Source organism: Coregonus lavaretus (assembly GCF_964263955.1).
Source record: "Coregonus lavaretus genome assembly, contig: HAP1_SCAFFOLD_840, whole genome shotgun sequence".
In the NCBI taxonomy this organism is placed as follows: Eukaryota; Metazoa; Chordata; class Actinopteri; order Salmoniformes; family Salmonidae; genus Coregonus; species Coregonus lavaretus.
Window position 1 is genome coordinate 18 of NW_028157439.1, and position 72,089 is coordinate 72,106.

A 72,089-nucleotide genomic window follows, 5' to 3' on the forward strand; every position below is an offset into this window, starting at 1 on the left:
ACATGTTTAAAGGCTATTATTATTTATTATATATATGTGGTACTTGTAATACATACAAGTATTTACTAAGTATTTACGCATTACTGATAGTTACTAACTGAACAATCATAAAGAGGACAATTTAACTTGAGTATAAGCTTTTTTGCTTGAGTATAAACTTAATGACGTTATTGTAGCTAGAACTGAATCAATATCATTTTCCATTAAGCATGAGGCGTTGACTTGGATAGAATGTCTAGCAAAAGGACTACGCCATCTAATCACTAGAGAGGTGTGAATAATGTAGAATGCCTTTCATTACTGTGGAGGGCAAGGTAGACACCAGTGTCCAGTCATGTCTTCAGATGGAAATATGGAAAAGTGTTTGATGATCCGTTAAAATGCACAGAGGAATAAATTAATATGATTTAATATGATAGTCAGTAGAGCATCAAACCCCTCAAGTAAGGTTTGCTCATTAGTTGTTTTTTTTATTTTGAAAATTATTTAACAAAAAACAAACACTGTGACAGATTGGTTGTGTCAAGAAATATTGAAATATACTGGTTGTGTCAAGAAATAAGGATTTTAATTTGAATCATTCCATCAACAATTATATTCTCAAATGTAATGTCCTCAAAGTTCCTAAAATATACCACATTTACCATACAAGTATGTGCTGTATCAAAACTATTACCATCTATTTCATTTCCAATTTTTAAGTGTTTAAACAATATTTCATACACACACACATTTTTACTTAGCTTAACTATGTATCACACCACCACTTTAATTGCACATACATGTATTCTGAAATAGTTTATTGTAATAATTGTATATTTGACATCATTGCTAATACAGAATTAGGGAAGGTTGTGTTGGAACTGCAACAACCACACCCACTGGGCTCCACTGACATCAAAGACATGCCATTTAGTAACTTCAATACCGCATACGTACTTACCTCTTGTAAGAGTCATTCTTAATTTCCTTAATTTTCTTGCGCTAGGCTATTATCTTTAGTTTTATGGTTCCTTTTGGCTTTCAGCATTATTATCTCAGGGCGTTTGAACACCTGATTCTCACACTGGACTATTGTTCTCTTGATACAGCCACCTCAGCCATACAAACAGTACAGCCAAATACATAGACACACAGGGCCGCCAATGTCATGTCCCCGACATGAGCGCTACAGTACGGACCTCCATTAAGGATTATTAGGGGAAAATGCAGTTAGCTGGCTGGCTGGAAAATATCTTTCATCCTATGAATAAATGCTCTCACACTACAAATTGTGCCTCGCTGGCCCAAAAAAATGTACCTATGTGAAAAGAGAGAAGAAGAAGAAGAGAGATGTTTTGGCTAGGGTTCAACGTGACCTTTAACCTTGTGCTCAGAGAGAGGAGATCATATGCTGGGAGGCATTCGTAGTGAGTAGATAACTCTGAGGGCCATCTCTTTGGTCTGTCCAGCTCCTTGATGGGTAGTGAAGGTCTTCATCTATTCATCCTATTGGCTATCCTGCATTTCACTTCAGTTCATATATCCACCCCTTTGTCTTCAATGGCAAAAAAAGGCTCCTGAACAATCATACAGTGGATAGCTATCTTTCTTTATGTAAAACATATGGATGTCTCCCCTACAAGGCTACATGTCCATGTCTTGCAAATAGATATGAGGTCCAAGGTCTGGTCGAGGGAGGTAGGTGTTAATAAGCCTTTGCATTGGAAAGTGACTCGGTTACTACGGTAAGTTTACACTTTCTTCGTTCCCCACATTTTCAGCCTATTCACCCTATATATCAGCCCTATATACCAGCCCTATATACCAGCCCTATATACCAGCCCTGTATCAGCCCTATATACCAGCCCTATATATCAGCCCTATATACCAGCCCTATATCAGCCCTATATACCAGCCCTATATACCAGCCCTATATACCAGCCCTATATACCAGCCCTATATCAGCCCTATATACCAGCCCTATATACCAGCCCTATATACCAGCCCTATATACCAGCCCTATATCAGCCCTATATACCAGCCCAAAAACCAGCCCTATATACCAGCCCTATATACCAGCCCTATATACCAGCCCTATATACCAGCCCTATATACCAGCCCTATATCAGCCCTATATACCAGCCCTATATACCAGCCCTATATACCAGCCCAAAAACCAGCCCTATATACCAGCCCTATATACCAGCCCTATATACCAGCCCTATATACCAGCCCTATATACCAGCCCTATATCAGCCCTATATACCAGCCCTATATACCAGCCCTATATCAGCCCTATATACCAGCCCTATATACCAGCCCAAAAACCAGCCCTATATACCAGCCCTATATACCAGCCCTATATACCAGCCCTATATACCAGCCCTATATACCAGCCCTATATCAGCCCTATATACCAGCCCTATATACCAGCCCTATATCAGCCCTATATACCAGCCCTATATACCAGCCCTATATACCAGCCCTATATCAGCCCTATATACCAGCCCTATATACCAGCCCTATATACCAGCCCTATATCAGCCCTATATACCAGCCCTATATACCAGCCCTATATACCAGCCATATATAGCAGCCCTATATACCAGCCCTATATACCAGCCCTATATCAGCCCTATATACCAGCCCTATATACCAGCCCTATATACCAGCCCTATATACCAGCCCTATATACCAGCCCTATATCAGCCCTATATACCAGCCCTATATACCAGCCCTATATATCAGCCCTATATACCAGCCCTATATACCAGCCCTATATACCAGCCCTATATACCAGCCCTATATACCAGCCCTATATATCAGCCCTATATCAGCCCTATATACCAGCCCTATATACCAGCCCTATATACCAGCCCTATATACCAGCCCTATATACCAGCCCTATATACCAGTACTCTATAAGACTACAGTCAGCGCCTGACTAACCTCACCGTGCAATTAATCATGACTAAACGCAGACTTTCATTTAGTAACGATGATTAATGAAAGCACTGCATATTTCTCTCATTCCATTCTTTATTAAGATTGGCCACAACTGTCAAGGAGTTGCCCCAGATGTTCAGGTAATTACACATATTGTGCAATAGTACAATAACTTAATACTGAAAGTCCTGTGGGCTCACTCCATTGTGTGGATGTCTTCATTTTCGCCAGCTGTGTGCCTCCATCAAAATACAGGTGCAAGGTCAGGAGGACACGCTGAACACGTTGTAGGTGAAGAATTACGTTCTGAGATAGTTGTGTGGCAGTGAAGTAGTCAATTAATTATTGAACTTGGCAAGAGATCAATCGTTCCAGTGAGGTGATCCAATTTCAACGCTGGCACCATATTGAGACACCTATGAAAATATGAATCATTAGCACAACAGGAGGAATTATTCCCATATGTAATTAGCGCACATTTTAATTTATTGAAACTAGCACTTTCTAAACTTGCTTAATTATGTACTTACACTTAATTATACTCCGTTCGTTTGTTTTTAGAGTTGCAGATCGAAAAACATATATATTTTGGGAGATAAAAGTCCACCTGGAATAGAGAGGTCTCTGCTGAGTTGTGTACCGTCTGGTAGGAATTTACTGGATTAGTTCAGTCACAAAATGTGAGATGAACCACATTGTCAATCACCCTGGGGCAGAGGGAGAGAGGAAGACCTGTCAATCAAACTGGGTCTTCAATCGTCCCATTCACATAGCTCCTGGAATTTGCTTCTAATGGTGATGTCTCTGACATTTTAGCACAGGGGCCACGAGAATTGAAAGAGAAAACAGGTTCAGATGATCCTCTTTCTTTCTCTCTGTCCTCAATTTATGTGCGATAACGGTGTAGTTATTTAAAATACATGGTATCATTAAAGTATGGTACTAACCTAGTACCATACTTTAAGTAGGTGTTAGCCATTTTTGACAATAAAGAGGTAGTAAGACAAATTGTAGTAATACTATTATTTGAAAAATTGCCCATTTATTATGGTTTAAAAGGGATAGTTAAAGTGGATTTTTTACAAATTAATTACAAATTAAAAGCTGAAATGTCTTGAGTCAGTAAGTATTCAACCCCTTTGTTATGGCAAGCCTAAATAAGTTCAGGAGTAAAAAAAAGTGCTTAAGAAGTCATATAATAAGTTGCATGGACTCACTCTGTGTGTAATAATAGTGTTTAACATGATTTTTGAATGACTACCTCATCTCTGTACCCCACACATACAGATAATTGTAAGTTCCCTCAGTCGACCAGTGAATTTCAAACACAGATTCAACCACAAAGACCAGGGAGGCTTTCCAATGCCTAGCAAAGAAGGGCACCTATTGGTAAAAAAAGCAGACATTGAATATCCGTTTGAGCATGGTAAAGTTATTAATTACACTTTGGATGGTGTATCAATACACCCAGTCACTACAAAGATACATGCTTCCTAACTCAGTTGCCGGAGAGGAAGGAAACTGCTCAGGGATTTCACCATGAGGCCATTGATGACTTTAAAACAGTTACAGAGTTCAATGGCTGTGATAGGAGAAAATTGAGGATGGAACAACAAAATTGTAGTTACTCCACAATACTAACCTAATTGACAGAGGGAAAAGAAGGAAGCCTGTACAAAATAAAAAATATTCCAAAACATGCATCCTGTTTGCAACAAGGCACTAAAGTAAAACTGCAAAAAATGTGGCAAAGCAATTAACTTTGTGTCCCGAATACAAAGTGTTATGTTTGGGGTAAATCCAATACAACACATTACGGAGTACCACTCTCCATATTTTTAAGCATAGTGGTGGCTGCATCGTGTTATGGCCATGTTTATAGACGTTAAGGACTAGGGAATGTTTCGGAATGGAGCTAAGCATAGCAAAATCCATGAGAAAAACCTGGTTCAGTCTGCTTTCCACTGGGAGATTATTTCATCTTTCAGCAGGACAATAACCTAAAACATAAGGTCAAATATATACTGGAGTTGCTTACCAAGAAGGCAGTGAATGTTCCTGAGTGGCCGAGTTCCAGTTTTGACTTAAATCTGTTTGAAAATCTATGGCAAGACCTGAAGATGGTTGTCTAGCAATGATCAACAACCAACTCGACAGAGCTTGAAGAATTTTGAAAAGACTAATGTGCAAATGTTGCACAATCCAGGTGTGGAAAGCTCTTAAAGACTTACCTAGAAAGACACAGCTGTAATCGCTGACAAAGGTGATTTTAACATGTATTGACTCAGGGGGTTGAATACTTATCTAATCAAGACACTGTATATTAGTGTTTTATTTTTCATAATTTTATTGCAAATGTTAGAATTTTTCTTCCACTTTGACAGAGTATTTTGTGTAGATCATTGACAAAAAATGTCAATTAAATCCATTTTAATACAACAAAATGTGGAAAAGGTCAAGGGGTGTGAATACTTTCTGAAGGCACTTGAGGTACATTTGAGGTTTGTGTCTAGGTTGAGAGTAATTTACGTTGTCCTGGTCCTGATTTAAATTGTGTCCATTTTTTTTAAAATCAGTCACTCCTTGAATACATCTTCCAAATTAACCCCTAAGGATCAATAAAAGTTGCTTCATAAAAGCTGCTTCCACAATGAATAAACTCGATCTAATGAGGTCCACAAAGAACATCTCAAAATTGCTAATCTGTTAAATTGAAAATGTGCTCCCTGGAAAGATGCTTGGGGATGAAAATAAATCCTGTAGTTGTTGTCATATGTTTCCCTTCTTTCTTCTTTTTGTATTCTGGGCAGCAGCACGGTTTGGAATAAGGTACATACAGTCATTGGTCTTTTGGATTGGTCACTGACACCTCCTGCCCTACAGTCTATTTAGCTCCCATCCTGATCAGCATCTTTATAGTTTATCAGCCTTGGGGTTCAATTTTGTCTTGGATGCTTTTACAAATGAATGCAATCACTGGTGAGCCTTCGCATCCTGATTGCATTGAGGAAACCGAGCTGGGAAACTTTAGTGGATTACAATGCCACAGGATGAAGCACAAACAGCTAACCACGACGGGCTGCCTGGGCTATTGGCACTCTGCACTTGTACTCCGTCTTATTTCACTAAAATAATATAATTGTCTCACATCTTATTGCTTGTAAAGCCATCTTCTTTCTGCGGGCTGTGTAGGTGATCAATGTACTATCTAACAGAATCCATCCTTCCAGGGGATATTGTTTGTTTCTGAAATGATCCTCTGCAGCCGGGCCAGGGTATGATTTGGTGGTGCTTGTATTAGTTTAGTGAGTTGGGTCCTCGTGTTCACACTGAATAATATGGCACTTGTCCCATTTTTCATGTTTTGAGAAGCACTACAGTGTTCCAAGGGAATATACATTTATATAGTCGCTTTGGTGCAACATCACTCTCAGTTTTATAATCGTAAGTCATTCCACTGGTGCATTATGGATACTATTTATTTCCGGTCACACTTTGTTCTCCTTGTGACATGAAATTCAAGAATAATCTAATCAAATTGTATTTGTCACATGCGCCGAATACAACAGTAATCAGACGGGGTAGTTGGGTTAAATGTATTTATTGGGTTAAAATGTATCGATTTTAAGTATCATTCATACAGGCTTATTTCAGGAAAAGTGTCTATATTTTACACCATCTAAAAGGGATGTTACTGTAGCTTTGCAGGAAATACAAGCTAAAGTGGAAAAGGCATAGTTTATGAAGCAAATTAGCTCAAATTCAATTGGCAGTATTTATCTGTGATCTATGGGGTGGGGAGGGGGCCTATCATTATCAAACTAGAATGAATTAATTAATGTCACATTGCCAATCCCAATCCCACAGTGCCACCCTATAATTCCACATCATCTAAACAATGATATCAAAAGTGAATTAAGGAGACCTCTGGGGTGGAACGGAGCAACTAATGTGCCAAAAAACGTTTAGAGCCTGCGACCATGGGAACAGGCCCTCAGGAGGCTGGGGGAAAATTGAAGAAGGAAGGGGATCAAGCCGAAGGGAGCTGGGTTTGGCAGGTCAGGTTTTTACCAATTTACTCTGGAGAGCTCAGTGGCAAGTGCCCTGGTTAGACCCTTCCTTCACCATGTTTTTTTTTTTTTGGGGGGGAGGGCTCTGGTGCCCAGACCAGAGAGACAGACACAGTGGTCTTGAGGCAGTGTTCTTCTTGTGGACTCGAAAAGGAAAGCAATGCCAAAATGAAAAGAGGATGCTGATTTAGGGGCCATTTTGTTGAAATATGCCATGACCTATAGTATACTAGCTAGGCAGGCCCTTAGCGATAGTAGCACCCTAATAAGTGTGGAGTATTTGTGAGGACGTACATATTGAGTTACTTTTCCGTACTGAAAAAAAAAAGCCCACCCTTTATGCTAATCTCCATCTAAATGTATTCATCATTCACTTGTTTTGTGCCATGGGCTTTATTGTATTAGGAGGAAACCAAAAATGCCAGATTGTTCCTTGATATTATCAGAAATTGATTTAGCTATGTATTTCCATATTTGAGACTTTCCTTCGGTCCGTTGTTCGTCAGTTGTAGAGGTCTTGCCTTACCCTGTTCGTGAGAGGGGGACGTTCTAGCAGAAAGAGAGCCCAAATCAAAATCCTCTGAGTTTAGCTCCAGGGCACATGCTATATGCTTTATTAGGGGGGTCAGAGATGCATACCGCTTTTTGCAATTAAACTGTCAAACTTATGACATCTGTAAATCTCTCTCTCGCTCCCTCTACCTCTCAATTCCAATTTTTGTTGTATTCCGCCCATGCAATCCCAGACCTGACCACTATTTGGGTAGCACAGGAAGTGGAACTGTAACACAAAGTTCACTTGTAATTGGTCACGGTCACGCTAACCAAACAGGAAGGAATCTGCAACTGATTAGAATTCTTCCTCCTGCAATAACAGTCCCCAAATTAATTACGTTCAGGGGTCTATTCCCACTATTGGTTTTCCTGTTTTGAAGCTGTTTCATAGAGGACCAATCCCCAGACAACAAAGCCCCGTTTTCAATAACAGGAGAGACATACCGGGCAGTGTTGAGCAAGCAGACACACATCCATCTCCGTCCAGACAGAGAGAGCCCCAGCGCTCAGACTCAGTCAACGACAGACACACATCCATGCGCCCACCTGTGTGTGTGTGTTGACTTAAGGTCATGTATGCATAAAGGTAATGAGAAAAGGTTTAATGTTAGCAACTTGACAGAAGTCAATGCTTTAATATGTTAACTGTATAATTTTGGTGGGAGCACTGCTATTGAAAAAGGCGTTAACATACAATTGTACATTTAATTTGTGAGTGTGTTTTAACATAGTAAATTAGAATGACAGCAGTAAAAATGTTGAAATATTGCACTGTACAGTACATTTCAAATAGAAAAAGCTTTGAAGCTCAAAAATGGAGAGACTGCACCTCATCTTCACACAGCGCTGTGCATGTTAAAAAATAAATGAATGCAGAACAATGTTTTTGATGTTCCATATTTACATTTGTATGGTGACTTACATTACACCTACTTCCCTGGTTTTGGAACTAATCCGATTGACATGGAAATGGGAACTAGATTTGACAGAGTTGAGAGGGAGAATTTCCAGGTTCTTCTTCTGAAAATGTGCTGGAAACTGATTTTGGGAATCCTTTGGTTTTGATGGTATTGGTGCTGGGATTACACAACCTCTTTAAGCTCCTATAATGAGTCCCTTTTCTCAGAAAACAAAAGGTTCTACATGCTGGACACATTCTCCACAGTCCAGAGGCTAATCAAGAACAAATTTAGCAAATATTCAGAAAATGTGAGACAACACAACCAAAACAGCCTACAAACAGACAAGCGTATTATTGTTACAATTTTTTAAGGATATTTAAGCCATGTGCAGGGCTTCGATTGATTTATTGAGTTGGTTTTGATAAGACCACTTTTAGTTCAAAGCATAAGACAAACAGTTCTACTGAAAATGCCCTGTAGTATATTTGACTTCACACAGACAGTTGTTTTTATTATCAACTCCCAGCTTAATCAGTATGAAAAGTTGGCAAAAATCACTTTATTTTTGATAGTGCAATCACAAAACTATTGACTCCAACAAAAGTTTGTCCATGCCCAAAAAAACATGAATTGATTGACAGGGTAGAGCAAAACGTGACGTTGTTAATTCACTAAATAATAACATTATTATTGTGTGCAAAATAAGGAAAACAAATTAACATGCTTGAATAATGCCGTAAACAATTGCGTGAACAGCTCAGATTTAAATATGAACCCTTAACTGATACAGTAGGTGAACCATCATAGGATTAGATCACTCTTATTAACATAATATGTTATCATTATGCTATTATTGCTATTATGCTACATTACGCTATAATAAATGACTACATCAAACCAAATTGTGTTAGTAAATGTTTGCTGTGAGATGCAGAAAACATGCCTAACATCAGCGCAGAGTTATTTCATCATCTAAAGCAAAACTATTTAAGAAAAGTCAATATACAACACAGTATAACTTTATTTTCTCTAAACAGTATATTTTAAGCCAGTTCAGGCATGAAATAAGATAGCTTTGCATCATATTACATTTCCTTTTCATAAAGTTTTTTTAAGAGTTACTGTGAGTGATCGAATGTTCTAGTCTAGAGTAAAAAAACTACTGGTAAATAAAACACATTAAATGAGGTACACAAGCTTCCTGCTCTTTAAAAAGGCAAGTCCTTATCTGCAACAAATCGTCCATTTGATCTTAAACAGCATTTTAAAATCATCACTTACCAATTCCTTACTTTACGTAAACAGTCATTTCAGCATTTGTTGTCTCTCATTGGAGATGAAAATTGAGGAATGGCCTGGAAATTGGAAACATCTAGAATACAATCCTGGAGAAAGGAAATCAAAGTTAAATGAGATCATGCATGCCAAGAAAATGTTTCACCAAAGGGCAAAAAGGAAGCTGAAGATAACAGAGGATTAAGCACATAGTGTTGTGTTACTGGAAGCTGTTATGAGTGTGCTTCTAATGTGTACAAGTGTGTGTGCACTGTAGACAGACATAGTTACATGTCAAAAATGCATTTGGTTAAAAATAATTTCAATAGTGCCACTGCTTTGTCAATAGTTTTTGCTAAATCAAATCAAATTGTATTTGTCACATGCGCCGAATACAACAGGTGTAGAGCTTACAGTGAAATGCTTACCTACAAGCCCTTAACCAACAATGCAGTTTTAAGAAAAATAAGTGTTAAGTAAAAAATAGATACGTAAACAATAACAAATAATGAAAGAGCAGCAGTAAAATTACAGTAGCGAGGCTATTGAGTCAATGTGCGGGTGCACAGGTTAGTCGAGGTAATTGAGGTAATATGTACATGTACAGTGAAGGAAAAAAGTATTTGATCCCCTGCTGATTTTGTAAGTTTGCCCACTGACAAAGAAATGATCAGTCTATAATTTTAATGGTAGGTTTATTTGAACAGTGAGAGACAGAATAACAACAAAAAAGGTCCTGGATGGCAGGAAGCTTGGCCCCAGTGATGTACTGGGCCGTACGCACTGTGTCAGAGGCTGAGCAGTTGCCATACCAGGCAGTGATGCAACCAGTCAGGATGCTCTCGATGGTGCAGCTGTAGAACTTCTTGAGTGTCTGAGGACCCATGCCAAATCTTTTCAGTCTCCTGAGGGGGAAGAGGCTTTGTCGTGCCCTCTTCACGACTGTCTTGGTGTGTTTGGACCATGATAGTTTGTTGGTGATGTGGATACCATGGAGCTTGAAGCTCTCAACCTACTCCACTACAGCCCTGTCGATGAGAATGGGGGCATGTTTGGTCCTCTTTTTTTTCCTGTAGTCCACAATCATCTCGTTTGTCTTGATCACGTTGAGGGAGAGGTTGTTGTCCTGGCACCACACGGCCAGGTCTCTGACCTCCTCCCTATAGGCTGTCTCATCGTTGTCGGTGATCAGGCCTACCACTGTTGTGTCGTCAGCAAACTTAATGATGGTGTTTGAGTCGTGCCTGGCCATGCAGTCATGGGTGAACAGGGAGTACAGGAGGGGACTGAGCACACACCCCTGAGGGGCCCCCGTATTGAGGATAAGCGTGGCAGATGTGTTGTTGCCTACCCTTACCACCTGTGGGCGGCCCGTCAGGAAGTCCAGGATCCAGTTGCAGAGGTAGGTGTTTAGTCCCAGGGTCCTTAGCTTAGTGATGAGCTTTGAGGGCACTATGATGTTGAACGCTGAGCTGTAGTCAATGAATAGAATTCCCACGTAGGTGTTCCTTTTGTCCAGGTGGGAAAGGGAAGTGTGGAGTGCAATAGAGATTGCATCATCTGTGGATCTGTTGGGGCGGTATGCAAATGAATATGCCACTTAGCAGACGCTTTTATCCAAAGCGACTTACAGTCATGCGTGCATACATTTTTGTGTATGGGTGGTCCCGGGGATCGAACCCACTACCCTGGCGTTACAAGTGCCGTGCTCTACCAGCTGAGCTACAGAGGACCACAAATTGGAGTAGGTCTAGGGTTTCTGGGACAATGGTGTTGATGTGAGCCATGACCAGCCTTTCAAAGCACTTCATGGCTACAGACGTCAGTGCTACGGGTCGGTAGTCATTTAGGAAGGTTACCTTAGTGTTCTTGGGCACAGGGACTATGGTGGTCTGCTTGAAACATGTTGGTATTACAGACTCAGTCAGGGACAGGTTGAAAATGTCAGTGAAGACACTTGCCAGTTGGTCAGCGAATGCTCGGAGTACACGTCCTGGTAATCCGTCTGGCCCTGCGGCCTTGTGAATGTTGACCTGTTTAAAGGTCTTACATCAGCTACGGAGAGCGTGATCACACAGTTGTCCGGAATAGCTGATGCTATCCTGCATGCTTCAGTGTTGCTTGCCTCGAAGCGGGCATATAAGTAATTTAGCTCGTCTGGTAGGCTCGTGTCACTGGGCAGCTCACGGCTGTGCTTCCCTTTGTAGTCTGTAATAGTTTGCAAGCCCTGCCACATCCGACGAGCGTCGGAGCTGGTGTAGTACGACTCAATCTTAGTCCTGTATTGACGCTTTGCCTGTTTGATGGTTCGTTGGAGGGCATAGCGGGATTTCTTATAAGTGTCCGGGTTAGAGTCCCGCTCCTTGAAAGCGGCAGCTCTACCCTTTAGCTCAGTGCGGATGCTGTAATCCATGGCTTCTGGTTGGGGTATGTACGTACGGTCACTGTGGGGACGACGTCATCGATGCACTTATTGATGAAGCCAGTGACTGATGTGGTGTACTCCTCAATGCCATCAGAAGAATCCCAGAACATATTCCAGTCTGTGCTAGCAAAACAGTCCTGTAGCTTAGCATCTGCGTCATCTGACCACTTTTTTATTGACCGAGTCACTGGTGCTTCCTGCTTTAGTTTTTGCTTGTAAGCAGGAATCCGGAGGATAGAGTTATGGTCAGATTTGCCAAATGGAGGGCGAGGGAGAGCTTTGTACGCGTCTCTGTGTGTGGAGTAAAGGTGGTCTAGAGTTTTTTTCCCCTCTGGTTGCACATTTAACATGCTGGTAGAAATGAGGCAAAACGGATTTAAGTTTCCCTGCAATAAAGTCCCCGGCCACTAGGAGCGCCGCCTCTCGATGAGCGTTTTCCTGTTCGCTAATGGCCTTATACAACTCATTGAGTGTGGTCTTAGTGCCAGCATCGGTTTGTGGTGGTAAATAGAGAGCTACGAAAAATATAGATGAAAACTCTCTTGGTAAATAGTGTGGTCTACAGCTTATCATGAGATACTCAACCTCAGGCGAGCAAAACCTAGAGACTTCCTTAATATTATATTTCATGCACCAGCTGTTGTTTACAAATATACATAGACCGCCACCCCTTGTCTTACCGGAGGCAGCTGTTCTATCTTACCGATGCAACGTATATCCCACCAGCTATATGTTATCCATGTCGTCGTTCAGCCACGACTCGGTGAAACATAAGATATTACAGTTTTTAATGTCCCGTTGATAGGATTTCCGTGATCTTAGTTTGTCTATTTTGTTATCCAATGATTGTACGTTGGCTAATAGGACTGATGGTAGAGGCAGATTACGCACTCGCCGTCGGATCCTTACAAGGCACCCCGACCTACGTCCCCAATATCTCTGTCTCTTTCTCATGTGAATGACAGGGATTTGGGCCTTGTCGGGTGTCTGAAGAAAATCCTTCGCGTCCGACTCGTTAAAGAAAAAAACGTCATCCAGTACGAGGTGAGTAATCGCTGTCCCGATATCCAGAAGCTCTTTTCGGTCATAAGAGACGGTGGCAGAAACATTATGTACAAAATAGGTTACAAAAAACTCACAATAATAATAATATCCAGAAGTAATAACGCGAAAAAACACGCACAATGGCACAATTGGTTAGGAGCCAGCAAAACGGCAGCCATCTCCTTCGGCGCCATTATTGTAGTGTCTTTGTGAGTTTAAGTGGTGCACCGCAAAAAATACACTCTGACTGTATCGAGTTCCAATGACTCATATCTACAGTACCAAAAATAAATTCACTTCAAAAGGCTGAGCCTCTGAGCCAGATACACCCAGCCAGCTTGTGCTATGAAGATTGACAGGCAGAACGCTGTTTCAGTATGCCGTGTACACAAAAAGAGTCAAGACAAACCAAACACAAAACATAATGCCAAGGGAATCTCCTCTGGTGTTCATGGATATTGTCAGTGCTAGGCTGTACTGTGTGGAGTATGAATACATGGAGAAGGAACACATTTTCAGCAGAGGCCAGATATTTTGCTGACTTTATATGTACTGTTTAATCGCTTAATTCTAGCTCGATATTATGCGGTTTCAAAACAGAATGGTGGGGTGTCTGGCTTGTGTTGATTCAGTTTAACCCCGCATTTACCCTCGCAGGCATCTTGCCGGTGTACGTCTATTTGAAAGTCAAAAGAGTGTGATCAAGAGAATCATGACAGACCAGTTTCCAGGACAGAGGTGAAGAGAGAGTACATGACAGACCAGTTTCCAGAACATTCTCCGCTGGGTCGAGAGAGAAGACAGGGAAACCAGGGTTCTCACATTTAGTGGCTTGCAAAAGTATTCATCCCCCTTGGCGTTTTTCCTATTTTGTTACATTATAAACTGTAATTTAAATTGATTTTTATTTGGATTTCATGCAATGGACATACATAAAATAGTCCAAATTGGTGAAGTGAAATGAAAAAAATAACTTGTTTCAAAACATTCAAAAGAAATAAATAACGGAAAACTGATGCGTGCATTTGTATTCACCCCCTTTGCTATGAAGCCCCTAAATAAGATCTGGTGCAACCAATTACCTTCAGAAGTCACATAATTTGTTAAATAAAGTGTCACATGATCTGTCACATGATCTCAGTATATATACACCTGTTCTCAAAGGCCCCAGAGTCTGCAACACCACTAAGCAAGGGGCACCACCAAGCAAGCGGCACCATGAAGACCAAGGAGCTCTCCAAACAGGTCAGGGACAAAGTTGTGGAGAAGTACAGATCAGGGTTGGGATATAAAAAAATATCAGAAACTTTGAACATCCCACGGAGCACCATTAAATCCATTATTAAAAAATTGAAAGAATATGGCACCACAACAAACCTGCCAAGAGAGGGCCGCCAAAACTCACGGACCAGGCAAGGAGGGCATTAATCAGAGAGGCAACAAAGAGACCAAAGTAACCCTGAAGGAGCTGCAAAGCTCTACAGCGGAGATTGGAGTATCTGTCCATAGGACCACTTTAAGCCGTACACTCCACAGAGCTGGGCTTTACAGAAGAGTGGCCAGAAAATAGCCATTGCGTAAAGAAAAAAAGGCATGTGGGAGACTCCCCAAACATATGGAAGAAGGTACTCCGGTCAGATGAGACTAAAATTGAGCTTTTTGGCCATCAAGGAAAACGCTATGTCTGGCACAAACCCAACACAGACCCTGATGCCATGTCCCCCACACAGACCCTGATCCCCTGTCCCCCACACAGACCCTGATGCCATGTCCCCCACACAGACCCTGATCCCCTGTCCCCCACACAGACCCTGATGCCATGTCCCCCACACAGACCCTGATCCCATGTCCCCCACACAGACCCTGATCTCATGTCCCCCACACAGACCCTGATCCCCTGTCCCCACACAGACCCTGATGCCATGTCCCCCACACAGACCCTGATGCCATGTCCCCCACACAGACCCTGATCCCCTGTCCCCCACACAGACCCTGATGCCATGTCCCCCCCACAGACCCTGATCCCATGTCCCCCACACAGACCCTGATCATACTCCCGAGTGGCGCAGTGGTCTAAGGTGCTGCATCGCAGTGCTAGCTGTGCCACTAGAGATCCTGGTTCGAATCCAGGCTCTGTCGTAGCCGGCCGTGACCGGGAGTCCCATGGGGCGGCGCACAATTGTCCAGGGTAGGGGAGGGAATGGCCGGCAGGGATGTAGCTCAGTTGGTAGAGCATGGCGTTTGCAATGCCAGGGTTGTGGGTTCGATTCCCAGTATGAAAAAAATAAAAAATAATGTATGCACTCACTAACTGTAAGTCGCTCTGGATAAGAGCGTCTGCTAAATGACGTAAATGTAATGTCCCCCACACAGACCCTGATCCCCTGTCCCCACACACATACCCTGATCCCCTGTCCCCCACACACAGACCCTGATCCCATTCCCCCCCACACATACCCTGATCCCCTGTCCCCACACACATACCCTGATCCCCTGTCCCCCACACACAGACCCTGATCCCATTCCCCCCCACACAGACCCTGATCCCATTCCCCCCCACACAGACCCTGATCCCATTCCCCCCCACACAGACCCTGATCCCATTCCCCCCCACACAGACCCTGATCCCATTCCCCCCCACACAGACCCTGATCCCATTCCCCCCCACACACAGACCCTGATCCCATTCCCCCCCACACAGACCCTGATCCCATTCCCCCCCACACAGACCCTGATCCCATTCCCCCCCACACAGACCCTGATCCCCTGTCCCCCACACACAGACCCTGATCCCATTCCCCCCCACACAGACCCTGATCCTTCCACTGTACTCCATCAGATATGACTTGGGAGATGGGAGAAATGGAGCTTTCAAAGGATACTGTGTTAGGATACCTATTTCACTTGCACCATCCAGACTTCTTAATCTGAAACCAAAATATTTTAGAGCGCAGATGTTTATTTATTTATTTAATAAATATAGCTTTGTTTAGGAGGGAATTATTCTTTTTTAAAGATGTTTTCTTTTGAGTTACAGAGAATTGGCCATTTTAGATGATGTCATGGGAGCAGAATAGGTGTGTCATCTTCTCCACAATTACCTGGTATTTCCTATCGCCATAAAACACTTCAGAAAGAATACCATTCCAGCAGCAATATTTCCTGCAAGCAAAAACCTGTTTGAATACATGTTTCTTACCTCTTTTTCCCTCCTCATCAACTTACTGTCCTGACATCAATTCAATTAGACTTTTACAAGATCTTGTACTGGCTTTTGTTGCAACCAAAATGTCCCAGTTGGATAAATAATAATGTATACAAAATTATAAGCACATTTAAAGTGAAATTTTGATTTAATTAAATGCTACTGTAGCTATGCAAGCATTAAACTAACCCCAACTAAACCCAAGCCCCCTCCCCTACTTCTGTCAGCTACAACCTGATACATCAGAGTTAATCATTAGACGGACAAAAATACATGAAATAGAAAGTAATGTGTGAAGTGTCCTCGGAATAACCAAAACAACTTATCATTTGGATTTCCTTCTTTGTCACTGGTTTAGTTTTACAGTCAATTTGAAGTGAATTGAGAAAAAAGGCCTTTGCCACGTGACTAAATCACTGTATTCCTGTCCATGTGTAGGGTTGACATCCCATTTCCTGTATGAAGTAATTTCCTCTCCTGGGGAGAGTTTCTGCATGAGCAGAATTCCCCAGGTTTTAGGGGCGCTCGCACAACAAAGGGATATAACATAATTTAGACTTACATTTTTTTACATTTTGCAGACACTCTTATCCAGAGCGACTTACAGTTAGTGAGTTCATACATTTCTCATACTGGCCCCCCAGTGGGAAACGAACCCACAACCCTGGCGTTGCAAGCGCCATGCTCTACCAACTGAGCTACAGGCGACCTACTTAACTTTGAGTTTTCATTATTGCCATAATTGTATCACAACCTGTGAGGAGAAGCATAGTAACTGACAGTAGTGACAGTTTTCACCAATATTTCAAAACAGTTTAATGATAGTGTAGTAGTAGTTGCAGCAGCAGTAGCAGCAGCAGCAGACAACAATAGGACTGCAACAACTACACTATCATTAAACTGTTTTGACGGGCTGCCGCTGCTGCTTCCGAGTGGCGCAGCGGTCTAAGGCACTGCATCTCAGTGCTAGAGGTGTCACTCCAGACCCCGGTTCGATTCCAGGTTGTATCACAACCGGCCGTGATTGGGAGTCCCACAGGGCGGCGCACAATTGGCCCAGCGTCGTCCGGGTTTGGCTGGTGTAGGCCGTCATTGTAAATAAGAATTTGTTCTTAACTGACTTGCCTAGTTAAATAAAGTTTAAATTAAAAAAGTAGTAGCAGTAGGTCTGTAGTTGTTGGAAGCAGTGGTACTTCTTGTTATAGGAACAGCAGTAATGACAAATGTGTAGTTTAAACTGAATCTAAACGGCATTATACATTGTTTTGAACATACTTCCCTGATATGCCCATATGGAATTGCTTCCCTCTGAAACTCCACCATGCTGGGGAGAGAGGGGTTTAAAATACTGTCTAAAGGAAATGCTAAATGTATGAATCCCTCCTTACATCCCATCTTGATTTATGTGAAATAATAATACACTATTTAATGCTTAAACATGGCTAGGAGCAATCTTTGCCTATCAAGATGTACAATGGAGTAATGGCGCTGGAAGACAAATCACCTCCTGGAATTGTGATGCTTGTTTAAAAAGGTGCTCAGCAGATATATTAAACTATATGTAATTGTACACTAACTCTGGGCTGTAGGCAGAACGTGGCGAGCACAGGAGGCAGCCAGCCTGATACAGATGGAGTAGGGTAATCAATTTGGCTGAAGCATCAGTCGGAGAGGGGGGGGGGGGGGGGGGGGGGGGGGGCTCCTACTGTTGTCTTGTTTGGGATCTATCCATCCATCCAATACTGGTATCCTGTCGGAGCGCTCAGCGATGACACAATGAATAAAACGTTCTATAATAAATCTAGAGTGAGGAGGGGTTTCAGGTTTGCTAATTCAATAGGAGGTGTAGTCATTTTCAAAGAGAATGTGATATTATGGCAAACTATGTTTCCTTAACATTGCTCTTTATTACTGCACCCTGGGTAAATTAAAACAGCTCGAGAGATTGGTTGCACTTGGAAAAGGAGGTTACAGTAGCCTGTGTTTGCAGAATTGACTTTTTCTCACAGCGTTGATCAGCCTTTCCCAGGACCGAGTTCAGACAGGACTGGTCACGCTGTGTTGAATTTATGGCTCCCTGATTGCCTTGTTTAATTAAACTCCATATCAAGTCATCCTGATCTGATGAATCATCATCCACCTTTTACCACCACATCCAGGTAACGATCAACAAACACAGTAATTACAATGGTTAATGAAGCCTCTATGATGCATGCCCTGTGTGAGCTGTGGTTGGTTCACAAGTGGTCTTACAAGAACTAAAACAGCAGGCGTTCCCAGATCCCTCCCTTATCGGTTCTTCTGTTGAACCTGCCCTTGCCATTGCCAAGACAAACATCTTGATATCTGGTGCATCACATGCAATTACAGCCACGGTGAGCCACAGGTGTTGAATTATTCTGGTAAGCAATAAAACGTTATATGCATGATTTGTGCACTCAGCCAGGTCTGTAATTTCATTGTCGGCTTTCATTTTCTTCTTACTGACCACACGATCCATTTAGCTGGTTAGTGGGGTGGGGAGAGAAACACACATACACAGAGGCTTTCATGACGATTACATGCTGCCCTGTGCGATGGGGGGTCCTGGCACCTGGAATGGGATATCAGCTATAAAAAGAAATTGTATAAATATGTTAAAAAAGCTAGGCCTATGTGTCAGTCCTTTTCAAACTTTTAAGTCAGATCCCACACTAAAACGAGCCTGACGTCACACACAAGGGTTTGCCTGTCGCCACGGAGCAAACGATGACCTCGTGGCAAAGTAAATAAACTTTCTCAGTCACTTTAGCTGCGTTCCTAAATGTGCTGAGTGATAATCCCTGGAACACAGATGTGGGCCGCAGGTGGAGAGGGGTCAGGGGCCAATAACATCCCAATATATCATATGATATATAGTACGTTATTAAATATATTTTCAACATTTATTAGGGTTGACATAGCTCAGAATTTAGCTGAATTCCTAAAACTTTAATTGTAATAGTTAATTCCATAAATATCATAACACATATGAGAGGATTATGGGAGAATTAAAAGCAAATGTAGGCCAAAAATCTGAGTAGTGTGCTAGGCCTTTGTCAGAGGGCGCAAAGTTTTTCATATCCCTAGAATTGTAAACACATTATGCCTTGTACTATTCTGTCTTTGAGTGCACAACGTACAAAGACAAAAATTGCACTAATCCCCATTTTGATTGACATTTCATATCTCTGACAATATTCAAAATAATTAAAAACAGAAATCTTGAAAGGTAATAGCTTCTTAAAACCATTAAGTAGTTAAAGGTTATGTGAAAACCAGTATTATTGCTCAAAGCAAAACTCTTAATTAAATGACACTATATAATTTGTTTCCCAATCCCTTTCCTATATACGCATGGCTCAGGTTAAATTAACGCGCACTGAAACACGCATGTCATTTACTGACTCTCTGAGAAGACAACAAACACATTTCTTTCTGTCTCTATGTATTAGAAGGAACGCGTATTTTCAGATTGGATAAGCAGACACCGTTCCTGACAAACTGTTTGTTTAATTACTTTATTTTCTTTCTCTTTGCGTACAATTTGCAAAGAGGTATGCTTCCCCCTCCTGGTTGCACACGAACAAGAACACCAAAGCCTCTTTTTCCTTCCGGATTTTGAGTGTGTAGTAGTTTACTAGGTTCTCTTATCTCATTGGTTTCTAATACTGTATATTCAAATGTTATGTATTGCGGTAAAGCCTATATGGTGAGGAATTCATGTTACCAACCTGTTGCCTAAGGGGCATGGGAACTACTGTAGTCGTACTGTAGTCAGCACATACTGTAGTCATACTGTAGTCAGCACATACTGTAGTCAGCACATACTGTAGAAAAAATACAAATACAAATGTGAGACCACCAAGCCTAGCAGATCAAAGAAAATAACATGAGAGAGGATATGAGTGCTTTGAGAAGTAATATAGTGGAGATACCATCTTTTTTCTGTAGCATGCAGGAGGCTTCAGACCAGGAAAGAGACAACAGAGAAGGCACTTTAGCCTGGGATAAAAGCAAACACAAATGGGTTTTTAAGAAACCCTGAATGTTATATAGGATTGGGTGACATGATAGCGTTCCTCAATCATTTTGGAAAGGTCCATTCCAACCCCTAGTTCGCAAAAGATAAGGGTTTTTATGACAAAATACATTTAGGGATTATTTTTGATAAGACGAGCGCCAGTGTAATTTTCTTCTGGAATTTCTCATTTTGAAGGTGGCACTTGGAGTTGAAGGTTGTGTGTAAGGATATATGGGTCGATTTTCTTTTTAATTTCAGGAAAGTGGGTTAGGGGGAGAAACATAGGTCATCAAGGGAGGGTGCTGGGAAAGACCACTCTCAGATTGCACAGGGCCATCCCTTCTGCTATGTTTAGAAAGACACATCCAAACACTATTTTTGAATACTGTAAAACCACCCTCTCAATGGATATTTCAGTTTCAGTCATCATTGCAAGTTAACTTTTGATTGCTCTAACTGTGCTTCACAACAGTTTAGTCCAAAATGATCCAATACCAGAATGACAAAACCCATACATTTTCGTTCATCCACTTCACTTAGTAGTCCTCACAACCAGTCTCATTTGAAAAGGCAATTAAGTACTTTGTCTTTTCTATGAAGAACGTATAGGTCATGGACACATGCGAACCTCCAAAATAGTTGATGTCCTCAGTGATGCACACTGCAAGGGGCCATATTGAATCCAGATTTCACTGGTTCAGAAGTCATTTCCCTTTCATCTCTCTTTCGCCCCTTTATTTATGGCAGGTCCGTCTGGTGGTCTTTTTGAATAATCAATAAATAATAATTTTATTATTTAACAGGATCTTATGGGGAGGAAATGGGTTTTATATAAATCCATCGTTTTTGATGAATGGGTACACTTGTAAAGTTTGATGGGAAAAGAAAGTGGCCAGCCCCATGCAGACTATACTGTGCATTACTGAATACTTTTTTACAGCCAGGCTGTAAATATGACATTTGTGTCAATTGGAGTGCAGTGTAACAGGAAGGGGACTCGTAAATTCAGAGACATTAATTAACCCCTTGCATTCAGCACTTAGGCACTTTCTAGGCATAGGAGGTGACCTGTGAGTGGTGGGGGTATGGGACCTGGCCGGAGTGGCCAGCCAGGCAGTGCCCAAGTCTCATTCGAAATGAGTTATTAACAGACTTTTTTGAATAGATGGAAAAATTGTAGCCCGGCTATTTAGTGTCATAAAGCCCCGGCTGAGGCGGCTCGGGGCCCCCTAGGGACAAAAGGCAATACCATTACAATCAAATCTGAGATGGAAGAGAGATTGAGCTGTCCACTCTGAATTTTTATATTGTCAAAGAGCTGGGAGGAAATAATGCCATCCTAGAGTGAATTAACCTCCTGTGTGGATGGAGAGAGAGGCCCAGGTCGGCTTGGACAGAAAGGTAGGAGGGATGGGGGGAGGAGGGGAGAGATACAGTAAGGACTGGAGGGAGGGAGAGAGAGGGATAGAGAGGAGGGGGGGGGGGGGATACAGTAAGGGCTGGAGGGAGGGAGAGAGAGGGATAGAGAGGAGGGGGGGATACAGTAAGGGCTGGAGGAGGGAGAGAGAGGGATAGAGAGGGGGGGGATACAGTAAGGGCTGGAGGGGCGGAGAGAGGGATAGAGAGGGGGGGGATACAGTAAGGGCTGGAGGGAGGGAGAGAGAGGGATAGAGAGGAGGGGGGGGTACAGTAAGGGCTGGAGGGAGGGAGAGAGAGGGATAGAGAGGAGGGGGGGGATACAGTAAGGGCTGGAGGAGGGAGGGAGAGAGAGGGATAGAGAGGAGGGGGGGGGATACAGTAAGGGCTGGAGGGGGGGAGAGAGAGGGATAGAGAGGAGGGGGGGATACAGTAAGGGCTGGAGGGAGGGAGAGAGAGGGATAGAGAGGGGGGGGGGGGGGGGGGATACAGTAAGGGCTGGAGGAGGGAGGGAGGGAGGAGGGGGGGATACAGTAAGGGCTGGGGGGAGGTGAGGGAAAGAGGGAATCATACTGTGAGCTGTAAAGGCCTTGAGGAGTGCCAACATCAAACACAGGACAGGATCGGTCCTTCTCGGTCAGACAAGGGATATTTCAAAGTTTCGCCTTTCTGGTACTGCTTCGGTAATTGAATCTGTAGTAGGCAAGAATAAAATAATTAAATTCATGTTCTATCTGGCCTTCTTGTCAATTATATCCAGTGAGCTCATAATTCACCATTTGTTGAATTGCAAAAAAACAATGAGAAGTAAACACACAACACGAAAGGAATGTAAAATATAAATAGGCATCTTACTTCCCAGCCCCCTTCTAAGGTAGACAGTCTGGAAGGACAGGTTCTGCTGTTTGCTGATTTAGTTGCAGCAATTGTTTCCAGACATGAAAGATGACCAGTGTGTGTACACAATGTAATCCTATGTGTTTGATGAAATAAGAAGTTATGGACCCTCCAGCACTGGACAAGGTAGGTTGTGGATATCTCTAACTACACATAAGACCAAGCTTACCAATAGTCAGATGCAAATGCATGATGTGAACAAAAATAAAAACATATTTTCTGTTTTGCACCGACTGATTAGTCTACGAATGTAGTTTCCCTATGCCTCTGCATTTCCCTTTTCACCTGCTCTGGTGTAGTTTTTCATTTAACCAGTATTCAACCAGGTAATTTGACTGAGAACGCCTTCTTATTTACAGCAACGACTTTAGAAATAGTTACCCTCCACCAATGGGAAACGAGGTCATAGTTCGACGCGAGTCAGCGCTTAAGTTATTGGCTGTTGCCAGGACAGCAGTACGCAAGTTAGCAGATGTGCTACTGGTCTTTTCGCCTCAGAATGATTAAAATTTTAATAATATAACCGCACATTCGCTTTATGAAATGGACCTGCCACGTTTGGAAACATGCTAATGTTCCGACTCGATTGAAAAACAACGGCACCGTACATATTTCAAACCCGGAAGTGTTGTTCAGCTAGCTAGCATGCTAGCTTGTAGCAGCTAGCCAGGTATATATATTTTTCAGAAAAGCTGCTTCCTAGCATGCAAAGAAGTTAGGACATTTTATTTTGAATTGCGAAATAACAGCGCTGTTGCTAATAAGGCTGGTCGGAATGTATGTCATGTTGGTGTTTTGAAAATGTTCAGTGGTCGTTTTAGGATTTGCCACACAGCTCACTGCAGTGGTTAGCTAGCTAACTAAGTACACTACATGACCAAAGTATGTGGACACCTGCTCGTCGAACATCTCATTCCAAAATCATGGGCATTAATATGGAGTTGGTCCACCCTTTGCTGCTATAACAGCCTCTGCTCTTCTGGGAAGGTTTTCCACTTGATGTTGCAACATTGCTGCAGGCTTGCTTCCATTCAGTCACAAGAGCATTGGTGAGGTTTGGCGATTAGGCCTGGCTCGCAGTCGGTGTTCCAATTCATCCCAAAGGTGTTGGATGGGGTTGAGGTCAGGGCTCTGTGCAGGCTAGTCAACTTCTACCAAATCAATCTCAACAAACCATTTCTGTATGGACCTCACTTTGTGCACAGGGGCATTGTCATGCTGAAACAGGAAGGGCCTTCCCCAAAATGTTGCCACAAAGTTGGAAGCACATAATCGTCTAGAAAGTCATTGTATGCTGTAGTGTTAAGATTTCCCTTCACTGGAACTAAGGGGCTTAGCCCAAACCATCAAAAACAGCCCCAACCATTATTCCTCCTCCACCAAACTTTAAAGTTGGCACTATGCATTGGGGCAGGTTGTGTTCTCCTGGCATCTGCCAAACCCAGATTCGTCCGTCGGACTGCCAGATGGTGAAGCGTAATTCATCACTCCAGAGAACGTGTTTCCACTGCTCCAGAGTCCAATGGCGGCGAGCATTACACCACTCCAGCCAACGCTTGGCATTGCGCATGGTGATCTTAGGCTTGTGTGCGGCTGCTCGGCCATGGAAACCCATTTCATGAAGCTCCCGACAAACAGTTATTGTGCTGACGTTGCTTCCCGAGGCAGTTTGGAACTCGGTAGTGAGTGTTGCAACCGAGGACAGATGTGAGCTTGTGTGGCCTACCACTTCGCGACTGAGCCGTTGTTGCTCCTAGAAGTTTCCACTTTACAATAACAGCACTTACAGTTGACGGGGGCAGCTCTAACAAGGCAGACATTTCACCAACTGACTTGTTGGAAAGGTGGCATCCTATGACGGTGCCACGTTGAAAGTCACTGAGCTCTTCAGTAAGGCCATTCTACTGCCAATGTTTGTCTATGGAGATTGCGTGGCTGTGTGCTTCATTTTATACACCTGTCAACAACGGGTGTGGCTGAAATCGCCTAATCCACTAATTTGAAGGGGTGTCCACATACGTTTTGGTGATGTAGCTAGCTAATCCACTAATTTGAAGGGGTGTCCACATACTTTTGGTGATGTAGTGTAGCTAGCTAGCTAGATTACTAGCATATTAGCTAACAATTAATCATTGTTGTACTCAATCATATAGCTAGCTAGCTGGCTTAGTAGCGCTGCACATCTAGGGGAGTCAAATCCAGAGATGCCCACGGAAATCAGATGAATGATAATTGCACTGTTGCTGTCCTTGATTGTAACAGGTAAGTTCTCTAGCTAGCTAGCTATGCCAGTTCTGAATTGGCCAATGTGTGTCAGTGATACTTAATGCAGTGTTGGCTACTATCTGAGCGTGCAAATACACAGACAACTTTTCTTCCTCATCTTCCCACCCTCTGTTTATACCATAAAACGTACATTAATAGCCTGCCGTTTATTTGCTGAAATGTGTGCTGTTGCCCAGCTATTAAAAGGGATAGGCGGCTATTTGAGACTGCGTTTAGTTGAAGTTTTACGGTAGTCTGACAGTCGCGTATTTTGCAACATAAGTAATGAAACTACCTTGTTCCTGTCTTTGTTCCCCAGCCCCCAGACACCATGAGTGACAAATTAGGCCTGATGAACTACAACAACGACCGGAAGCATCTGTCTATCTCCATTCCGTCGTCCAGTGAGGTCACGATGTCTCCGCACATCAAGTCTGTGGAGGAGCTGAGAGTGCTAGGCATCAACCTGAGCAGCTTCAACACAGCCACCCAGTTCGGCATCTGCACTGCGGGCGTCTTCCTCTTTTACCTCCTCTATGGTTACCTACAGGTAAGCTGAAGGTGTATTCACTAGGAACCAAGCAGAAGCAAACGGGGAGGGACCTACCTGAAACTCTAGTTTTTTCGTTGCAAAACGTTTTCCGTTGAGATTGTTTTGCAACTGTTTTGCTACAGTGTGCTAGAGTGATTACACCCCAGGCTGCCTCTGACTAATTCGTTAGTGGCGGATGTTCCCTAGGCTATGAGCCAGAGGCTCTGTTCCAATGTCCACACTTTTTTTGAAGAAAGGTGTATTATGAATGTATTCTTAGTAGTATATGAGTTTATTGCAAACACATGTCAACTTTTCCACATTCTTCACTTTATGGCCACATGTACTCTAAATCTCAACCTGGTACAGTCTTAAGAGGATGGGTTTCTTTCTAGGTTCCTTCCTTCTAGGAAGTTTTCCTGGAAACTGTGCTTTCTCTTCTGCTGTGCTTGTTCCTCGTGGAGGCTTAGTGACAACTGCTGATGTAAAAGGGCTTAATAAAATACATTTGATTAATCGATCGATTCACCTGTACAATTGGTTATTGCCACATGCAAAGTAGGGAAACTTTATCAGCAAGCCTCACTGAAGATTCTGTGAAAAGCCACAGGAAAAGTTGTGATTTACCTCACCGTAGGCCTGAAAAAAAAACTTAGCACAATTTGTTTGTCTGTTTTCAGGAGCTAATATTTTCCATGGAGGGTTTCAAGCCCTTTGGATGGTACCTCACCCTGGTACAGTTTGGGTTCTACTCCCTGTTTGGACTGGTGGAATTGCAGCTCACACAGGACAAACGGAGAAGGTAAACGAGGAAATTAAAGGGAATTGAGTTCCATTAGGCCTCTGCGCTTCAGCTAACAAAAGTAGGATGGTGTTCATCAATAAAGACGGGAATCCAAAAGTAGTGCTTTCCAGAGAAGAAAGTCCATAGATGGACTAGCCTATTTCATGGTTAATGGCGTTTGAGCACTATAAAAACAGATTTACTTAATCATAGAATGATGATCAGGCTCTATCCCGTTAACTATACATATTATCTTAATAAGCTATGTGCATTATAACGCCAAAGAATATGACCTGTGATCTCTCACTAGACCTCACTATATCAACAACACTTCATTTTGTATTGCTAGTAACCTTTTGTATTTGTTTTTGTTGTCATCCCACAAGGCTAATTGCTCCTTTTCTCATTGCAGAATACCAGGGAAGACGTACATGATCATAGCATTTCTAACGGTGGGGACCATGGGTCTATCAAACACCTCACTGGGTTACTTGAATTATCCTACACAGGTCATCTTCAAGTGCTGCAAACTCATTCCTGTCATGATAGGAGGGATATTCATTCAAGGTAAGTGGATCTCTGTTTGTATGAGAGCACGTATTCACAAAGAGTCTCAGAGTAGGAGAGCTGATATAGGATTAGTTGAGCCTTTTAGAGCTTAATGAATAAGATTATATGGACAGGGGGGACATGATCCTAGATCAGCACTCCTACTGAATACGGGCCCTGATCTTGACGTGAATAATGTTTGTCATTTTGCATGACTGTGATAATGAACTTAACAATAGAGAAAAATCATAATAGATGCACTCTATAGAAATGTGTGTCTTACCACACACTGTCTAAAAACCTATATGTGTCTTACCTCACACTGTCTAGAAACCTATGTGTGTCTTACCTCACACTGTCTAGAAACCTATGTCTTATCTCACACTGTCTAGAAACCTATATGTGTCTTACCTCACACTGTCTAGAAACCTGTGTGTCTTACCTCACACTGTCTAGAAACCTATGTGTGTCTTACCTCACACTGTCTAGAAACCTATATGTGTCTTACCTCACACTGTCTAGAAACCTATGTCTTATCTCACACTGTCTAGAAACCTATATGTGTCTTACCTCACACTGTCTAGAAACCTGTGTGTCTTACCTCACACTGTCTAGAAACCTATATGTGTCTTACCTCACACTGTCTAGAAACCTATATGTCTTACCTCACACTGTCTAAAAACCTATATGTGTCTTACCTCACACTGTCTAGAAACCTATGTGTGTCTTACCTCACACTGTCTAGAAACCTATGTCTTATCTCACACTGTCTAGAAACCTATATGTGTCTTACCTCACACTGTCTAGAAACCTGTGTGTCTTACCTCACACTGTCTAGAAACCTATGTCTTATCTCACACTGTCTAGAAACCTATATGTGTCTTACCTCACACTGTCTAGAAACCTGTGTGTCTTACCTCACACTGTCTAGAAACCTATGTGTGTCTTACCTCACACTGTCTAGAAACCTATATGTGTCTTACCTCACACTGTCTAGAAACCTATGTCTTATCTCACACTGTCTAGAAACCTATATGTGTCTTACCTCACACTGTCTAGAAACCTGTGTGTCTTACCTCACACTGTCTAGAAACCTATATGTGTCTTACCTCACACTGTCTAGAAACCTATATGTCTTACCTCACACTGTCTAGAAACCTATATGTGTCTTACCTCACACTGTCTAGAAACCTATATGTGTCTTACCTCACACTGTCTAGAAACCTATATGTGTCTTACCTCACACTGTCTAGAAACCTATGTGTGTCTTACCTCACACTGTCTAGAAACCTGTGTCTTACCTCACACTGTCTAGAAACCTATGTGTGTCTTACCTCACACGGTCTAGAAACCTATATGTGTCTTACCTCACACTGTCTAGAAACCTGTGTCTTACCTCACACTGTCTAGAAACCTATGTGTGTCTTACCTCACACGGTCTAGAAACCTATATGTGTCTTACCTCACACTGTCTAGAAACCTATATGTGTCTTACCTCACACTGTCTAGAAACCTATGTCTTATCTCACACTGTCTAGAAACCTATGTGTCTTACCTCACACTGTCTAGAAACCTGTGTGTCTTACCTCACACTGTCTAGAAACCTATATATGTCTTACCTCACACTGTCTAGAAACCTATGTGTGTCTTACCTCACACTGTCTAGAAACCTATGTGTATCTTACCTCACACTGTCTAGAAACCTGTGTGTCTTACCTCACACTGTCTAGAAACCTATATGTGTCTTACCTCACACTGTCTAGAAACCTATGTGTGTCTTACCTCACACTGTCTAGAAACCTATGTGTCTTACCTCACACTGTCTAGAAACCTATATGTGTCTTACCTCACACTGTCTAGAAACCTATATGTGTCTTACCTCACACGGTCTAGAAACATGTCTTACCTCACACTGTCTAGAAACCTGTGTCTTACCTCACACTGTCTAGAAACCTATGTGTCTTACCTCACACTGTCTAGAAACCTATATGTGTCTTACCTCACACTGTCTAGAAACCTATTTGTGTCTTACCTCACACTGTCTAGAAACCTATGTGTGTCTTACCTCACACTGTCTAGAAACCTATGTGTGTCTTACCTCACACTGTCTAGAAACCTATGTGTGTCTTACCTCACACTGTCTAGAAACCTCTGTGTCTTACCTCACACTGTCTAGAAACCTATATGTGTCTTACCTCACACTGTCTAGAAACCTATGTGTGTCTTACCTCACACTGTCTAGAAACCTATGTGTGTCTTACCTCACACTGTCTAGAAACCTATATGTGTCTTACCTCACACTGTCTAAAAACCTGTGTCTTACCTCACACTGTCTAGAAACCTATGTCTTACCTCACACTGTCTAGAAACCTATATGTGTCTTACCTCACACTGTCTAGAAACCTATGTGTGTCTTACCTCACACTGTCTAGAAACCTATGTGTGTCTTACCTCACACGGTCTAGAAACTTATATGTGTCTTACCTCACACGGTCTAGAAACATGTCTTACCTCACACTGTCTAGAAACATGTCTTACCTCACACTGTCTAGAAACCTGTGTCTTACCTCACACTGTCTAGAAACCTGTGTCTTACCTCACACTGTCTATAAACATATGTGTCTTACCTCACACTGTCTAGAAACCTATGTGTCTTAACTCACACTGTCTAGAAACCTATGTGTCTTAACTCACACTGTCTAGAAACCTATATGTGTCTTACCTCACACTGTCTAGAAACATGTCTTACCTCACACTGTCTAGAAACCTATGTGTCTTACCTCACACTGTCTAGAAACCTATATGTGTCTTACCTCACACTGTCTAGAAACCTATGTGTGTCTTACCTCACACTGTCTAGAAACCTGTGTCTTACCTCACACTGTCTAGAAACCTATGTGTGTCTTACCTCACACGGTCTAGAAACCTATATGTGTCTTACCTCACACTGTCTAGAAACCTGTGTCTTACCTCACACTGTCTAGAAACCTATGTGTGTCTTACCTCACACGGTCTAGAAACCTATATGTGTCTTACCTCACACTGTCTAGAAACCTATATGTGTCTTACCTCACACTGTCTAGAAACCTATATGTGTCTTACCTCACACTGTCTAGAAACCTATATGTGTCTTACCTCACACTGTCTAGAAACCTATATGTGTCTTACCTCACACTGTCTAGAAACCTATATGTGTCTTACCTCACACTGTCTAGAAACCTATGTCTTATCTCACACTGTCTAGAAACCTATGTGTCTTACCTCACACTGTCTAGAAACCTGTGTGTCTTACCTCACACTGTCTAGAAACCTATATATGTCTTACCTCACACTGTCTAGAAACCTATGTGTGTCTTACCTCACACTGTCTAGAAACCTATGTGTATCTTACCTCACACTGTCTAGAAACCTGTGTGTCTTACCTCACACTGTCTAGAAACCTATATGTGTCTTACCTCACACTGTCTAGAAACCTGTGTGTCTTACCTCACACTGTCTAGAAACCTATATGTGTCTTACCTCACACTGTCTAGAAACCTATATGTCTTACCTCACACTGTCTAGAAACCTATATGTGTCTTACCTCACACTGTCTAGAAACCTATATGTGTCTTACCTCACACTGTCTAGAAACCTATATGTGTCTTACCTCACACTGTCTAGAAACCTATGTGTGTCTTACCTCACACTGTCTAGAAACCTGTGTCTTACCTCACACTGTCTAGAAACCTATGTGTGTCTTACCTCACACGGTCTAGAAACCTATATGTGTCTTACCTCACACTGTCTAGAAACCTATATGTGTCTTACCTCACACTGTCTAGAAACCTATATGTGTCTTACCTCACACTGTCTAGAAACCTATGTCTTATCTCACACTGTCTAGAAACCTATGTGTCTTACCTCACACTGTCTAGAAACCTGTGTGTCTTACCTCACACTGTCTAGAAACCTATATGTGTCTTACCTCACACTGTCTAGAAACCTATATGTGTCTTACCTCACACTGTCTAGAAACCTATGTCTTATCTCACACTGTCTAGAAACCTATGTGTCTTACCTCACACTGTCTAGAAACCTGTGTGTCTTACCTCACACTGTCTAGAAACCTATATGTGTCTTACCTCACACTGTCTAGAAACCTATGTGTGTCTTACCTCACACTGTCTAGAAACCTGTGTCTTACCTCACACTGTCTAGAAACCTATGTGTGTCTTACCTCACACGGTCTAGAAACCTATATGTGTCTTACCTCACACTGTCTAGAAACCTATATGTGTCTTACCTCACACTGTCTAGAAACCTATATGTGTCTTACCTCACACTGTCTAGAAACCTATGTCTTATCTCACACTGTCTAGAAACCTATGTGTCTTACCTCACACTGTCTAGAAACCTGTGTGTCTTACCTCACACTGTCTAGAAACCTATGTGTGTCTTACCTCACACTGTCTAGAAACCTCTGTGTCTTACCTCACACTGTCTAGAAACCTATATGTGTCTTACCTCACACTGTCTAGAAACCTATGTGTGTCTTACCTCACACTGTCTAGAAACCTATGTGTGTCTTACCTCACACTGTCTAGAAACCTATATGTGTCTTACCTCACACTGTCTAAAAACCTGTGTCTTACCTCACACTGTCTAGAAACCTATGTCTTACCTCACACTGTCTAGAAACCTATATGTGTCTTACCTCACACTGTCTAGAAACCTATGTGTGTCTTACCTCACACTGTCTAGAAACCTATGTGTGTCTTACCTCACACGGTCTAGAAACCTATATGTGTCTTACCTCACACGGTCTAGAAACATGTCTTACCTCACACTGTCTAGAAACATGTCTTACCTCACACTGTCTAGAAACCTGTGTCTTACCTCACACTGTCTATAAACATATGTGTCTTACCTCACACTGTCTAGAAACCTATGTGTCTTAACTCACACTGTCTAGAAACCTATGTGTCTTAACTCACACTGTCTAGAAACCTATATGTGTCTTACCTCACACTGTCTAGAAACATGTCTTACCTCACACTGTCTAGAAACCTATGTGTCTTACCTCACACTGTCTAGAAACCTATATGTGTCTTACCTCACACTGTCTAGAAACCTATGTGTGTCTTACCTCACACTGTCTAGAAACCTGTGTCTTACCTCACACTGTCTAGAAACCTATGTGTGTCTTACCTCACACGGTCTAGAAACCTATATGTGTCTTACCTCACACTGTCTAGAAACCTGTGTCTTACCTCACACTGTCTAGAAACCTATGTGTGTCTTACCTCACACGGTCTAGAAACCTATATGTGTCTTACCTCACACTGTCTAGAAACCTATATGTGTCTTACCTCACACTGTCTAGAAACCTATATGTGTCTTACCTCACACTGTCTAGAAACCTATATGTGTCTTACCTCACACTGTCTAGAAACCTATGTGTCTTACCTCACACTGTCTAGAAACCTATATGTGTCTTACCTCACACTGTCTAGAAACCTATGTCTTATCTCACACTGTCTAGAAACCTATGTGTCTTACCTCACACTGTCTAGAAACCTGTGTGTCTTACCTCACACTGTCTAGAAACCTATATATGTCTTACCTCACACTGTCTAGAAACCTATGTGTGTCTTACCTCACACTGTCTAGAAACCTATGTGTATCTTACCTCACACTGTCTAGAAACCTGTGTGTCTTACCTCACACTGTCTAGAAACCTATATGTGTCTTACCTCACACTGTCTAGAAACCTATGTGTGTCTTACCTCACACTGTCTAGAAACCTATGTGTCTTACCTCACTGTCTAGAAACCTATATGTGTCTTACCTCACACTGTCTAGAAACCTATATGTGTCTTACCTCACACGGTCTAGAAACATGTCTTACCTCACACTGTCTAGAAACCTGTGTCTTACCTCACACTGTCTAGAAACCTATGTGTCTTACCTCACACTGTCTAGAAACCTATATGTGTCTTACCTCACACTGTCTAGAAACCTATTTGTGTCTTACCTCACACTGTCTAGAAACCTATGTGTGTCTTACCTCACACTGTCTAGAAACCTATGTGTGTCTTACCTCACACTGTCTAGAAACCTATATGTGTCTTACCTCACACTGTCTAAAAACCTGTGTCTTACCTCACACTGTCTAGAAACCTATATGTGTCTTACCTCACACTGTCTAGAAACCTATGTGTGTCTTACCTCACACTGTCTAGAAACCTATGTGTGTCTTACCTCACACGGTCTAGAAACCTATATGTGTCTTACCTCACACGGTCTAGAAACATGTCTTACCTCACACTGTCTAGAAACATGTCTTACCTCACACTGTCTAGAAACCTGTGTCTTACCTCACACTGTCTAGAAACCTGTGTCTTACCTCACACTGTCTATAAACATATGTGTCTTACCTCACACTGTCTAGAAACCTATGTGTCTTAACTCACACTGTCTAGAAACCTATATGTGTCTTACCTCACACTGTCTAGAAACATGTCTTACCTCACAATGTCTAGAAACCTATGTGTCTTACCTCACACTGTCTAGAAACATGTCTTACCTCACACTGTCTAGAAACATGTCTTACCTCACACTGTCTAGAAACCTATGTGTCTTACCTCACACTGTCTAGAAACCTATGTGTGTCTTACCTCACACTGTCTAGAAACCTATGTGTGTCTTACCTCACACTGTCTAGAAACCTATGTGTGTCTTACCTCACACTGTTTAGAAACATGTCTTACCTCACACTGTCTAGAAACCTATGTGTCTTACCTCACACTGTCTAGAAACCTATGTGTGTCTTACCTCACACTGTCTAGAAACCTATGTGTGTCTTACCTCACACTGTCTAGAAACCTATATGTGTCTTACCTCACACTGTCTAAAAACCTGTGTCTTACCTCACACTGTCTAGAAACCTATGTCTTACCTCACACTGTCTAGAAACCTATATGTGTCTTACCTCACACTGTCTAGAAACCTATGTGTGTCTTACCTCACACTGTCTAGAAACCTATGTGTGTCTTACCTCACACGGTCTAGAAACCTATATGTGTCTTACCTCACACGGTCTAGAAACATGTCTTACCTCACACTGTCTAGAAACATGTCTTACCTCACACTGTCTAGAAACCTGTGTCTTACCTCACACTGTCTATAAACATATGTGTCTTACCTCACACTGTCTAGAAACCTATGTGTCTTAACTCACACTGTCTAGAAACCTATGTGTCTTAACTCACACTGTCTAGAAACCTATATGTGTCTTACCTCACACTGTCTAGAAACATGTCTTACCTCACACTGTCTAGAAACCTATGTGTCTTACCTCACACTGTCTAGAAACCTATATGTGTCTTACCTCACACTGTCTAGAAACCTATGTGTGTCTTACCTCACACTGTCTAGAAACCTGTGTCTTACCTCACACTGTCTAGAAACCTATGTGTGTCTTACCTCACACGGTCTAGAAACCTATATGTGTCTTACCTCACACTGTCTAGAAACCTGTGTCTTACCTCACACTGTCTAGAAACCTATGTGTGTCTTACCTCACACGGTCTAGAAACCTATATGTGTCTTACCTCACACTGTCTAGAAACCTATATGTGTCTTACCTCACACTGTCTAGAAACCTATATGTGTCTTACCTCACACTGTCTAGAAACCTATGTGTCTTACCTCACACTGTCTAGAAACCTATATGTGTCTTACCTCACACTGTCTAGAAACCTATGTCTTATCTCACACTGTCTAGAAACCTATGTGTCTTACCTCACACTGTCTAGAAACCTGTGTGTCTTACCTCACACTGTCTAGAAACCTATATATGTCTTACCTCACACTGTCTAGAAACCTATGTGTGTCTTACCTCACACTGTCTAGAAACCTATGTGTATCTTACCTCACACTGTCTAGAAACCTGTGTGTCTTACCTCACACTGTCTAGAAACCTATATGTGTCTTACCTCACACTGTCTAGAAACCTATGTGTGTCTTACCTCACACTGTCTAGAAACCTATGTGTCTTACCTCACTGTCTAGAAACCTATATGTGTCTTACCTCACACTGTCTAGAAACCTATATGTGTCTTACCTCACACGGTCTAGAAACATGTCTTACCTCACACTGTCTAGAAACCTGTGTCTTACCTCACACTGTCTAGAAACCTATGTGTCTTACCTCACACTGTCTAGAAACCTATATGTGTCTTACCTCACACTGTCTAGAAACCTATTTGTGTCTTACCTCACACTGTCTAGAAACCTATGTGTGTCTTACCTCACACTGTCTAGAAACCTATGTGTGTCTTACCTCACACTGTCTAGAAACCTATATGTGTCTTACCTCACACTGTCTAAAAACCTGTGTCTTACCTCACACTGTCTAGAAACCTATATGTGTCTTACCTCACACTGTCTAGAAACCTATGTGTGTCTTACCTCACACTGTCTAGAAACCTATGTGTGTCTTACCTCACACGGTCTAGAAACCTATATGTGTCTTACCTCACACGGTCTAGAAACATGTCTTACCTCACACTGTCTAGAAACATGTCTTACCTCACACTGTCTAGAAACCTGTGTCTTACCTCACACTGTCTAGAAACCTGTGTCTTACCTCACACTGTCTAGAAACCTATGTGTCTTACCTCACACTGTCTAGAAACATGTCTTACCTCACACTGTCTAGAAACCTATGTGTGTCTTACCTCACACTGTCTAGAAACATGTCTTACCTCACACTGTCTTGAAACCTATGTGTGTCTTACCTCACACTGTCTAGAAACATGTCTTACCTCACACGGTCTAGAAACCTATGTGTCTTACCTCACACTGTCTAGAAACCTATGTGTGTCTTACCTCACACTGTCTAGAAACCTATGTGTGTCTTACCTCACACTGTCTAGAAACCTGTGTGTCTTACCTCACACTGTCTAGAAACCTATGTGTGTCTTACCTCACACTGTCTAGAAACATGTCTTACCTCACACTGTCTAGAAACCTATGTGTGTCTTACCTCACACTGTCTAGAAACCTATGTCTTACCTCACACTGTCTAGAAACGTATATGTGTCTTACCTCACACTCGTTACACCCTCACCTCCAAGCAATGACCACTGTTCAACAGTTATTTCGGAGTTCCGTCCATACTTTTTTGGGGGTTGTTTGCGAGTGTCAAGTTTGAGGAGGCCTAGTGCTCAGTATTCTGCCTTTCGTCTCCAAGACATGGTCTTCATAATGGTTCTACGTCCTAGCTATCAGAAGCTAGCTGTTTTCTTTCCTTTCTCCCTCTGCCTGTATTGACGATGCAGACCACAGGTCCCCCAGGGGGGCTAGTTGGAAGCACTACTGCATTCTCACAGGATGCGAACGAGATCTGATGTGAACCCTTCAAAGGGGGAATGAAAGCACGACCAACCTGCTGCGTCACATTGTCCCCCCAAGGCATCTATCGGCCTGTTTAGGAAGGTTCTTCAGCCTCCTCTTCCTTTCCTTTTCTGTTGCAGTTTTCCAACACGAACCAACCTCAGCCCTCTCCTCTCTCCCCCCTCTTGTCCTGTTTGGATTTGATTGAAAAGTCCAGTAGAACGTTTTTTGCGTGGCTGAACTTGTTCAAAGGGCCATGTGCACCTGCCAACCTTTCAGATTCAGATTGAGTGTTCAATAGTCACATGTACAGGGTTGCAGGTGTGATTGCAGGGTACAGTGAAAATCTTACGCTTCGAGCTCCAACATGCAGGTCTAAATGAAATGAAATAATGAAAATGGTAACAAAAAACAACAATAGAAATAGCTCTATCAGTGAGGGGAAAAAGTATTTGATCCCCTGCTGATTTTGTACGTTTGCCCACTGACAAAGAAATGATCAGTCTATCATTTTAATGGTAGGTTTATTTTAACAGTGAGAGACAGAATAACAACAAAAAAATCCAGAAAAACGCATGTCAAAAATGTTATAAATTGATTTGCATTTTAATGAGGGAAATAAGTATTTGACCCCTCTGCAAAACATTACTTAGTACTTGGTGGCAAAACCCTTGTTGGCAATCACAGAGGTCAGACGTTTCTTGTAGTTGGCCACCAGGTTTGCACACATCTCAGGAGGGATTTTGTCCCACTCCTCTTTGCAGATCTTCTTCAAGTCATTAAGGTTTCGAGGCTGACGTTTGGCAACTCGAACCTTCTGCTCCCTCCACAGATTTTCTATGGGATTAAGGTCTGGAGACTGGCTAGGCCACTCCAGGACTTTCATGTGCTTCTTCTTGAGCCACTCCTTTGTTGCCATGGCCGTGTGTTTTGGGTCATTGTCATGCTGGAATACCCATCCACGACCCATTTTCAATGCCCTGGCTGAGGGAAGGAGGTTCTCACCCAAGATTTGACAGTACATGGCCCCATCCATCATCCCTTTGATGCGGCAAAGCTGTCCTGTCCCCTTAGCAGAAAAACACCCCCAAAGCATAATGGTTCCACCTCCATGTTTGATGGTGGGGATGGTGTTCTTGGGGTCATAGGCAGTATTCCTCCTCCTCCAAACACAGCAAGTTGAGTTGATGCCAAAGAGCTCGATTTTGGTCTCATCTGACCACAACACTTTCACCCAGTTCTCCTCTGAATCATTCAGATGTTCATTGGCAAACTTCAGACGGGCATGTATATGTGCTTTCTTGAGCAGGGGGACCTTGCGGGCGCTGCAGGATTTCAGTCCTTCACGGCGTAGTGTGTTACCAATTGTTTTCTTGGTGACTATGGTTCCAGCTGCCTTGAGATCATTAACAAGATCCGCCCGTGTAGTTCTGGGCTGATTCCTCACCGTTCTCATGATCATTGCAACTCCACAAGGTGAGATCTTGCATGGAGCCCCAGGCCGAGGGAGATTGACAGTTCTTTTGGGATGTAGCTCAGTTGATAGAGCATGGCGTTTGCAACGCCAGGGTTGTGGGTTCGATTCCCACAGGGGGTATGAAAAAAATAAAATAATGTAAGTCGCTCTGGATAAGAGCGTCTGCTAAATGACTAAAATATAAATGTAAATGTTTTGTGTTTCTTCCATTTGCGAATAATCGTACCACCTGTTGTCACCTTCTCGCCAAGCTGCTTGGCGATGGTCTTGTAGCCCATTCCAGCCATGTGTAGGTCTACAATCTTGTCCCTGACATCCTTGGAGAGCTCTTTGGTTATGGCCATGGTGGAGAGTTTGGAATCTGATTGATTGAATGCTTCTGTGGACAGGTGTCTTTTATACAGGTAACAAGCTGAGATTAGGAGCACTCCCTTTAAGAGTGTGCTCCTAATCTCAGCTCGTTACCTGTATAAAAGACACCTGGGAGCCAGAAATCTTTTTGATTGAGAGGGGGTCAAATACTTATTTCCCTCATTAAAATGCAAATGAATTTATATAACATTTTTGACATGTGTTTTTCTGGATTTTGTTGTTGTTATTCTGTCTCTCACTGTTCAAATAAACCTACCATTAAAATTATAGACTGATCATGTCTTTGTCAGTGGGCAAACGTACAAAATCAGCAGGGGATCAAATACTTTTTTCCCTCACTGTACATAATAACCTGCAGCCAGTGAGACACGTGCCTCTCTCAACTCACGCTGATCTGAGGCAGAGCCCTTGTCACAAAGGGAAATGCCCTTTAGATCACCTTTTTAGTTTCAAAGGTTTGGATGATTGGATGTCCAGTCATGACAGGTGTTGGATCAATCGGAATCATCAGAAAAAAAGTTCTCGACACTGAGATCCACTGAGTGTATTCAACTTTCTATCCAAGTGGAACGTGTCAATCAAGTAGTCTCCCTGAATTCTAAGTCAGCTGCTATGGAGGAATTCCCTTGACTCTGTAGTCTTAACGGCTCTCTGTTTTCTAGGGAAACGGTACAATCTGGCGGATGTATTGGCTGCTCTCTGTATGAGTCTAGGACTCATCTGGTTCACCCTAGCTGACAGTAAAGTGGCACCCAACTTCAATGCAACAGGTAACGGGAATTTTAATCTGTTATGTATCTACTGGTAAATCGGCCCTATGGTTACGACACTGTTTAGCCAAGGATCAATCCTTTCACCATCCAAATAATTTTAAAGACAAGAACGTGTATCAAAGTAATCAGAATACTGACATTTATGAGCATGGGGCAAATTAAGTCTAGTAGTTGTTACCTGGGCTGGGACTGAAGTACTTTTAAATGTGGAGTTTGAACTCCTTTACTTAAAGAGTCTGAGTTTGTACCACATATGTACAAACATATAGGTTTCCCCACACTCTGAAAATACAGGCACAGAAAGGATGCTGTTTCAGCAATTCCAAAGCCTCCATTGCTGTGCTGTTATTGGTTACGGTGGTTAACCTGGTTGTGTCTGGTGTTTTAGGGGTCCTCCTCATCTCCCTGGCTCTGTGCGCTGACGCTGCCATTGGGAACGTGCAGGAGAAAGCCATGAAGCTCCACAACGGCTCCAACTCTGAAATGGTACTGGTATTTTATTAGGATCCCCATTAGCTGTTGCGAAAGCAGGAGCTACTCTTCCTTGGTTCCACACAAAACATGAAACATGACATAATACAGAAGGTTAATAGAAAAGACAACAGCTCAAGGACAGAACTACATCAAAAAAATGTTTTAAGTCACACGTAGCCTACATATCAATACATACACAGAAACTATCTAGGTCAAATAGGGTAGAGGCGTTGTGCCGTGAGGTACTGAGGACCTGCCTTGAAACCAACGTGGTATATTTATATTGCAAACCCAATTGTATAAACTGTCCTGAATCACCTGAGACTTATGTGAAGGATTTTGCTTGTGTTCAAGGTTTTGTATTCCTATTGCATCGGTTTCGGGTACATATTAACAGGCCTGTTGGGTGTGGGTGGATTGGGACCAGCAGTGGCTTTTTGCTCTCAGGTTAGTAGAACCCTCTCTGTCATGTTTCATTATAATAGTTGAAACATGCACCGTTCTGTAGTTGGCATTTGTTTGATGCGCTCTGTGGATAACATATGAATTGGTAAAAGATGTTGATATGACAATCTATTGAATCATTATTTTATTTTTTTCAGCATCCTGTGACGACATACGGTTATGCATTCTTCTTCTCTCTCACGGGGTACTTTGGCATTTCATTTGTGCTGGCCTTGATCAAACTCTTTGGAGCCCTGGTCGCAGTCACAGGTGAGAAGACCGTTCGGGTCTGGGCAAACGCTTTGCTTGCGGAACCGCATAAAATAACTCTCACTCTCTTTTTATGTCTGAAAGTGTTCAATTGAACAGTTCCCATTGTTTCCTATGACTAGTCCATATTTTACTATCAAAAAAACGTTTTAATTCAGAATATTGGGAATTTTTGGACCAATGGAATCTTGAGTTAGGGAAGTTCTAAGTAAGCATATGGTTCCACATAATGGCCCCTACAATATGACTTGTGATATCCTTACTAACCCTCCAACTTATCTCTAAATTCTAAACGCATAAACGTTTGACATTTCGCAGTGGTAGAAAAGTAATATCAGATTACTGAAATGAAGCCAGATTAGAGTGATCGTAATCTTATTTAAAAGTTCTGGAAACTTCCAGATTCATTTTGACATTAACTGCAAGACAAATGTCTAAGTAATCTCATCACCAAAGTTAAAGAAATGTATCTTTCCTAGATGTCCATTGGATGTGACAAACTTAGATTCAAGGTTGTGTGGTATTATTTTTCTCACTCTTCTATCTTCTGTTCATTTCAGTGACGACCGGACGTAAGGCTATGACGATTGTACTATCCTTTATGTTCTTCTCAAAGCCTTTTACTTTTCAGTAAGTCATTTTATCTTCAGTCTCTTCTATTTGACTTTAGTTACATTTAGCCTGCTTTCAAGGCACTGGAAACATTCTAACGTGCCTCTCCGTTCCATTTCCTCTCAGGTACATATGGAGTGGCCTTTTAGTTCTGTTCGGAATTTTCCTGAATGTTTACAGCAAAAACAAAGACAAGATGAAGCTGCCATCTTTGGCCGACCTCAGGAATATGGTTCTAACAGGGAAGAAGGTCAGGCTGCTATCACAGAACGTGTAGTAAGATAAACAAACGTTTTTCTAACGTTCCTATCTAACATGGACCTAAAAACGGGTGGGCTCCTAATGCATTTTAAGGCCATAGAGCCCCACCCATAAACATTCCCAGGAGGAGGATGTGGATGTGGTGCATCTACGAGACTCTGAAAGGGAAGCTGGCGCCTTAGCTAACCTGAATGGCACAGTTTTCCACTGTAAGTGACTATTACTTTAGCCTGTGCAGGACGAAGGGGGACGAGACGTTTGAAAGATAGGCTATAGACTTTTATTGAACTGATCATGTCCGAAATTGAATGTTTACCAAAAAATGTTTACTTAAAATGGCATATTTTCACCCGCATGTGCCAGAAGACACACAAAAAAAAGAAGGTTTTACTCAATCACTGTCTGAGAAATGTCTTCTTATGGTTTGTTTGTCATTTATATCCAATTGGACAAAAGTCCTCTCAGCAGCACAGTGACATCTTATCACGCTCGGAAGTGTATAAACGTGTGAACTGCCATATTTGTGAACCATTTGTTTTGGTGAAAGGGTAGTAGCTCTCTTTACATTAAAAACAAACTGGGAAGTTTATCCAAAAGGTTTTTTTTTCATGTGCTTTCATATATTACAGTGTAAGTAGCTGGCTTGCCAGCAATCTCTTATCCATTGGCTGCAGAGGAGGGAGTTGAACGGCTGCCAGGGAGCTTCTCAGATGTTTACCCATCAGATGGCCCCGGGGCTTGTTTTATTAGTCATCCTGGAATAAGATGGCACTAGAAAGAAAACAAACATTGTTCACAGGGCTAGGCTTTAGACCTAATTTGGATGAGCGGAACATGGTGTGTGTGTGTCAGGATGACATTAGGGAGAATGCTAGATTGTCTCCTCTAGGAAATAATGATGCTGCAACCAACACCTGGGTTTTTATTGAGGATTGGGGTGGATCGTGATTACTTATGATTTTGGGGGTTGATAATCCCTTGCTACATTTAGCAAATCATGCGGTGATATTTTAAATCCAATTGTTTTAATTGACAAACATACATCCTGACCTCTTCGGTTTCTGCTATCCCCAAAAGGGAAAGAGAGTGAAATCTGTGTATAACCTATGACGTTAGAATACATATGGTTTCTACAGAAGACAACGCAGTGCACAGGTTGTCATCTCCCAAGAGGTCCAGACCCATCTATCCCCATTCAGTTCAGCTGGTGCAGTTATGTCTGTTTTACACAAAGGAGCCTTTGATGTGCCACCACCTCTCCTGTGAACAAACGGCTCCACTCAGGGAACAGAAAAGCAGGAAGATTGAGACATTCAACTTGCCCTCCCTAAACGGTGGACCCTAGTCTACGTCTAAAGGGTGGACCCTAGTCTACGTCTAAAGGGTGGACCCTAGTCTACGTCTAAAGGGTGGACCCTAGTCTACGTCTAAAGGGTGGCCCTAGTCTACGTCTAAAGGGTGGACCCTAGTCTACGTCTAAAGGGTGGCCCTAGTCTACGTCTAAAGGGTGGACCCTAGTCTACGTCTAAAGGGTGGCCCTAGTCTACGTCTAAAGGGTGGACCCTAGTCTACGTCTAAAGGGTGGCCCTAGTCTACGTCTAAAGGGTGGACCCTAGTCTACGTCTAAAGGGTGGACCCTAGTCTACGTCTAAAGGGTGGACCCTAGTCTACGTCTAAAGGGTGGACCCTAGTCTACGTCTAAAGGGTGGACCCTAGTCTACGTCTAAAGGGTGGACCCTAGTCTACGTCTAAAGGGTGGACCCTAGTCTACGTCTAAAGGGTGGACCCTAGTCTACGTCTAAAGGGTGGACCCTAGTCTACGTCTAAAGGGTGGACCCTAGTCTACGTCTAAAGGGTGGACCCTAGTCTACGTCTAAAGGGTAAACCTGACTATGGTATTATAGGTGCAATCTGTAAGAGTTTGCCAATACAAATAGTCCATCAGCTAATTTAAATGATTTGAGGGAAAATTACACTGGTCCTCCGTAGCTTGGTGTGAAATTACAATATTAGCCAGCTCTGTATGGGGCAAGATACTGCTCTGTTAGAGATCTAATGGAAGTGGAGATGTTACAAGCTGACATCCAGGCAAGAAAACAACACAGGGCAATTAGTAATTTGGTATTTCATAAAAGCTTTCAGCTTCTCAGCGCTGACAAAGTGATAGCTCCTCCTCAAGGTTCCAGTGTCTCCAGGCTACAGTGGAACCCTCGCAGGACTGTTCATTTGGGTTCATCTATGGAGTGGTAAGTGTTACACAAACGTCTTTCACCCTTTATTTCCTGCAAAAGACAAAAATCGATTGGAGAGATATTTTGTGGATTCTTTCGAACATTTTGGTGTTTTTGAACTACACCAGAAGAAATATTATTTAATTATTATTTAAAATATTTTTTGCGGATACATTTTTTGACGTGATGCTGCGGTGACCTCATACGATGTAACAACCACGGATAGGCTATCATTCACTGTATGTTGAGAGGTTGGTATTATGATGTTAGGCACTAGACCTCTATAATCAACCGCTGAGATGCAGTTGCCCATGGTTCATTCCATGCTGCAGAGGGAGGGAGCAGTGCTTCTTCCATCCCTCTGAAAGGACATTATGGGATAGAAAACCCTGTTGACCCACGGAAAACTACACCATTTGTCTTCTAGCACCACGAGAACCCTCTAACAAAAAATAATAAAAAATAAAGGCTAACCCCCAGTTTGAAATGCAACATTTTAATCATCCATCAAACGTTGCATATTTTGACTTTGGTGTCCCTGTCCACTTCGGGTAAACAGATCCTAATTATCATAAAATCATATGTAGAGAAAATGGTAAAATCACCAATAACACCTTTAATCCAAATATAGGACCACCACTGGTAGGAAACAACCTCCCAGACGTTTTTGAACCAACACGTTCCTCTGAGTAACCGCTCAATAAATGGACACATAGTAGGAGTACAGGAATCTTTGTCTTTGTTTCTGCCTCTCTCTCTCTCTCTCTCTCTCTCTCTCTCTCTCTCTCTCACACACACACACACACTCGCCGCCTCTCTCTCTCTATCACACACTCGCCGTCTCTCTCTCTCTCTCTCTCACACTCTGTCTCTCTCGCTCTCTCTCTCTTATTTATGTCACCCGTTTACCTGGGTCCAGTGACCTCTGCGCTGTTCCGCTGGCCTCTCCCAATAAATAATGGGAGTTGTCTACAGCTCATCGCAACAGCAAATAGGGTGGTATATAATGTTGACCTCTTCAAATTGCCACAGTGGGGTGGTCTGGCAGCCTATTCATTACAGCTCTTAGTTCAGCGGGAGCAGCCGTTTTCATCCTTGGGTCTGGGTGGGTGAGGGAGGGAGGGAGAGTAGTCGCTGGATTCACATGAAGGCTGTGTGGAGTGAGGGTGTCCTGTAATGCTGGGCTTCCATCAGCTAGTAGACCTAAAGTAGGTCATGAGCTCTCCCTTTGTGCCTCACACATCTGGGGTGTAGTCAGTGGATGGCTTGGGTAGATCTGTGGAGACTGGATGGAAACGATGGTTATTGATATAGGATGATAAAGGGAGTATGGATGGACAATAAGTCAACAGAAGGATAGTAAATGAAGAGGTATTACTTCATTTAGGTAGCTAGTCATTTGTACTTTGTAGGGCAGTGTTCCCCAACAGGCAGCCCGCTGGGGATTTTATTTGGCCCCCCAAGTTCTCTGAGCAACACATTTATTTATTTGTTATTATTTATTACATTTTTGTTGTTGGACACATTCCTGGTAAAATCACCAGGAAATCAGCTCACAGTGATTTTAATTTCAGAAATCTGTTTCCAAGTATTCCCACGCAGAAACAGAGAGGCATATGTGATGGTATCCCAGTGTAATCAAGGTTTGAAATGATTTTGTTTTTGTCAAATACTATATCTGTTTGGGATTCTTGCAGTCAATTTGCAGTGTTCCGGCACCCCGACCATCCACACAAAGAAAAATCGGCCCACGGCTGTATGTAATTAGGGACCCCTGTTGTAGGGTAAGGAAAGTCAACACAGATTCTTTCAACAGAAGTGTCCTATCATGTTGAAATGCGGTGAAACCTGAGTCATGTTCATTTGGACACACCGTAGCAAAACGTTTTGCAACAGAAAACAAAAAATTGCATACATTTTCTTATTGGACAAGTTCAAAACCGAACACTACCCTTTCTTGACGTTGGGCCTTCCTCCAACATTGAGCCAGTACACTTCCCCGCAGCAGCACCTTCCACCCAAACTCATTACCACCCTCCTGCCTCAAAATAAACACACTCCTAATATGAAGGCCGTCTGTTGAGCAGGGACATATTTCCGCAGCCCCGGGGCAGATGTTTACCGTCCTCCTCGCTGTAATTCCTGTAAAGGATGCAACATGTATCAGTGATTGCAGTCATAATTAGCAAGGTGCCTGGTAAAGTGAGCTGGAGAAATGGGATGATCCTAATTTTCCTTCGTCTGTTCCTCGACAATAAAAAAAGAATGTCCCTGGCAGCCCTACTGTATGTCGTTAGGATTTATTTGACTGTGCTGTCTGTGATTATAAAGTCCTTTTTAAACTAGTGGTGAAAGCCTTGGCAAGGAAAGTAGGAATTCCTTTAAACAGCTGTCCCTTTATCTTCCCCACTGTACCAGTAAATGTACTCTAGTGAGTCTGGAATGATAAGCATGTATGAGCACCCGTTTCCGTTCATGATGTAAGTGTGCTTTACTTTATCGTATTCATTGTTATATACCTGGTGGGCTTAGAACAGATAGATGTGTCTGCACTGCAACAAATATTTGTGTGTGTGTGCTGGAATGTAAAGTGGGTGATCCCCGGTGGCCATGACAACCCTGTGTATATATTCAGATCATGATGTGTCCAAGTTATGTTAACTACATCCGTCCATCCTTGCATGAAAATACGTGTGAGTGTGTAGCATATCGGTGTGTGTGTGTGTGTTACATTAATGCATGTAATAAGTCTTCCACTCCAGATTTGCTGTCAGCAGCCAGCAACCACAAGGTCCACACACTTCATTCCTGTCAGGGACTTAACAGCTTGAGCCGGCCCAAATATTATGCAGTCACTCATGAAGAGAAATTCTTAATAATAAATATCAAGCTAATAATGAATGGGCTGGCGACTGCTGTTGTCTTGGGGGCATAATATCTAATTTCCTCCCAATGTTTCATATCCTTACTCCTGCATGTCGTGACAGTCCATCATTACACCAGGTTTCTATCACTTGTATTTATTTTTCAAATCAATATATAAATCATTGCCAAGCCCTGTTACAGATGAGTTCCAATAAATACAAGTGACGGGCAAATGAAGAATGTTAACCACTGCTCCTCTCTCTCTCTCTCTCTCTCTCTATCTCTCTCTCTCTTGCATGGTGCTGCACAGCTAGGCAGCAATCAGCCCCCTGGGTGCCAGACAGCAATCAGCCCCCTGGGTGCCAGTACAGCACTCAGTGTGTGGAAAATCTCTCTGAAAGTCTCTTGCAAAGCCACGTATTTAATTATATACTACTTAAATAATGCACAGTGCATCTTTAAGCAGCCAGGGAGGGGGAAAAAAACACTCTTTATACCTGTATCATAGCCTATATACCATCAGTAGGTATACAATAGGAGCCTGTAAGCCTACACCGTGGAGCTAGCTATATAGAGGCTAGGTGTTCCAGGAGCAGGTTCCTGTCTGGTCTGTGTATAAGGGACTTTTCAAAGGTGGAACTCAGTGGAATGGAAGAATAAGGGGTCAAATGAGGGAAGTGGAGCAAGGGGGTCCAACGACGTTAGAAAAATAGGGCTGCCATGTTGAATCCTGACGCAGCCTGGGAAGAGCGGGGGGATAGTTGTGGGCCAGTCGGCCCCATAACAGACCTCTCGTATGAAGGGAGCGCTGTGTTGGCTTGATACCTGGGCACCGCCATGACCGCCATCAGCAGAGAATATGCTGCCATCAGGGCCGATCACATCAGGGGCCCACCTTGGCCCTGACACTCCATGACATGCATATGTGGCAAGGCAACGCACGGGTACACAACAACCGACTTGAGGGAGATTCCCCCTGACTATGTTCAAGAGCAGGACCCCCTCAACCGCAAGGTAGAGGGATAAGGTAAGGGAGGGGAAATAAAGCCTGTTAGATGGTGGAAAACATCTCTGGTGGTGGTGGAGAGGATGGGAAGATGAGAGGATGGAGGGATGAGAGAATGGGGGGGATGAGAGAATGGGGGGGTAAGAATGTGGGGGATGAGAGAATGTGGGTGATGAGAGAATGGGGGGGTAAGAATGTGGGGGATGAGAGAATGGGGGGGTGAGAATGTTGGGGGATGAGAATGTGGGGATGAGAGAATGGGGGTGGGTGAGTGTGTGGCTGTCATGCGAAGGAGGAGTAATGGTGGTAAACAACAGGAATATATGAGTACACAGCTGGTGTGTGCAGTGCACACTTCTTGGGTGGAGAGATCTTGATATTGAATGGAAACAGCCTAGAACTCAAGTAAGGCCTTTATTTCATCTCTTTGGGAACCAACTACAGTACATAACACAGTGATGTTCATATGGAGACAGAACAAAAAAAATCCTAATGTATGCTTTCACCCAATATTGATGATGACAAAAGTAATATACCACTCACTATGACTGTTTTTGAGCAACCTCGAAAAGGGAAGTCATTTAAAAAAACACAAAAAGCAGAGCAGAAGGCTTTTGTTCTAATAAAAATAAAAATCCAGTTGTCGGCAGCCGGCGAATGCAAAGCAATTTAACGGCTCAGTGGCAGTTGTCTATTAATTTGTGTTGAAGGAGAGGGGGATGCTGGGAGCACAGATTTGAGGGACAACATGGCTACAGCGCCTGTGTTACGTTTCACTTCAGAAGCAAACAAACAGCACAGACACAGTCACTTTTCTTCATTATGGGGCCCCGTTTCCCACCACAATGTCAGCGGATGCATGCGAGAGAGGAGGTATATTATGGTGAATTAATAAAGCGGCTCAGAGATAGGAGCCCATATGTGCGTATGTCCTTGGGGTTTAACATCAATAATGGGAACCCAGAGGCAGGTTTACCAGAAGACTACTGAAAATCATCGTATTCTGTAATTAGGTACAAAGCATCTGACCCTCCTCCCTCCAAAACGGAGCTAGCTACCTATCTGGCTAGGCAGGAAGGAGTGGCCCCATCACTGGTTTCTCTGGAGCCCTATCCAACTGCACTAAATCCAGTGGTATTTGGACTCGGACCAACAAAAGTTCCAGGTGCTGCCCGTGATGATGATCACGCATGGCTGGGTTGCCTGTAGCTGCGGGAGAAGGGTGGATCCTCTGCTCCAGGTTGTTAAGGGACAGGGCTGATAAGGAATCCTCCTGGTGGGGTCCGTAACAGTAGCTGTGTTGGTACCGTAAGCCTGTTCCCCTAAGGGGATATGGTTTGGAAGATGGGCGTCCAACGTTTCACCCACACCATTAAGCCTAACGCCCACACACCACAATCTGCCATAAAGCTTGCCACTGTCAACGATCCCTTTACACTTTGAGTAATACAGGGTTGGAATGGGGGATCTGGATTATATTCATTTAACGGTTGCCCTTTGTTTTACCGTCCTCTATTTACCTAATAATCTCCCTCTGCTTTCTTGGAGATTCATTTGAAACAAGCACCAGTACATACAATTTGGTACTTGGTGATTAATTTCAAACATGTGGTTACCTGTTGTGGTGCACTGAATTGCCGGGAAGTAACCATTGTAACATTTTACATTTTAGTCATTTAGCAGACGCTCTTATCCAGCGCGACTTACAGTTAGTGAATACATATACAGTGGGGGAAAAAAGTATTTATTCAGCCACCAATTGTGCAAGTTCTCCCACTTAAAAAGATGAGAGAGGCCTGTAATTTTCATCATAGGTACACATCAACTAAGACAGACAAAATTAGAATTTTTTTCTCAAGAAAATCACATTGTAAGATTTTTTATGAATTTATTTGCAAATTATGGTGGAAAATAAGTATTTGGTCAATAACAAAAGTTTCTCAATACTTTGTTATATAACCTTTGTTGGCAATGACACAGGTCAAACGTTTTCTGTAAGTCTTCACAAGGTTTTCACACACTGTTGCTGGTATTTTGGCCCATTCCTCCATGCAGATCTCCTCTAGAGCAGTGATGTTTTGGGGCTGTCGCTGGGCAACACGGACTTTCAACTCCCTCCAAAGATTTTCTATGGGGTTGAGATCTGGAGACTGGCTAGGCCACTCCAGGACCTTGAAATGCTTCTTACGAAGCCACTCCTTCGTTGCCCGGGCGGTGTGTTTGGGATCATTGTCATGCTGAAAGACCCAGCCACGTTTCATCTTCAATGCCCTTGCTGATGGAAGGAGGTTTTCACTCAAAATCTCACGATACATGGCCCCATTCATTCTTTCCTTTACACGGATCAGTCGTCCTGGTCCCTTTGCAGAAAAACAGCCCCAAAGCATGATGTTTCCACCCCCATGCTTCACAGTAGGTATGGTGTTCTTTGGATGCAACTCAGCATTCTTTGTCCTCCAAACACGACGAGTTGAGTTTTTACCAAAAAGTTATATTTTGGTTTCATCTGACCATATGACATTCTCCCAATCCTCTTCTGGATCATCCAAATGCACTCTAGCAAACTTCAGACGGGCCTGGACATGTACTGGCTTAAGCAGGGGGACACGTCTGGCACTGCAGGATTTGAGTCCCTGGCGGCGTAGTGTGTTACTGATGGTAGGCTTTGTTACTTTGGTCCCAGCTCTCTGCAGGTCATTCACTAGGTCCCCCCGTGTGGTTCTGGGATTTTTGCTCACCGTTCTTGTGATCATTTTTGACCCCACGGGGTGAGATCTTGCGTGGAGCCCCAGATCGAGGGAGATTATCAGTGGTCTTGTATGTCTTCCATTTCCTAATAATTGCTCCCACAGTTGATTTCTTCAAACCAAGCTGCTTACCTATTGCAGATTCAGTCTTCCCAGCCTGGTGCAGGTCTACAATTTTGTTTCTGGTGTCCTTTGACAGCTCTTTGGTCATGGCCATAGTGGAGTTTGGAGTGTGACTGTTTGAGGTTGTGGACAGGTGTCTTTTATACTGATAACAAGTTAAAACAGGTGCCATTAATACAGGTAACGAGTGGAGGACAGAGGAGCCCCTTAAAGAAGAAGTTACAGGTCTGTAAGAGCCAGAAATCTTGCTTGTTTGTAGGTGACCAAATACTTATTTTCCACCATAATTTGCAAACAAATTCATAAAAAATCCTACAATGTGATTTTCTGGATTTTATTCCTCAATTTGTCTGTCATAGTTGACGTGTACCTATGATGAAAATTACAGGCCTCTCTCATCTTTTTAAGTGGGAGAACTTGCACAATTGGTGGCTGACTAAATACTTTTTTCCCCCACTGTATATAATATTTCCTTTTGCTCCTTTTTTTATTTTTTTACTTTTTTACATTTCTGTTATATTTTTATTAGTCTTTTATTTATTTTTTATACTGGCCCCCTGTGGGAAACGAACCCACAACCCTGGCGTTGCAAACGCCATGCTCTATCAACTGAGCTACATCCCTGCCGGCCATTCCCTCCCCTACCCTGGACGACGCTGGGCCAATTGTGCGCCGCCCATGAGTCTCCCGGTCACGACAGAGCCTGGATTCGAACCAGGATCTCTAGTGGCACAGTTAGCACTGCGATGCAGTGCCTTAGACCACTGCGCCACTCAGGACCATATAATGTATTAAAAACACAAACGATGTTTAAATGAGAAGTAGGCATTGGTCTGAAGCCGAAAAATAAAGGAAATTCAGGAGCACCACAATGCTTATTCCACCAATGCTCTACCAAGGTTTTCCAGCACACAGCTTTTAACTACTACAGTAGCTACTGTATGTTGGTATATTGTCCTTTAAACAATTTGTATACAGGTTGCTTAGGATTCAAACCATCTGCCAGCTCTTACTGTAGCTTGGACTATGGAGTAGCTAGCTAGCTTGCAAAAGCCCATTGCATGCATTGTAAGGTAGCGGCATGACAATTTGCCCAAAGTTTAGTGTTGGTTTTGAACTGATCTAGCTAGCAAGCTAACAAGCTATGTTTGTTGAAAGATTTAGGGCGGCAGGTAGCTTAGTGGGTAAGAGCGTTGTGCCAGTAACCGAAAGGTCGCTGGTTCTAATCCCCGAGCCGACTAGGTGAAAAATCTGTCGATGTGCCCTTAAGCAAAGCACTTAACCCTAATTGCTCCTGTAAGTCGCTCTGGATAAGAGCGTCTGCTAAATGACTAAAATGTAAATTTAGGACTGGCATTTGGATGGGTCGTCCCTAGTTACTACAGCCACAAAGTCAGAAGGCCGGTCTACTTCAACAATCAGATGAGGGAGTGTGATGACATATATTCCGGTTCACAGTGAACGCCTCATTTTCGAAATGGCATATATCGAGCTGAAGTTTGAGGACCAAATAACTAAATACATTCGGAAACAAGAATTGGCAACGTCACTAAAATTCATATCATTTAGAAAGGACAAATGTTTTGGGCAAAAGGGTAAATTGTCTTTAATTTTTTAGATAACTAGTAGCTAACTTTAGCTAATCTCATCTAAAATGAGCTAGCTAGCTAGCATAAGGGATTCCATTCCAAGCACAGAATAGTTATTCTATTTGATAGAGCAACATTGTTAGTTTCCCTACAAGCCTTTCATTCTAATAGTAATATATCATATTCTTGACCTTCAACAGATGCACAGCCTTTGGTAGGAAAAAACTCAGTTGGGAGGGTTCACTGTATGTGTATGTCAAACTATATCCCTGTCATGTAATACTGTGTATAAAAGTACCATGTATGTAAAGTGTATGAATAATGTATGTAACAAAATATTAGTAAAAAACTAAAATGTAAAACAAAGTTCATTTTGTCCTCCGAAGAGGGGGGTGGATGGTCTAATTAATGTGTATTATACAGTGCGCATTTGGAAAAGAGACCTAGGCCTCAATATGTCTTTCCTGTCAAAATAAAGGTTACATTTGTATTTTTATTTATTATTATAAAATAAATACAAATAAAGAATATGTAAGTGGGGTTAGGGTGGTGAGATTCCCCTTACACTGTAAAGAGATTTGGGTGTCTAGAAAAGTGCCATGCAAGTCCAATATATTATTATTACTATTAAATGTTTTGCCATCTTCCATAGCTTGAAGACCATGCCTTTGTACAGAGATGGAAACTGGTACAAAATACCAAAAAGGTGGACTGCAAGGCCAAAAAGGTGGACTGCAAGGCCAAAAAGGTGGACTGCAAGGCCAAAAAGGTGGACTGCAAGGCCAAAAAGGTGGACTGCAAGGCTATGTTAAGTTAAATAAATAAATGACTATAGTAAGTGCCTAGGTTCCAAATAAAGTAACAGGGTTGAAATCTGTCAATTTCAAACATTAACATTTCTGTGAACATTTCTGTGAAACTGTGGACGTTTTACTTGTGGATTACTTGTGGATTTTGAAAATAAAAATCTAAAATCAAGATGTGTCAATTTGTTTGTCTACATGCCATTTTAAAAACTACAGATATTGGAGTAAACCTATTTTGGGTTAAGACCAGTAACTATGAGTAAGAACAAACATCATGATAAGCTTGCAAGCTGAGTTTGAATAAGACATACAATTAACATTTTGCATTTATAACAGTTGGTTTTACTATATCTAATAAATAACGTTCGGCATACGCTTCATCACACTCCCTCATCTGATTGGTCGAGTATGCAGGCCTTCTAACTTTGTGGCTGTGGTAACTAGTGACGACCATTTGGACTAGTTTTGAGGTCAGCTGTTGTTGTGTGGCTCTAGCTAGCTAATGGCTGAAGTAATTTGTGTAAAAACCTTCCATAGCCAAATATAGCTAGCTACCTTTCTTTGCCTGTTCGTTAGCTAGCTACAGAGGCTAGCTGCTGGACAAGCAAGCTAATGTTAGCAAGGTAACGTTAGCTAGCTAGCTACCTAGCTAATCAAAATATCTGTTTGCATTTATTGATTAAACTCAGTTTGAATAGCACCATATAGCTAGCTATCTACAGTAGCCTAGGTCAGTGTTGCCAACTCCTCAGTAAGGAAAGTAGCTATTGGCTGTCCTAAAAGTCGCTAGTAGTCGCTAAATGACGTCATCACCTAATTTGCATAATTGGCCATGAGCATGTAATTGTGAAGGACGCTGTAGGAGAGAGGAATAACGTCGTCGGAGAGACAAAAAGTGAGTAAAAAAACTGCCTAAATATATTTAGAACTACAAATGAACTTTCTTCTGTCGATTCTTGTTTTTTTTTTATGTCACAATTCCAACCCTCCTCCTTTATCCGGGCTTGGGACCGGCAAAAGTGACCCAAAAGAGACACTCTGGCGGAGTTACTTAGGTATTTATTTCGTTATTTTATTTTTTTATTTTTTATTTTATTTTTCTTAAGTTTGGTTTGGTTTTTAACCTTATAGTCCACATAGGAGCCTACAACAAGTCACAGTAAAACATGAACATTTTAAACCATAACATTTGAAAACAAATGTTGTATACAATCTACATTAACAATCTAAATGGACCAAAAAGAGACAATAACAAAAAAGTGTCAATGGCAATATGAGAAAATGTTGGTAACTATTCTGGCCCTAATTCAGGTAAATTGTTTGTTTTTTTCCAGGCCCCCTCTCCACACACACAGGCTGTGCTGGCTCACAGAAAGAGTGGGTCATCGTCATTTTGGTCAAGGCTCTCTATAGCAGGTTCAGCAACTGAGGGAGCTGACTTAAATAAGTAAGCAGCTGATTTGCAGCTGCAAAACATTATCAGGCAGCTGGTGCTCATAGCAAGCCTCACCAGACAGCTTCAGTCCATATCGAATGTACAGGATGGAGTTAAGGGTCTGCAAGGACATCCGATTTCTAAGTTTGCTTTTTACCCCACTCATCTGGCTGAATACTCTCTCGACTTCAGCATTCGAGTGTGGCAAGGACAACACAGATACAGCAGCCATTGCAAGTTCTTGAAACGGGTTGATATCAGCTGAATCCCTGAACATCCAAATCTCACTCAAGTAGCCCAGTGTGTTTTTTGTCTCATTCCATTTACTAAGATGGATGGCACGCCATTGCTGGACAATCTTGTCTATCTCTGCAGGGGAGTAGCCAAGGAGCTTGGCTATTTTTTATATTTCTCCAGGGCTCTTATTGTGCTTTAGAGTTTCCTCCACATTGAAAACTGGCATGTACCTCAACGCTTCGATGTTGTCCGGCAGTCTCACCCTCAGCTCATTAGTGAGGGAGATGGTGAAGGCTACACACCGCTTTCGGACATTGTTTTCATCCTCAGGCGCAAGGTGGAGCTCAGCTGCCTTTGACTCAAAAAGGTAACCAAGGTACAGTTTGGGACTGATGTATCCATCTATTGGCCCTTTGAGTACATCAACATTTGCCAGTGGATTCAGCACCCTGCTGCTCACAGACTTGATCAGGCTAACCAAGCTGTCAAGTAGCTTAAGAGGATCTACTTGCTCTCCCTCAAAAGCATTGATGGCCAACTGTACCTCACCCAGCACTGACTTCAAAAAAGTCAGATACAATATGTTTTGAGGATCACTGTACATGGAGTATAAAACCTCAGCCATGTAGCAGTGTTCACTGGACTTGGTGACTGCGAAATGCAGCCTAAGCTCCTCCCACTGGTCCAAAATGCGTGAAACCGCGGGTTCAATGGAGAGCCAACGTGTGGCACACACCTTGGTTATCTGTAAAGGTTTCTCCCCACAGTTGATGGTCTCATATATGGCCTTGTAGGCCTCCCTGCGCTTTGGAGACACTGAAAACCAGTTATAAGTCTCTCGTACCAAGTACTCCACACTACGGGGGATGGTGTCATTGGAAGCATGACTTACAGCAAGCTGCAGAGAGTGGCACACACAGCGAATAAGAACCAGATCTTTGAGGCCATACTCCTCCTTCAGCACTTTATGGACCCCATTGTTAATCCCCGTCATAACAGAGGCATTGTCAGTCCATATCCCCAGGAGTTTCTCTTTTTTAAGACAACGCTTCTCGAGGAAAGCCACAACAGCACGGGCTATAGATTTGGCATCTCCTCCCTCCAACTCAACAAGCCCCAGAAATGTTGATACAATTGTCTGCTTGGTGTCACTAAAGTACCTTATCACAACCCCCAGGTACTTAGAAACACTTGCATCTGTGGACTCATCGAGGAGGAGGCTGAAACGCTGTCACCGACATCTGCAACCAACTTTTTCAGAAAGCATGGTGCTAGAACACCATTAATCATTTCTGTGCACTTTGTCCTGTGCATTTTGAAGTGGGTGGCAGCAGTGGAGTCTGAGAAAGCAGCTCTACATGCTTCTCCAATGTGATCACATGCCAGCATGGAACAGTGTTCAGTGATAGCTAATGCCATGGTGGCCTCAGCCTTTTTTGCAGAGTCAATTTTTTTTAACCATAAATGGCAGCTTGTTTTGGGTGGAACTGTTATAAGGCTTTGCCTTTTGAGTATGTTTTTGAGTTGTCATGTTTACATCACTAAGTTTGGCGTAGAAATTAGCCTTACAATACAGGCAGTATGCCCGTGTATCATTTCCAATAAACGGCTTCAACCAGCCTTTGAATTGAGGGTTTGATTCCCACTCCTTTCTGTATTTTTGACTGTACAGTTTAGACTGAGACATGATGAGTTAGCCAGCTAGATGTTTAGCTTATGTCACAGAGAGGCACACACACAGTGGACGAGGTGAGTAAGTGACTGAGGCTGTGTGAGTCAAATGCAGTGATTTATTTTAGACAAAGAACATTTTACATTTACATCCCGCCCAGAATGTAAGCCAGGGCGGGATCAGCCAGCGGCGGCTTCCCACATGCGCGATTCATTTGCAGTCTGGACGCGGAGGGGTGAACATCTCCTGCTCTGACTGCAGCTGGGAGGGACTGCTGTGCGAGTACCGCCTGTGAGTGCTTTGGGACGGAGGTGGGGCCCACGGCAGCACCCGCTGCTCGTTGAGAAGTGTAAGAACGATACGTGCTTTCACATCAGTCTCCAAAAGTCTCCAATAACACCAGCAAAAAGTTGCTAGATTTGTCGCTAGTCGATTTTTTTGAAAATGTGTCGCTAGAGGGGTCTTAATACTCGCTAAATATAGCGACAAAGTCGCTAAGTTGGCAACACTGGTCTAGGTTTGTTCTCATCCACTTCTCATAACTGGCAGCCGTGTTGTTGCCGAGCAACCGAGTTGCGCTAAACGGTTAGATAGAACTCTGAGATTCGGCTGAAAATATGTTAGCATTGTCATAAATGCTACAAAAGGTAGCACATCAGTAGTTCTAAATGGATGTAAATGTGCACGTGAGAGCGATAAATTATATACATTTAATAAAAACTGTTGCACCTACAAACGTATTGAATGTATTAAATCCAATGGTCACTTTATGGATGCTATAGTCTCGTTTTAATCCGACGTCTAGAATTTGAGTTAGGTAGGCAGAGAAAATAATCTGGAAACTCAATTGCTAATGACCCTGTTAAATCCGGTATGTGGTTCATCATTACCTTACCCAAGCAAGTACGGGTAACCTACGTGAATTTGGTTGAACATGGATGGCATTATTTTGTGTAAAAGTTTCAAATTTGGCACCCTGAAATGGACCATCGAAGCCAGCCAGACGATACAGCATCAGCACCTGTGACCAAAGAGAAACCGTCAATGCACTGTACAGAGACAGTTCTGCCCCTCTGCTAACTAACTATCCATCCAGCCTGTCTCATTACCGTGGGATGCATGATTTTCGTTATCACTATGGCCATCATTACTTTCTACACATTATCATCAGGGGGACATTTCAGACAGTGCATTTCAGATGGTGCACTGATTTAATTATTTTGGGGGGGAAACTGCCCTGTAGATATACTGTGTTTTCCTCCTATTAATGACTGTATCCCCAGCTAGTTAGTGGTAGCGCTTGTTTCTCCATGGCGACGGAGGAAGAGCAAAGGATTGGAGCAAGGCTCGCCTCAGTAGCTGCAGGCCCTTGCAGTAGCCTGCCACTGGATTTTGACTATTTTTAAGGAAATCCTTTTATGGATTGATACTTTTGATTTTATGCAAGAAAAGTCTCCTGGGTTTCAATTAACTGGAGGTCACACTACTGATCTATCAACAACAAAACAAGAAGGAGAGAGAGAGAGAAAGAAGGAGAGAAAGAAAGAAAGGGATGATATTTTAATTAATACAGTCTAATTAAACATTTGTGAAATGTATTAAGAGTGAAGTATTTTTTTATAAGGCGCACTTGCCTAATTGTAAGGGAACCCCTTAAAAACTGGTTTTGTGGTTACTGGTTACATCATGGGGGTTTAATAATGCAAGAGAGAAGCTTTCATGTTTTTTAACAGTGCAGTTTGTCTTAATACAGTTGATGTTTCAAAGAAAACATGTAATGGAATTTTTTGTTTTGGAAAAACTGGTGTCAAGGGATTCATGCTAGTCATTATGTAGCCCTTTCCTGCAGTCAATGACCAAAAGCGCCCTAATGAGTGGAATGTTATTAATATTTTTCATAATTCCATAATTAATAAAGATATGTATATTTCTTACTGACAAATCCGGTGTTTCTATGTCAAACAGTTTTGTTATATTTCAGTCTTCTGTGATAACAGTTGAAGTCGGAAGTTTACATACACTTAGGTTGGAGTCATTAAAACTTGTTTTTCAACCCCTCCACAAATTTCTTGTTAACAAACTATAGTTTTGGCAAGTCGGTTAGGACATCTAGTTTGTGCATGACAAAAGTAATTTTTCCAACAATTGTTTACAGACAGATTATTTCACTTATAATTCACTGTATCACAATTCCAGTGGGTCAGAAGTTTACATACACTAAGTTGACTGTGCCTTTAAACAGTTTGGAAAATTCCAGAAAATGATGTCTTTAGAAGCTTCTGATAGGCTAATTGACATCATTTGAGTCAATTGGAGGTGTAACTGTGGATGTATTTCAAGGCCTACCTTCAAACTCAGTGCCTCTTTGCTTGACATCATGGGGAAATCAAAATAAATCAGCCAAGAGCTCAGAAAAATAATTGTAGACCTCCACAAGTCTGGTTCATCCTTGGGAGCAATTTCCAAATGCCTGAAGGTACCACGTTCATCTGTACAAACAATAATACGCAAGTATAAACACCATGGGACCACGCAGCCGTCATACTGCTCAGGAAGGAGACGCGTTCTGTCTGCTAGAGATGAACGTACTTTGGTGCGAAAAGTGCAAATCAATCCTAGAACAACAGCAAAGGACCTTGTGAAGATGCTGGAGGAAACAGGTACAAAAGTATCTATATCCACAGTAAAACCAGTCCTATATCGACATAACCTGAAAGGCCGCTCAGCAAGGAAGGAGCCACTGCTCCAAAACCACCATAAAAAAGCCAGACTACGGTTTGCAACTGCACATGGGGACAAAGATCGTACTTTTTGGAGAAATGTCCTCTGGTCTGATGAAACAAAAATAGAACTGTTTGGCCATAATGACCATTGTTATGTTTGGAGGAAAAAGGGGGGTGGCTTGCAAGCCGAAGAACACCATCCCAACACAGGGGTGGCAGCATCATGCTGTGGGGGTGCTTTGCTGCAGGAGGGACTGGTGCACTTCACAAAATAGATGGCATCATGAGGAAGGAAAATTATGTGGATATATTGAAACAACATCTCAAGACATCAGTCAGGAAGTTAAAGCTTGGTCGCAAATGGGTCTTCCAAATGGACAATGACCCCAAGCATACTTCCAAAGTTGTGGCAAAATGGCTTAAGGACAACAAAGTCAAGGTATTGGAGTGGCCGTCACAAAGCCCTGACCTCAATCCTATAGAAAATGTGTGGGCAGAACTGAAAAAGCGTGTGCGAGCAAGGAGGCCTACAAACCTGACTCAGTTACACCAGCTCGGTCAGGAGGAATGGGCCAAAATTCACCCAACTTATTGTGGGAAGCTTGTGGAAGGCTACCCGAAACATTTGACCCAAGTTAAAAAATGTAAAGGCAATGCTACCAAATACTAATTGAGTGTATGTAAACTTCTGACCCACTGGGAATGTAATGAAAGAAATAAAACCTGAAAGAAATAATTCTCTCTACTATTATTCTGACATTTCACATTCTTAAAATAAAGTGGTGATCATAACTGACCTAACACAGGGAATATTTACTAGGATTAAATGTCAGGAATTGTGAAAAACTGAGTTTAAATGTATTTTGCTAAGGTGTATGTAAACTTCACTTCTTCAACTGTGTATATATAAAGTGTAATACTGGGATGCAATCTCAAAATTGAATACATTTGTATGAGATGTATACTTTTGTTTCAAAGTACATTTGTTTAAGACTAACAATAATCACTCTGTGTGACCCTGATTTGGCCCACTGCAGTAAAAGGTTATTAAAACTGTAAAATACTGTTAAAACCAGAGGCCCAACTTCCACCAAGACACTTCAACTCAATCTTCAATCCCATCAGAAACCCATCTAGACAACATCTTTCTAGCCTACTGTGCGGGTAAAGGTAGATCTGACTTTGAGTAATAACACTCTATTAAATCATGGGCCACAAGGCATGACAGTTGGTAGACCTCTGAGTTGTGTCACATAAAGAGTGTCAAGTACTGGAGGGAGGGAATTCAAAACAGATTAAGGAGTGTTTGGCCAAAATGCACAGCATGATATGTGGGTCCCCCGCCATATATGGTGCATACATTTCTCAGACAGACTCATTGTTATACTACCCACAGGGCAACTCTAATGTGAAGTTGATCTCAGGTTGAAATTCCTCATACATACTTGTCCATGATGACATTTTCTCTTATTCAATTCCCCAATACTCTGCTGTATGACCCGTCAGTTCTGGATGAATACAGTAACATACATGCTCACTGTGCTAGGCCGTACACTCTTTGGGGAGCAGGTCGACTTAGTATTGTCTAATTTGATCCAAGTAGCTGAGGTAACATGACCATGCAGGTAGCACTACGGTAGCAGCACACACAGTGGTGATTAATTGGACAGCTGGAGTGGTTTGAGCGATGTTGATTTCATGACCTTTCATTACGTCCTACCCGCCCCTCAGAGAGAGAGTTCAAACTGAGGGTGGATAGCAGGATGAGAGGAGGAAGGATGGAGGACGAATGCAGGAGGGATGACCTTGGCTGCACCTCACTTTATCGAGGCAGAGATCGGTCGCTAATCTTTCACACCGATCCCTAATCTCTCTCTCTCTCTCCCCTCCTCCCCTCATCTCTCTCTCTCTCTCTCTGTGGTGCCCTTCACAAGCGTCCCTCTCCCTGCCCCCCCCCCCCCCTCCTCCTTGTAAGGTTGCCATCTCTGGCTCCAAGGTGCTCTAAGTAGCGGCGTGGCGTGGCGCGAGGCGAAGGCTAGCTGGGGCGAGCGAGCTCCACTCACACACTAATTTGATCAGCCCTCTGTCTCTCTCTCGCTCTCTCTCTCTCTCTCTCTCTCTCTCTCTCTCTCTCTCTCTCTCTCTCTCTCGCTCTCTCTCTTCAATGGCATAATCATGTGCATCTGGGCCTCGCAATTACTTAATATGATATATTAACATATTCCTGGCAGGAGCGACAGGAGGAGGGCGCTCGTAGGAGACAAATTATCCAAATTAATTTCTAATTTAAAATCCTATGCCTTTTATTATAAGCTGTGGGCGCCCCTCGCTAGCAGAGGAGAAGGAGGGGAGAAAGAAGTTGAGGATATTCAGGGAGCCTCTAATGAGTCGGGCTGGTTCCTGCCCACTAACCAAATGAATAAACAATGGGATAAAGACCCAGGAAGGAATGAACTGTACACGGCTATATGGACGAACAGCATAGGGCTTCATTGGGGCATGTGGATGTTGAAGGAAAAAGAAGAAGAAGAAATGACTCACTACCATAGTCCAAGGCAGGGATTTTTCTCCCTCCTTTGCTCTAATTAGGTTTCTGAAAGTCTAAATGTTGTGTTATGGTTTGGCTGAGAGGGAGAGGGCCAAGAGCCATGACTATGGGTCAATCCGAGGTATGTCACTTATTAGTCTATTCTCTAAGGAGCCAATAGGGCTGTAGAGAGCAACCACCACGTTGGTATTAGGACAATTATGGGGTTGTTGGAATAGACTGTACCATCTTTAATATGTGACTTTACAATGGTCTTATTACTGTGTAGTTATTCTGGGAAGTATTGTAATTACGTGTTTTTCAAACCGGAACCTTTGTTCAATATAAAGATAACATCAGATGAACCTATCATGAGATGAAAGCCAACAGCGCTTATTTCACAGCTTTACAAACATGTGCAATGTGGATCATGAATTGAATGGGGAATCCTAAGTAGAGAGTGACATTAATGATCGTCCCCCCCCCCCCCCCCCCCGATTCAACAAAGCATGAAATAGGATGTAGTTAGGCTCCCGCTGATTCTGAGTGTCCAGCATGAAGGGTTCATGGGAGGAAGCCACTCTACACACCTGCCTTTCAATGGAAACGTTTCAGCATGTTTCAGCACTCAGACAGGCTTTTAACACAAAGATTATTCCAACCCACTGTATCTGCTTCATTCTTAACCACTGAGAGGTAGGCATATCTATTTATCAAAAATGTATCTTCGTGATTGACGAGCAGCAGTGCTGTCATGGCCCACGGCTCAACTCAGGCTTAGCATGATTCAGTAATAGCATAGCAACTAGACTCCTAGCACGGATAAACACACGTTCAAACAACCAGCCTCTCCCCACAAATCACTGTACTGGGCTATGCTTCAAATATGGACACACAGACTCCATTTTTGGTTCACTTCCTGGTTGTTTTGAATTGCTGCTGCAGTGGGGGCCTACAGTAGGCAGGCTGTGGGAGAGAGGCAGCTAGGCTAGGCTGTGGTAATTAACAACAGAGGATGATGTGGCGTGGATATGGCGTGCTCATTAGTGTGCCTATACCCGGAGGTGCTGAGCACGGACACCTAATGAGATGCATATTGTAACGAAGGGGACTGTGTCCGCCCCGGTTTCTGTTCTAGCTGCACAAATTGGGGTGTGCATCGAATCGTAAGGGACGCTTAGAGAAATGTGGACCGCGCTGTGCTCTAGAAAGATAGTTGTTGTCTGGTGTGTGTGTGTGTGCGTGCTACGAGGAATTGAAATTGTTGTTGTTAATACAATTAAAAAGTATATGATTTATATTATTTGCATGTTAACATACTGTGTGCGGTGTGTGTGATCTGGTGTGATTTCTGTCCTTTCATTGGCCTCTATGTAAACAACCTTGCCTATTTGGGGGACACCATTTGGAGAGGTTTTGTTGTTCACATTTACCCATACCGGTCTGCGTAATTGTACGACAAGGTGAACAATAACGTTTTTTCTACACCTAACTATGAATGTCAAAGTCAATTTAGTGAAGCCACAAAGCAGGGAGCGAACGCCTGCCAAAACCAGTGGGAACTCAAGCCAAGTGGGAAACCTGAAGTAGCTCTCAGTCTGTTTCTGGCCAGAATAGAAGTAGCCGCCTGTTAATGCCCGTTTATCATCTCTGAGGTCACAGAGAAGCTGGATGCGGTGATAATTGCTATTGTGAGTAGAAAACGAGAGGGATTGGGTTTGTGTGTGTGTGTGTGTGTGCGTGTGTGTGTGTGTGTGTGTGTGTGTGTGTGTGTGTGTGTGTGTGTGTGTGTGTGTGTGTGTGTGTGTGTGTGTGTGTGTGTGTGTGTGTGTGTGTGTGTGTGTGTGTGTGTGTGTGTGTGTGTGTGTGTGTGTGTGTGTGTGCGCGCGGAGAGAGGAGTGCTAGGGGGAAGGCACAGAGACAAAGCATATTAAAATATCAGATGAATCACTTCCACGTCTACTAACAGACACACTTGATGCTAATAGCCATACTGGACTGATGCTTACAGTTCATTCACACAGTGTACAATGCTGCTTATAATGTTCTGCTGGAGATAATGTGAAGATGGAAATGCACAGATATGGGAAAAGAGAGGACCAGAGAGGGGAGAGAAACAGAGAGAGAGAGGGATGACAAATGAAAGACTGATAGAGAGAGAGAGAGAGAGAGGATGAATTGAGAGGGAGAGGTAGAGAGAGGTAGAGAGAGAGAGAGAGGTCGAGAGAGAGGTTGAATTGAGAGAGAGAGAGAGAGAGAGAGAGGTGGAGAGAGAGAGGTAGAGAGAGACTTTGAATTGAGAGAGCGAGAGAGAGAGAGAGGCTGACAACCCTATCAGATCACAGCAAACTCACAGTCTACTTGAACAGAGCAATACTCAATAATGAGGCATCAAAGCCAAAGATACTGAATAATATTAAGAAAGGCTATAGATGGAAGGAAAGTAGTGTGGAACCCTACCAAAAAACAATTAGGCAACAACAAATTCAATCCCTTTTAGACAACTTCCTGGACAAAACGTTTCACTGTAATAGTGAAGGTGTAAACTTGGCAGTAGAAAACCTAAACAGTATATTTGACCTCTCAGCTTCCCTATCAAATCTAAAAATCTCTAACAGAAAACCAAAGAAAAGTAACAACGGTGACAAATGGTTTGATGAAGAATGCAAAAACCTAAGAAAGAAATTAAGAAACCTATTCAACCAAAAACATAGAGACCCAGAAAACCTGAACCTACGCCTTCACTATGGTGAATCAATAAAACAATACAGAAATACACTACGGAAAAAGAAGGAACAGCACGTCAGAAATCAGCTCAATGTAATTGAAGAATCCATAGACACTAACCACTTCTGGGAAAATTGGAAAACACTAAACAAACAACAACACGAAGAGTTATCTATCCAAAACGGAGATGCATGGGTAAACAAATTCTCCAATCTTTTTGGCCCTATAACAAAGAACAAACAGCAAAAACATATACATGATCAAATACAAATCTTAGAATCAATTATTAAAGACTACCAGAACCCACTGGATTCTCCAATTACATTGAATGAACTACAGGACAAAATACAAACCCTCCAACCTAAAAAGACCTGTGGTGTTGATGGTATCCTCAATGAAATTATAAAATATACAGACCACAAATTCCAATTGGCTATACTTAAACTCTTTAACATCATCCTTAGCTCTGGCATCTTCCCCAATATTTGGAACCAAGGACAGATCACCCCAATCCACAAAAGTGGAGAGAAGTTTGACCCCAATAACTAACGTGGGATATGCGTCAACAGCAACCTTGGGGAAATCCTCTGCATTATCATTAACAGCAGACTCGTACATTTCCTCAGTGAAAACAATGTACTGAGCAAATGTCAAATTGGCTTTTTACCAAATTACCGTACGACAGACCACGTATTCACCCTGCACACCCTAATTGACAAACAAACAAACCAAAACAAAGGCAAAGTCTTCTCATGCTTTGTTGATTTCAAAAAAGCTTTTGACTCAATTTGGCATGAGGGTCTGCTATACAAATTGATGGAAAGTGGTGTTGGGGGAAAAACATACGACATTATAAAATCCATGTACACAAACAACAAGTGTGCGGTAAAAATTGGCAAAAAACACACATTTCTTTCCACAGGGCCGTGGGGTGGGACAGGGATGCAGTTTAAGCCCCACCCTCTTCAACATATATATCAATGAATTGGCGAGGACACTAGAACAGTCTGCAGCACCCGGCCTCACCCTACTAGAATCTGAAGTCAAATGTCTACCGTTTGCTGATGATCTGATGCTTCTGTCCCCAACCAAGGAGGGCCTACAGCAACACCTAGATCTTCTGCACAGATTCTGTCAGACCTGGGCCCTGACAGTAAATCTCAGTAAGACAAAAATAATGGTTTTCCAAAAAAGGTCCAGTTGCCAGGACCACAAATACAAATTCCATCTAGACACTGTTGCCCTAGAGCACACAAAAAACTATACATACCTCAGCCTAAACATCAGCGCCACAGGTAACTTCCACAAGGCTGTGAACGATCTGAAAGACAAGGCAAGAAGGGCGTTCTATGCCATCAAAAGGAACATAAGATTCGACATACCAATTAGGATCTGGCTAAAAAATACTTGAATCAGTTATAGAACCCATTGCCCTTTATGGTTGTGAGGTCTGGGGTCCGCTCACCAACCAAGAATTCACAAAATGGGACAAACACCAAATTGAGACTGCATGCAGAATTCTGCAAAGAATATCTTCCATGTACAATGTAAAACACCAAATAATGCATGCAGAGCAGAATTAGGCCAATACCTGCTAATTATCAAAATCCAGAAAAGAGCCGTTAAATTCTACAACCACCTAAAAGGAAGCGATTCCCAAACCTTCCATAACAAAGCCATCACCTACAGAGAGATGAACCTGGAGAAGAGTCCCCTAAGCAAGCTGGTCCTGGGGCTCTGTTCACAAACACAAACAGACCCCACAGAGCCCCAGGACAACAACAACAACACAATTAGACCCAACCAAATCATGAGAAAACAAAAAGAGAATTACTTGACACATTGGAAAGAATTTACAAAAAAACAGAGCAAACTAGAATGCTATTTGGCCCTAAACAGAGAGTACACATTGGCAGAATACCTGACCACTGTGACTGAACCAAAATTAAGGAAAGCTTTGACTATGTACAGACTCAGTGAGCATAGCCTTGCTATTGAGAAAGGCCGCCGTAGGCAGACCTGACTCCCAAGAGAAGACAGGCTATGTGCACACTGCCCACAAAATGAGGTGGAAACTGATCTGCACTTTCTAACTTCCTGCCAAATGTATGACCATATTAGAGACACATACTTCCCTCAGATTACACAGACCCACAAAGAATTTGAAAAAAAATCAAATTTGATTAAACTCCCTTATCTACTGGGTGAAATACCACAGTGTGCCATCACAGCAGCAAGATTTGTGATCTGTTGCCACAAGAAAAGGGCAACCAGTGAAGAACAAACACCATTGTAAATACAACCCATAAATATGTTTTTTTATTTTCCTTTTCGTACTTTAACTATTTGCACATCATTATAACACTGTATATATACATAATAACACACTCATTATTCTTTTGGAACTTTTGTGAGTGTAATGTTTACTGTTAATTTTGTATTGTTTATTTCACTTTCGTTTTTTATTTATTTCACTTGCTTTGGCAATGTAAACATATGTTTCCCATGCCAATAAAGGCCTTTGAATTGAGAGAGAGAGAGAGAGAGAGAGAGAGAGAGAGACACTGTATATATACATAATATGACATTTGAAATGTCTTTATTCTTTTGAAACTTCTGAGTGTAATGTTTACTGTTAATATTTATTGTTTATTTCACTTTTGTTTACTATCTACTTCACTTGCCTTGGCAATGTTAACACACGTTTCCCATGCCAATAAAGCCCTTAAATTGAATTGAATTGAGAGAGAGAGAGAGAGAGAGAGAGAGAGAGAGAAAGAGAGAGAGAGAGAGAGAGAGAGAGAGAGAGAGAGAGAGAGAGAGAGAGAGAGAGAGAGAGAGAGAGAGAGAGAGAGAGAGAGAGAGAGAGAGAGAGAGAGAGAGAGAGAGAGAGAGAGAGAGAGAAATGTAGTAGTGGAGAGCAGAGAGCTTAGCCAGTGACACGGGTAATATCATATTCATCACAGGCCTGGCTCATATCTCATGATGGCTGGGAGAGTTCCCCCTGGGGCCTGGGGAGAGGACAGCGGAGGAGGGGAAGGGAGGGTAAAGGGAGGGGAGGGGAGGCAGCCAAACCAGGCTTGTCACGCAGAGCCACACTGGTATATTGTGAGAATGATTTAATGCGATAATAACCTCCACTTTGCCGGATAGATGATGTTTCCTCATGGTGCCTGACGGTTAATAAATGATACATTAGTAAACACTACTAAAAACGTTATTAGAGACAGAGAGACAGAAGATGGAGACTGCGTGAAGCGAACGAATGAGAGGGGCGAGGGGGGAATTGATGAGTGTCTTTGCCCGCTCCCTCCACAACCCCCGTCCCCCCCCCCGAAACCCCTGTCCCCCATCCCACCCAATCCTTTTTCCTGCTCAGCAGTTGTGAATAAAATATGAAAGAATTGGAGGACCTGAGGAGGTGATGGCTGTGTGGTGTTTCACCAGATCAAATGATATATGTACATCAAGGGTCCACATATTTGCACATTACATACAAAGTGTCTTTATATGCGGCGCGAGACTGGGAGATATCCCTTCTGGAAATCCTAGGTGAACAGTGGCAAGTACTCACTAAACGAATATACACGGTCACAGCCTCAGCCAAGCTGGGCTGATGTATCATACTGTGAAGTACAGGGCCCATATGGAAACAGTATACTGCAATATCTCAAAAGTCATTAAAATAGACATTGTTTTATTTACATATAGACTGACGTGTATCAAAATCATGTTGTTTTATATTGAAGTTGTCCCACTCTATTGTGAAGCTGACCACTTGGGCCAAGCAACTGTATTTTAATCACTGTATTTATCACCATTATGGTGATACAATTGACCCTGTCCTGGGCCCTCATCTGGCTCCAAAGATCATGAAACAGTGTCACCTCACACGTGTATTGGCAGGCTTAGAACACACATCATCTCTCAGCACCTGAATTCGGTAGGCTCTGTCGTTAAACAAGCCAACTTTTCAACGGTAGGCTCTGTCGTTAAACAAGCCAACTTTTCAACGGTAGGCTGGATCATGTTAAAGTGCACGCAAGGTCAAGCCTGAATAAAAATGTTATTTCTCTCAAATTCTCTCTCTCTCTCATTCTTTCTCTCTTACACACACACACACACACACACACACACACACACACATACACACACACACACACACACACAAATTGCATCCTGGCAAGAAACAAGGTCAACGAAGGCAAGGTTTACTGTCAGGAACAATGCTGCTAAATCAAATCGAATCAAATCAAATCACATTTTATTGGCCACATGCGCCGAATACAACAGGTGCAGACATTACAGTGAAATGCTTACTTACAGCCCTTAACCAACAGTGCATTTATTTTTAATAAAAAGTAAAATAAAACAACAACAAAAAAGTGTTGAGAAAAAAAGAGCAGAAGTAAAATAAAATAACAATAGGGAGGCTATATATACAGGGGGGTACCGTTGCAGAGTCAATGTGCGGGGGCACCGGCTAGTTGAGGTAGTTTAAGTAATATGTACATGTGGGTAGAGTTAAAGTGACTATGCATAAATAATTAACAGAGTAGCAGCAGCGTAAAAAGATGGGGTGGGGGGGCAGTGCAAATAGTCCGGGTAGCCATGATTAGCTGTTCAGGAGTCTTATGGCTTGGGGGTAGAAGCTGTTGAGAAGTCTATTGGACCTAGACTTGGCACTCCGGTACAGCTTGCCGTGCAGTAGCAGAGAGAACAGTCTATGACTAGGGTGGCTGGAGTCTTTGACAATTTTGAGGGCCTTCCTCTGACACCGCCTGGTATAGAGGTCCTGGATGACAGGAAGCTTGGCCCCAGTGATGTACTGGGCCGTACGCACTACCCTCTGTAGTGCCTTGCGGTCGGAGGCCAAGCAGTTGCCATACCAGACGGTGATGCAACCAGTCAGGATGCTCTCGATGGTGCAGCTGTATAATTATTTGAGGATCTGAGGACCCATGCCAAATCTTTTCAGTCTCCTGAGGGGGAATAGGCTTTGTCGTGCCCTCTTCACGACTGTCTCGGTGTGTTTGGACCATGATAGTTTGTTGGTGATGTGGAAGCTCTCAACGTGCTCAGTCCTCTTTTTTTTCCTGTAGTCCACAATCATCTCCTTTGTCTTGGTCATGTTGAGGGAGAGGTTGTTATCCTGGCACCACACGGCCAGGTCTCTGACCTCCTCCCTATAGGCTGTCACATCGTTGTCGGTGATCAGATATACCACCGTTGTGTCGTCGGCCATGTCCATGCAGTGCCTGGCCATGCAGTCATGGGTGAACAGGGAGTACAGGAGGGGACTGAGCACACACCCCTGAGGGGCCCCCATGTTGAGGATCAGTGTGGCAGATGTGTTGTTACCTACCCTTACCACCTGGGGGCGGCCCGTCAGGAAGTCTAGGATCCAGTTACAGAGGGAGGTGTTTAGTCCCAGGATCCTTAGCTTAGTGATGAGCTTTGAGGGCACTATGGTGTTGAATGCTGAGCTGTAGTCAATGAATAGCATTCTCACGTAGGTGTTCCTCTTGTCCAGGTGGGAAAGGGCAGTGTGGAGTGCAATAGAGATTGCATCATCTGTGGATCTGTTGGGGCGGTATGCAAATTGGAGTGGGTTTAGGGTTTCTGGGATAATGGTGTTGATGTGAGCCATGACCAGCCTTTCAAAGCACTTCATGGCTACAGACGTCAGTGCTACGGGTCAGTAGTCATTTAGGCAGGTTATCTTAGTGTCCTTGGGCACGGGGACTATGGTGGTCTGCTTGAAACATGTTGGTATTACAGACTCAGTCAGGGACATGTTGAAAATGTCAGTGAAGACACTTGCCAGTTGGTCAGCACATGCTCGGAGTACACGTCCTGGTAATCCGTCTGGCCCTGCGGCCTTGTGAATGTTGACCTGCTTAAAAGTCTTACTCACATCGGCAACAGAGAGCGTGATCACATAGTCATCCGGAACAGCTGGTGCTCTTATGCATGCTTCAGTGTTGCTTGCCTCGAAGCGAGCATAGCAGTGGTTTAGCTCGTCTGGAAGTCTTGTGTCACTGGGCAGCTCGCGGCTGTGCTTCCCTTTGTAGTCTGTAATAGTTTTCAAGCCCTGCCACATCCGACGAGCGTCAGAGCCGGTGTAGTACGATTCAATCTTAGTCCTGTATTGACTCTTTGCCTGTTTGATGGTTCGTCAGAGGGCATAGCGGGATTTCTTATAAGCGTCCGGGTTAGAGTCCCGCTCCTTGAAAGCGGCAGCTCTACCCTTTAGCTCAGTGCGGATGTTTCCTGTAATCCATGGCTTCTGGTTGGGGTATGTACGTACGGTCACTGTGGGGACGACATCATTGATGTACTTATTGATGACGCCAGTGACTGATGTGGTGTACTCCTCAATGCTATCTGAAGAATCCCAGAACATGTTCCAGTCTGTGCTAGCAAAACAGTTGTGTAGCTTAGCATCTGCGTCATCTGACCACTTTTTTATTAACCGAGTCACTGGTGCTTCCTGCTTTAGTTTTGGCTTATAAGCAGGAATCAGGAGGATAGAGTTATGGTCAGATTTGCCAAATGGAGGGCGAGGGAGAGCTTTGTATGCGTCTCTGTGTGTGGAGTAAAGGTGGTCAATAATTTTTTTTCCTCTGGTTGCACATTTAACATGCTGGTAGAAATTAGGTAGAACGGATTTAAGTTTTCCTGCATTAAAGTCCCCGGCCACTAGGAGCGCTGCATCTGGATGAGCGTTTTTCTGTTCACTTATGGCCTTATACAGCTCATTCAGTGCAATCTTAATGCCAGCATTGGTTTGTGGTGGTAAATAGACAGCTATATAAAATATAGATGAAAACTCTCTTGGTAAATAGTGTGGTCTACAGCTTATCATAAGATACTCTACCTCAGGCGAGCAAAACCTCGAGACTTCCTTAGTATTTGATTTTGTGCACCAGCTGTTGTTTACAAATATACACAGACCGCCACCCCTTGTCTTACCGGAGTCAGCCGTTCTATCCTGCCGATGTAGCGTATAGCCCGCTAGCTGTATGTTGTCCATGTCGTCGTTCAGCCACGACTCTGTGAAACATAAGATATTACAGTTTTAATGTCCCGTTGGTAGGATAACCGTAATCTTAGTTCATCCAATTGAAGATTGGCTAATAGGATTGATGGGAGAGGCAGTTTACTCGCTCGCCGTCGGATCCTTACAAGGCACCCCGACCTACGTCCACGATATCTCCGTCTCTTTCTCATGCGAATGACGGGGATTTGGGCCTTGTCGGGTGTCTGTAGGATATCCTTTGTGGCCGCCTCGTTGAAGAAAAAATCTTCGTCCAATACGAGGTGAGTAATCGCTGTCCTGATATCCAGAAGCTCTTTTTGGTTGGATGGCAGAAACATTATGTACAAAATAAATTACAAATAACGCGGAAAAACACACATAATAGTACAATTGGTTAGAGGGCTGTAAAACGGCAGCCATCTTCTCTGGCGCCATTCAGCTTCTAAATAGTACAACTGAGGGGACAGAGCTAGAGGAAGTTCTCACTCACCTATTTCTAACTGAGGAGGTGTCATTGGCTAAGATAGAGGGACAGTGTCAGTAGCTGAGTGTAGATGCGGTGTGGAAATCAAGCGCAGGAAACACGGGCTTTCGTGAACAGACTTTAGTAAATGAAGGCAGCACCAAACAGGCGAACAGCCAACCCAACCGGGAGGCAAAATACAAATTACGCACAAATAACAACGTGCGTAAAAAGACAATAGCGCACACAGTGCGGACTCTCGAAAAACAACAAAACACGAGAGTAATTAACGAGAGCAACAGCTAGACAAAAACCAATCACACATAACACCTGACCCAACACACGATAACTAAATAGGAAACCAAATCAAATACTAACAAGGGACAGGTGTACAAACAGACAAAACCAAACAAACATGAAACATCGAACGGTGGTAGCTAGTACTCCGGGGACGACGACCGCCGAAGCCTGCCCGAACAAGGAGGAGGAGCAGCCTCGGCCGAAACCGTGACAGTACCCCCCCCTTGACGCGCGGCTCCAGCCGTGCGCCGATCCCGGCCTCGGGGACGACCAGGACGACGCGGAGCAGGGCGCGTAGGATGACCCCGATGGAACTCGGTCAGCAGGGACAGGTCTAATATGTCCCTCCTCGGCACCCAGCACCGCTCCTCCGGGCCGTACCCCTCCCACTCCACGAGATATTGGAGACCCCCCATCCGGCGTCTCGAATCAAGGATGGACCTCACAGTGTACGCCGGAGCCCCCTCGATGTCCAACGGGGGCGGAGGAGTCTCCTCTGTCTCATAGTCCTGGAGTGGACCAGCCACCACCGGCCTGAGGAGAGACACATGGAACGAGGGGTTAATATTCCTGTAATCAATAGGCAGTTCTAACCTGTAACACACCTCGTTCAACCTCCTCAGGACTTTGAATGGCCCCACAA

The 72,089-nt window shown here is 42.9% G+C and overlaps 1 protein-coding gene across 2 annotated transcripts; it reads left to right on the top strand.

Moving 5' to 3' along the window:
* Positions 1-23,171: 23,171 nt before the first annotated feature.
* LOC311125426 (adenosine 3'-phospho 5'-phosphosulfate transporter 2-like) lies at positions 23,172-41,545 on the top strand. Of its 2 annotated transcripts, XM_084199468.1 has the most exons (11): positions 23,172-23,429; positions 24,913-25,021; positions 25,344-25,574; positions 26,237-26,358; positions 26,753-26,907; positions 38,782-38,889; positions 39,281-39,378; positions 39,721-39,813; positions 39,969-40,080; positions 40,641-40,710; positions 40,819-41,545. In XM_084199468.1, the coding sequence occupies exons 3-11, from the start codon at positions 25,356-25,358 to the stop codon at positions 40,967-40,969; spliced, it is 1,128 nt and encodes a 375-aa protein (XP_084055594.1). In that variant the 5' UTR covers positions 23,172-23,429; positions 24,913-25,021; positions 25,344-25,355; the 3' UTR covers positions 40,970-41,545. The 2 variants fall into 2 exon arrangements, with proteins under 2 accessions (XP_084055594.1, XP_084055595.1); XM_084199469.1 differs by lacking the exon at positions 24,913-25,021 and having other exon boundaries at positions 23,182-23,429.
* Positions 41,546-72,089: the final 30,544 nt, after the last annotated feature.

Coding starts and splice junctions, on each gene's coding strand:
- LOC311125426 (XM_084199468.1), top strand. CDS start 25,356: ATGAGTGACAAATTAGGCCTGATGAACTACAACAACGACCGGAAGCAT. Junction 26,359..26,752: donor ACACAGGACAAACGGAGAAG/GTAAACGAGGAA, acceptor TTCTCATTGCAG/AATACCAGGGAAGACGTACA. Junction 38,890..39,280: donor ACCCAACTTCAATGCAACAG/GTAACGGGAATT, acceptor CTGGTGTTTTAG/GGGTCCTCCTCATCTCCCTG.